We start from the raw sequence: 72,089 nt of genomic DNA on the forward strand, positions 1-72,089 counted from the left end.
TCAAAAAGTTCCTCGATCATGACCCTGTATACTGTATTTTTCCTCACCAAGTGCAAGATGCCTTTATTAAGAGCATAAGCTAAAGGTTTAAACTGTTTTCTTTAGAGTTCAGAATAGAAAAGATTGGAAATGTAAACCACTAAGAAGAAAAAAAAAACCATTGTGTTCATGCACTGAGTGTAACTGTTATTTTTTTCCATGTGTAATGTCAGGCCACTAAGTTTGCACTGTCATTGCTCCTCAAGGTCCTGCTTTATACAAACACACAAACAACACTTCTCTATGGCTTGCCGTCCTGGATCTGAGCTGTTGTTGTTGACTATATCCTGTTTGGGGGATCCATATAAATTAGTTTCTCAAATCCAAGAGGTGACTGCTCCGATTACTACGTTGTTGTTATCCTCATGCCCTCCAGAATGACACCAGTGCTTTCTGTTCTGCCACCACTCATGACAGGTCATCATTGTTTCAAAAATAAACCCATTTTATGATCTAATAATGCTATAGTTAAAGTTTGCTTAGGTTTAGGCTAAAAAACAACTAGGTTAGGTTTGGGGAAAGATTATGGCTTGGGTCCAAATTAGGCTACTATAAAGCAAAGTTGACCATTAGTAGGAAACAGGAAACAAACAGCAGTCTCCAATGATAAAGTCTGATATTTTGATTTTTTGACCCAACCATCCACCCTTCTTCTTCTGAAACATTTCTATCCTGATGGGAGTGATCTCTTCCAGGTTGACAATTCCCCAATTCACAGGGCATGAGGGGTCACTGAATGGTTTGATGAGTATGAAAATGATGTGAATCATATGCTATGGCCGTCGCAGTCACCAGATCTCAAACTAATTGAACACCTATGGGAGATTTTGGATTGAAGTGTTAGACAGTGAGACAAATGAGGGAATATCTTTTTGAAGAATGGTTGAGATCTGGTGACTGCAAAGGCCATGGCATATGATTCATATCATTTTCATACTCATTAAACCCTCGTGCCCTGTAGAATTGGAGCATTGTCATCCTGGAATAGATCACTCCCATCAGGATAAGTGGACCCAAACCATGCCAGCAGCATGCCCCCCACGGCATACCAGAGCCACCAGATCCCCTCACTGTAGGGGGTCAAGCATTCAGGCCTGTATCGGTTCTTCCTTTAATTTGTCACCTGTCTGTGTGTGTGTATATATATATATATATATATATATATATATATATATATATATATATATGATGTTTATATTATCCATTATTTTATCCATTCCCTATCCTTTGTTCACACCTATCTTGTAAAAGCAACTGAAATATGACTTGATATGAAAGAAGTGAAGCAGAAGTAATTTGGTCATCACATAGATAACTTTCAGCCCCTAACTTTCTTCAAGGCAAGTCACTGAAATGGTTCAGTGCATAAAACTCAGCCAAAAAGAAATTGCTTTCTTGTTCAGAAAGTGAAAGGATATAATTCTACTGACCAGAAGCCTAAATGCAAGAGATTAGATCACCATAAAGATCCCAGCCTCAAAGAGATGAACATCTCCCTGCCAACACCGAGGACACAGAAAAGCCTGAGATCTGTCTAAATCTCTCTCTCAATTTCATAGTAGAAATACTACAAGGGGATTCAAGGTCCTTCCATGATAAAGATGTCAGAATATGAAATAGCTAAAGTCACCAAGAGCAAAGAATGTGAATTGAATTTTAGTCATGACATTGGTCCGGAAACATACAGAAAACAACTATCAAAGTCATTTATGCAGGTACAACTCCGAGTACAACACAACCTTATTTCGGCCTGTCCTATGAAAAACAACAGTATAGGCCGAAACTTCAGTTGGCAAAAACAACCTCTAGTTACATTTGAATGACAGATGCCATCTAGCGGTTGTAGTAATTATGATTCTGAAAAGTGATGCAGTTCAGATGACGTCAAAATAAAATGACAAAATTCCATAATCAGAGGTGGCGGCTTGGGTCGATGGCTAGATCAATAGATGGAAAAAGTCCACATAGCTGCAGGAGATCACTCTTCATTTCCTGTTTCCAACCGCGAGTGTCATGTCAAACCGCAAGTCAGGACAGTTTTTTAAAAACCGTAACAACAGTTGTCATGCTGTTTACTGTTGCCATGATGACGAAGGTTGCCTAACTTGAAGGAAGTGGTAACTTTAATCCACACCAAGTGATCATTTTTAACCCGAACCATGATCTTTTCTTAACTCTTACCAAGTGTCACACGTTGACAACGAAAGGTGATGAGCAATTCTCATCAAATGAAGTTCTTGTTAAACAGTGTCTTGCAGCACAAACACAACAAAGCATGCTAAACGCTATATGCTAAACATCAACATGTTAATAGCCAATAATTATCATGTTATTAGCATCCTAACCTGTTAACATGCTAAATGTCAGCATGTTATAATCAATATGCTGTTAAAAAGTATGGTAATTATAGGTGCTTTAAAGGCCCTTCCCAGGGCTGTATGGCAGTGTATGGTGACTGACATCTCCATCACTCTCCATTTAGCTTCCCAACCTTCATGATTTCTTCATTTTGATTTGTAACATTGGGGAATCCAAGTAATCCCAAGCAAGCATAAATTAAAGGATAAGTGATTTAGTGATTCTATATTTTTGTTATTGTCAACAAATGCCATGAAAAGACAAAAACCAACAATAAATTGATCGAACTAACAAGTAGTTAATGTGTAGACAAAGCCTGATATATCTTATTCCTCTGTGTCATCGACCTCTGTTGTTGTACAAAAAAAACCATTGCTAAATTGTTGCATTGGGTGACATGTTCCTTCATTATGGGCATTGTAGTTTACTATGAGTTGATCCCACATGCACTGTACTGGTGCTGTAAATACTTGCTAGAGCACTAATCCCATGGCTGAAAATAGTCCCTAACAATATTTGTTTACTTCTTAATATTTACTTCTCTTTAAGTAACTTTTTTAAAAACTAAACTATATATTTATAAGTTATATAAGTTTCGCGTCTTCAGTAGGCACCAATGGGCTTGGGGCTGAGAGCCACAGACAGGCTGGGGAGCTCCCAAAGTACTGAGAAACAGACATACAGTGTTTAAACCTGAGCAGCAGTCTAATTTTTCAATGGGCTAATGCATGGTTGTAACATGTGAGGTTAAAATTTTAGCTCAGGTAGAGTATGCTTACAAAGGACTGACGTCTACATTTTTCAATCACTCAACAGTTTGGTTTTCTGGTGTGCAATGAACATTACCATCTAATCTATCATGGTTTTGTCTTGTTAATTTGCTTTTGTAAACAGAATGACTAAGTAGTCTAATCTAATTAGTGATGAAGGAAAGTAAAACCACAGACTAACCACAGACAGATCAGAGCACCTCTGGTTTTGACTTGAGATACAGTTTGATGTGTGCAAAATGTAGGTATATAATGCAGGATAACAGCAGATGCAGTGACAAATAAGAAATTGGCAATATGGGGCATCTGCCACTCTCTGTCAAACACATATACACATCAACATCATGTGCACACATACAGATATACAGATACCACGCACAAGTCCCCTTTCCAAGCTGAATCTTTGATCCAAAGGTTCCTGACATCTGTGGCTGCAGAAAAAATATGAGCAGTTATATCATGTTGGACTTTGTTTATATCTGATTTCAAATACAAGGTGGCTTTTTCGTCTTAGCGGCAGAGGGAGAAAATCAATACGCAGAATAATGATGCTGTTGTCTGTACTGCTATCACGCTTTTGTATTCACTGTCATCAATTTACGACACAGCCTTTAGACCTCAACCCCGGTTTTTATTCATCCTCTCTCTTATTTATTTGTAACAGCTGCGGGTGTGGGGGCGAGAGAAGGTGTGTGTAGTATGTGTGCATATGTGTGACTGTGTGTGGATACGAGAGGTAGGATGTTGGAAATAGCAAGAACATGAAGAAGAAACTATTATAAAATTAGAGAAGAGGAGAGGAGGGAGAAGAAAGAGAGAGGAGGTGTGAGAGAGAGAAAGCAAGAGATCACAGAAGAAGGTAAAGTGTCTTTTGAGGTGAGATTTTCTGACAGACCTTTTCAGCACACTACACCACTACAATACAGGAATAAAACAGGAAGCCTTTTGGTTGAAAAGACTGGCTAGTGGTCCGCATGCTCGCCAGCCTGCATAATGATGGGAAAAGAGGAAATGTTCTTACTCCGAGCCGCAGATAAAAGGATTTGTAAGGGTATGTAAGTACAGAAGAGGAGTCAAGAGAGCGATCAATAATTAATTTACTTTCAACAGTCAAGGGCAATTAACACGCTTTTTTGCCCATTACCCGCCTAAAAGGGCCGACGCTGTGGCTCTAGCCCCTAATCTCGCTGACCATTGTCACAATCAAGGATTACACAGCTAACAAATCGATACACACACACAGAAAACACACACTCCCCTAAACACTGGAGACTCGGATTAGAGGCAGTTTTGTATAGTTACAAATGTCGAACATGCAGGATTTTGTTGCATTAACCTCCATCCCGAAGAAACAGATGACTGAGCGAGTCGTTGTTCGTCTTACAAATAATGTTGTGCATCAGTTATCAATCACAAAAGAGCAATGGCTTCAAATGTAATGGAATATCAATATCTGATGTTGCCTGCATATTCAGAGCAGAACAGAGCAGTGACCAAATATATCCATGAAAACAAAATATTTCTCGCCAAAGTTTTTAGCCATATAGTGGCATAGCTATAGGAGTTGGCAATGTTGGTCTGCCGATCAACTTGAAATATCTCAATAACTGTTAGATGGATTGCCATGAAATTTTGTACAGCCATTTATGCTTCCCAGAGGATGAATCCTGCTGACTTTAGTGACCCCCTGATTAAGTTTCCACTTACTTCCACATCTACAGGATGGAATGTGGTACAGACAACTGACTTTGGTGATCCCCTGACTTTTCTGCTAGTGCCACCATGAGGTTGGTTTTATGTTGGATAGATTTTCATGAAATTTGGTACACACATACATGTCCCCATGAGGGTGATTTGTAATAACTTTGGTGATCACTTAAATTTTCATCTAGTGCCATGATAAGGTCAAACTTTCCAAATTACATTCCTTTCAGCCTCAGCTGTATTTTGTGTATGGTGCTAATGAGCAACACAGTAAACTAAAATGGTCAACATTATACCAACCAAACATCAGCATGTTAGCATTGTCATCGTGAACATGTTAGCATCCTGACATCAACATTTAAGTATAACTTCACACAGCTGCTAGCCTGGCTGTAGACTCTTAGTCCTGTTTGGAGACTTTGTGCATCTGTTACACTGGCAGTAGGGTAGGCTGTTGTCTGAGAAACATTTCTGTACAACAAAGGTCACATGTTTGATCCCACAGTTTCATTCCCTTCAAGACGCAGAATCTCTTCATGCCTCATAGGCACTTGCTGTAAAATGATAACCAGTGGCTGTTAGATTCTGTCTCACAATAACTGCCTATATGTTGCCTTTACTACCCCTTCTAGTGAAATGTCTACATATTCAGTATGTGTGTCTTGAATTATAATACTCGATTTGTCAATTGTGTCCTAAATTCTGAAATATTAGTCCTCTGAGATCGTCATCATAAGCTCTTGCAGCCAGTGAACGATTTTCAAGACAGAGATCTCAACTCCACTCACTCCATTGCGTTCATCAGCATTTCTCATATGGAATATGTTGCCAGGGAAACACCATTTACGCATGATGAGCTGACCTCAGAGTCAAGATCAAACTCTGCATAAGAAGCATATTTCAGCAGCTCATCCTGCCCTAGTATTACCTGATGTAAATGTGTTGCAGATTTTTTTTTTCTTCCAAAAACTGGGTCAGAAAACCTACTTGACTAGGGAAGCAGGCTCAGAGATGGATGATACCCAAAGCTTTGGGGAATAGATTTAACATAGACTGGATTCTGGAGCTGCGACACCAGTGATTACTGCTGAAACCGACAGGAGGGAAAGCTCATTTAACTAAGTAACTGCAAGGGGATCTTTTTCCTGCCAAAAGTGAACATGTATACTAAAACTGACGAAGGAGAATGAGTGCTTTTTAAAGCAAGTTACTCTCTATGTTACACACATACACGTTGCTGTTTCACCAGATGGGTCAAAGCACAAAGATGCCAGGAGCAGGTAGGAGATCATTGTCTTGCTAGGACAAATCAGCATGGATGGAAACATTGTTCTGAATATGGAAGAGTTTCTTTATTTTTCTTGTATAATACAGACCAGAGGATGTTTGTTTTCTAACTATCTTTTTTTTTTACCTGATTTACGTAGTCTCATTTATTCCCTCAGATTTTGTTAGTTTATTACTTGCTGTTGTACTGAGAGGGGCCTCTTATTTCCACTGGCTTTTTTCAGCAGGCAAGCGCTATCACATTTCATTACTGTCCATAATTCATATGGTATTTCAAAAGCAAGAGGACAAAAACTGCACAGAAAATTAAAGTAAATTCCCAACATTTAAGTTGGCTTGTTGTCCTTTGAAAATGTTTAAAAATAGTTAAAGGATTAAGAGGCAGTTTCAATAATGAAGCTGCATATACTTTGTTTAGCCACGCTCCGTAAAGGTTTGGCCCTGGGCTGCTTTTGGATTGCTGATGTTTTTTTAAGGCTGACTCATAGTATTTTTCACTTTGCACTTTACTAGTATGTGATTTTTTTTTTTTCTTTCATCATGTAGGCTGGAGCATGATGTTTGTCCGCAGCCTGCTGATTATGATGCTGCTTTCTTGGCCAGCTCTCTAGACAAATGCTTTTTCAAATCAATGCAACTGCCTGGGCAAACAGTGGTAGCATACATCAAAAATAAATCAGTTCTCTAACCAAAAGTGATTTTCTGAGTCATGATTTCAAATATACAGTATGAAAAGTAGTAGTAACCTTTTGGACAGACAGCCTTACTGTTTTGAATTCCTATAATGAATGCATTTCATTCCAACTTACATTGGTTTGCCATTGACATTTATTTATCATTTTCATTTTGAAGCAGGTTTCCTTTAAATTAATGATCATTTATTTTTGTGATCATCAAGTTTAAGTAGAAAAAAAAAAACACTTAACTGCTGTTTTTTATTTTCCTTTCGTCAGTGACAGCAGTGAAGGCACAGAAGCAGCTGTCTGTGTGTAGATTACATCACCATAGCAGAGGACAAGCATACTGTATTCTCACACTGCAACTCAATGAACTGCTAAATAAATTAGCTTACAGTGGTTGTTCACTTCATTGAGCAATGTCATTTTGCAAGCACAAATACATTATAGCCCATCTTTCTGGTGCAGGGTACAGGCAGCTCACTGGCACTGCCGCCAGTCTATGGATTATGAACATATTAGTGTTTGCCATTTACAGTCTGTTAAGAGAGGAGACTGAGAGTCAACGTGATTCATTTTATCCTATATATTTCAAGACTTAAAGTTCACTTGTCTTTATCTTTTTCATAGTCACGAAAAATGCCAGACAGTCTGACAGCAACTTGGGTCCTTGGGTCAAGATCTGTCTGTCCAACAAATTTAATGGAAATCCATTCTTGTGTTTTTGAGTTAGACAAAAGAACAAACCAACTGGGAAGAGTTTATCTCCTTGGCAAAGGTAGGAATGGAGCACAAGATGGATCAGTACTTGAATAACTTGGTATCCTGGTGCATTTCATGTGGATGATGCTGACAGCACAACAACAAGTTGAGACTTGTTTGGGTAGTAAAATGCCTTGTGCATACTTGAACATGGCTCTGTTTGAAGCAATTATGAGTGTAAATATGTGCTACACATCCCAGTATTGGCTGCTTTTAGCCCTACAGCCTTTCCATTTCCAATCAGTCAAGTAAAGTTAAATTTATTTGCAAAGCCATTTCTATCAAACAAGTTTGTCACAAAGTGGTTTACAGAACAAAGCACATCAGTGCAGATTACAACAGGAGACAGACACAGGGACGTGCAAGAATATCACACATTTAGCGTTGCCTAAAACTACAATAGGTTTAATCTTTTATACGCTTTCAAATTATGTTTTGTTGTTGTTTTCATTTTTTCAGTAGCCATCCATATTTTTTAATATTTGATATCATGATTAAATAACAGTAATACAAAAAAGACACAAGAATTGATTACATTTAGGTCTCTCCCTGTCTTTCTTTCAGTTACTGTGTAATTTATTTCTCCATGCTAATGATGAGCCAAACTGCCATAAACACCCAAACACAGCAATTGTATCAGGTATAAAGGATGCAAATTCAATGTGTACATGCACAGTAGCAACTGAATCTTTGCCCAAATAAAATCCTGACTATTAAAATAGTTATAATTATTTTATTATCTGAAGTGTGGCAAATTCATCATTTCAATTGAGAAACTGAATTATTTGGAACCATGTATAAATAATAAAAGTATTGTTTTAAACGTAGTACATAGTAATCCATATTTGTGTAAATATATAAATATGTATATATAATACACATCCAACATCCAACATCTATGAAGGAAATTTTGAAGCATCATTTTGCTCGCTACACTGATTTGAAAGCATGGCCTCTGTCATATGCATTGTGAACTCCAGAGCTTTTTCGCACATGTATGTGTGATATGAAGCCCCCAATATACTACTTGGCAAATGAGTTGATTTCTCCCTCTGGTTCAGACAGAAAGATGGCAAGATTATTATTGACTCTTGGACACTGCCAGCAGCCCCATGGATAATAACTTACCTACTGAGCCTAGCTTAAGAGTCCTGAGAGGCAGACGCTGGTGAGCTACTGTGAACGAAAAATAGTTCAGTGACATGTCTGTCATGAAACACAGAGGAAATCAGCACCTCCTGTGGATGCAAAGAACTATCTGCAACCTCTTATGCTGCAGCCTCGTCCAGAGTGGTGTCATGTCACTGGGTTTATAACTCATGCACTTGTGCATAGGAGCTGGTACAAAAACATCAGTCAAAAAGAGGCTGCACTGCTTGACTCCTCCTGTCCCCTTTTGTGCGCTGTACAGTGGCTGGTGAGCAGGAGGTTGACAGTTGCCTCAGGCGATAGGGGGGAATTGTAATGTGGATTTTTTTTTGGTGGGGTGGTATATAAATAAATAAGACTCCCAGCTGCTATTTACAGATATCTTCTTTCCCTCGTGTGTGCAACAGAGACACGCTCAGTGGAATCCCAATTTCCTCCACCAAAGCGTTTTTTGGAGGATTTAAAGACTGGAGACTGTAAATCAAGAGTGTAGCTATACTGCCTCCCTGTGGAAAGTTGATGAAAACATAAAATCACCACTGTCACAACCACACTAGGATTCACTCTGCTTCCATCATTTCATATTAAAAGCTATGGATAGGTTCAAACAGGCCCTTTCCTGTTTCAACCTGATAATTCCCCCATGCAGAAGCAAGGTCAAAAAAAAAGGATTTTTCTTTTAAGTTTGGTGTGAAAGAACTTGACCAGCCTGCAGAGAGCATTTGAACAATGCTGGGATGAATTCAGAATGTCAACTGCAAGCCAGGTTTTATCGCCCCACATCAGTGCCTGGTCTCACTGATGATCTTGTGGCTGAATGGGAGCAAATCCTTGCAGCCAGGTTCCAAAATCTTATAAAAAAGCCTTCCAAGAACAGTGGAGGCTGTTATAGTATCTTCCTAATTCCCATGGTTTGGGAAACAGATGTTGGCGAGTGTATGTCCAGGTGTGGCGAAGAGAGAAATAAAAAAAAAAAAGGAAGATAGATTGAATAGATAGTAGATCCTATTGCTGCACGTTCACAGTAAAAGCTGGTTCGGCAGTGGAAAACTGATGTGAAGTAGCAGCAGCAAAAAAATATTTGGTTTGCGTCACAGCTCAGTAAACAATAAAATAATTAATAATAATTTAAACACAAATGCTGTGAAACTAAATTCCAAACCACAGAGATTCAGTTAGAAGCTATAAGTACTGCAGAGCTGAAAACAGAGAGACTTTTAAAAACACCACTTTGTCTCGTCAATGAGTTTAGCCCAAGACATGGCTTAGTAAACATTAGGGGTGGCCCTGCTACCAGGCGGGACCACAACAGCCTGACTTGGAGAGGTTATCCCTTCTGTGAAGACACTATGGAAATGCATGTGCCCACATTTTGCAGGCTAGAAGAAGACTAAATCTGGCCTGTGGTGAAATGGCAATTGATAGAAGTGCAGTATTGAAGCTTAACTGTATGTTAGATATGCATGTCAGCCTGGTATGATTAACATAATTCACTTAGCATGCAGATGTGAAAAAAAAAAAAAAATCATATACAGTAGCCTATATCCTAAGATTGCTTGTGAGCGTGGTCTTTAATCCAGCAACAGCCAACATAATCATAAAGAGGCACATCTTATCAAAGGACACTTTGATAAGATGTGTACTAAACCAAAGCCTACTCACTGTAAGTCACACTTAATACAAGCATTAGAAAAAGCATAAGTGGAAAGTGACAAATTAATTTTCTCAGTACGGCGCTTAAACCCTGTTTTGAGGTACTGGGACCTGCTTATTACAATTTTGTGAGGCTTTCTTCAACCCAACTGTTAGCGCTTAGTTAGAATAGTGCCACATGGACCAGCTGTAACACTAACAAGCTCCTTACATACTCATTCATAATTTAACACTGAATGGGAGTTTTCATTTTTAATACACATAATATCACAAGAAAACTCCCAGTATCTGCAGGGTGTTTCTAGTTGGATAGCACCGTTTTTGTTGCGGTGGGTGCTGGTCGTTTTTTGACATTAGCAGGAGAGAGGCAAGGTACCCGGGAGCACGCAAAAACATCACATCCTTTGGATTTTCGCAGCCCGAGTCCTTCACATAGAAATCAATTCACAGGCTGTTATAGGCAACCGAGGAAGTGAGTGAAAGTCTCATTTTTAAATTACATTACAATCCGTTCACACATCGGCAATAAAAAAATGATTAATAGGCTACATGTAAATTGCATCACATCTCTTACATCTAGCCCCTTTAAGTGAAGGGTCTGAATATAACTTCCAGTGCTTACAAGTGCAGGTGCCTTAAAATAATTGCATGAGAACTTAATGTTTTTCTTGCCTCTGCTTAAGAGACGGAGCATATTTATGTTGTCTCTGTAAATTACAGGTGCCAGTTTGGATTAGCACTTCCATCTGTCAGAACATCAGGGTCATCAAATCCACACTACAGATGTCAGCTGTTACTACTCAAAGGTGCTAATCAGTGAAAAGGGTCTGAAAAAGGAAAGTAGGTTCTGCATAAATCATTAATCAATCATCAATATTATCTTATTCAAGAATCTCAAATGACAGGCAGAAGAAAAGACAGGCCTGTAGTAGCTGGTGACATAAAAACTATTAAACTGTGTTATACTTTGCCTGAATGTAATAAAATGTCTGTCTGTTTATGCATCTCCTTGATGCAATACCTGATATAATAGTATGCATATTATCATAGAGAAAAATAATTAAATTATCCATCAGAAGACATTATTATAGTATCAGGCAGTTAATTACATTAACATAATTTATCACAATTTGCACTCATCCAGAGGGACATTTAAATCTGATTGCATTATGGCACACACACACACACACACACACACACACACACACACACACACACAGTCGTGTTTCCGTCACTTCAGAGGACATTACATTGACTTACATCAATTTCCTGGAGACTTATCCTAACCTCAACCATAACAACTACTTACCTAACCCTTACCCTAAACTTAATATAACCCCAAACTTAACATAACTTTAACGTCTTCACTCTAAAATTAATGATTTACGTTACAGGGATTTGCTTTTTGTCCCCACAAGGGAGTCAAGTCCCCGCAACATGACTGTGTAAACAAACAAACACACACACACACATTCCTCTGTACAATAAATGGGCAGATAATCTCACTGACCTGTACCAGGAGGGCATCTGAAAACATCTGAGGCCTGAAGGATTTACTTTACCTGCAGTAAGTTAATTTACGTGAACTTGTGTTGCAGCTGAAGAGAAGAGGATAAAAATACCAACAAAACTAAATCCATCTGACAGGGTTTATAGTTAATCAAATATCTAGACCATGTTAATTGTTTCAGCAGTGTGTACCTGAAAAGATCTATACTATATATATGTATCTATAAATAAATGTAAAACATGTGAAAAGAAAAAAAAGAAAATAACATTACACATAATAATGAAGACAAGATTATTCAGTATATGAAGAGTGCGATATTACTGATTTTAAGAAGACAGGTGGCATTAAAAAGTATACTGTGTCAAGTTTATAACTGAAAAATGTCAAATAAATCCAAAGAAAAAAACCTAAAGGGTCAGAGGGTTCATGAGAGCTGTCACTGACACTCCCACAGAGTGCACCAAAATGCCTGGAAGCCTCCTCCATCACTCTGTACTTTCTCTCAAAATGAGTCCAAACAAATCTGACATCATCGGTGAAGTTACACTGATGAATAAAGCCAACACAGCAACCTCATCCAACCTTATACCTAAGATTTGCATCACAATTTGTCAAAGACATTGGATTATGGAAATGCATGTAAGTGTCTGAGTGATTCAGGAGAAGACAGGAAGCTTCTCCTGAATGAGTCCATGTCTGCCATTTTAGGAAGTAATTGAGTAGCAGAACCTTTTCTAAAATTCAGCTGTGAAACTTTCTGGGCCTGGAGCTTTGCCTCCAGAGGATTGTGAGATAGCACCTACAATATCCTTAAATGTTATTCTTACTAAGGTCTGCAGTGAGTCAGGCAGTCGATACACTAGATTTTCTTCAGCTGTTAGAAAATGGTGAGTAATGGAAGGGGTGATGGAAACAGTGACACAACAAAAAAGTCTAGAAACCTTTTAACAAGGTTCTGCTTGTGTTTTGAATTGTGAGGTAAACAACCTTGCAACCTCTTGAGACATTTCTGTGGGCCTCTCTTCTAATTTCTTCCTACTTGTCTCTGGTGTGAAAACATGCCCTGATTGATTGTGTCAATTAGAGGGAACTTTATTCCAAAGTGATGGGAGGGGCTGTTTTGCTAATGGTTTTAAGTAGCAGTCAATGGATATCATAGATTACTTAAAGCCCCTTTAAGTCCAACTGCAATTTGTATAGCCTGATATGGGTGAAGAGCAACTGAACATAAATTACAGTGGCTGCACAATACCAGCTACCACAAAAACCCCTTAATTCACTGTGAACACTTGAGATGACAAAACAAAATCTGAACACAGACATAAAGGTTTTTGAAGAATTATGAAGAGCCACTTACAGATGTGCAATATTTTAAATTACCGGGTAGGCATCAGTGTGGTATGGAGCTTTTATAAAACTACATTTTAAGGTTAAATGGTGTATTACTGTTGTCTCATATACAGCTTTCAATTTGTTTCCTGCTCATTATAAGTGCCATGGCAGTGAATGAAATATCCTCAACTGTTTTTACAAGACACAACATAAATCTTATTATTACAGTATTATAGATAAGATCATTTCCTCACCTGTGTTATGATTTTGCATAACAGCACCTCTGAGATGGATCCAAAGCACATGACCGTGTGCCATTTTCATTTAAGATTATAATAACTGGTTCATAATTAAAACAGTTTGTTTTGAGAAACACACTTTACTGTACATGTTTATTTACATCTCTCATTTGTACATTTATTGCTCAGAGATATGGGGCAGGGGTTTACATTCAAGGCACAGTTCTATCCCTTTAAACAATGCTCGTTTTGCTTCTGTCATACAAACCAAAATCTGGAATGAAAATTATTATATTATGTAAACTTTCTCCAAGTAGATTATCGTTAAAACCCACATCAAATCAACACGTAAACTTTTTAACTGAACATAACAGACCATAGTTACATGGCTTGTGTGTGTAGGTTTAAAAAAAAAAAAAACACTGAAATATCAAACAATATGCATATTTGGAAAATATCTCCATTACAGACATACTGTGGTACAAAATTATGTTTTCATTACATCTTTGTGCGATTTGAAACTAAAAATTGTAGCAATTTATGTGAAAAAGACAAAACTATACCAACAGCTCAGATTTGAATGGCTAGCTATTATATTGCAGATGATTAGCTATGCTATCTGATCTATTTTTTGTGAGATTTGTAGATCACTATTGGGTGGCAAAGAAGTCAACTTAAAAATCTTAGACTTTTAAGTAGTACCATGTGTACATTTAAATATATTTTTCACTCAAAATAGTGAAGGTGCCACTTTTAACTCTTCTCATATTGCACAAGCTGCTCGACTAAAACTAAACACAGTTCAATCTCAGACCTCCTGTCTGTAATAATGCCAATAAAATGACTATTAGATGATGAAAAGGAGGATGAATTTAAAAAAAAAAAAAGTTTTGTATCAATGTTTTAGTTAAATTCTGAGCTGAACCAAGATGTTTGTTAAATCGCAACCACATCCATACATTTATACTGTAAATTGACTGAGTGGCATGTACAACATTAACAAAAAGCTACAGTTAATACCACAGTAGAATTATCTTTTTACTTTATTTTTTCCTTAATGTTAAATACTTTTAAGAAAAATAACTGATATATACTGAGGGCTGGATAAACCAAATAAACTCTCCAAAAAATATTCATCTGCACTGGAAAATGAAAACTGGACATCAAATATCTTTCACTCATCTTCAGCCCACCACCACAAAAATCATAAAGTTGTCAAATGATAGTGCTACAGTTGAACTACACATGTACTCAAAGACAAAAACTTTGGCAAAGTGTCAACAAATAGGCAAAAAAAAAAAAGAAGTTATTTTTTCCCTCCACTTTACATATTTGTTTGTGGATAAACATGAGTTACATTCATGGAGAAATTACAGAGAATGTATGCTGACAACAGAAAAAAGCATGGCTGATGAATCTGGGTAACGGGTCCTCAGGCTACAAACTTGTTCTTGGTTGTGGAGCCGCTCTTTGTGGCCGTGTCTGCGTGTGATTGGTATCCGATGATCACCTTTGGCGGAACACCTAATCTCTCTTTATACACACGTCTAAAAAGGCAAACAGAAGATAAACATGTAGTGCATATTAGAATCCAAAAATCTTCTGAAACTATCAGGGAGTATATAAGGAAATTGACATATTATTAATCATATATTATAAAATCCCTGCTACTTCTAGTACTGTATCCAGCTGTAACAAACTGCTTTACCAAGGCATCCACTCATGATGGATTTTTAAAAGTATTTAACTCAGAGGAACCTTCCACAAGTCTGAAAATCTGAAACATGATTTTGGGAGATCCCGTCCAGCTGTTAAGCTAAATAGGTGGCTACCACTGCATTAATGACTAAAAATTGAGCAACTTATTCCAATCATTGTGGCTAACCTACATGCTGGGTTAAAAAGCCTTAGCCCTATTTAAAATCATTGCATAAATGAGCAAGTATAAATAGAAATATATCCAAGAATAAAGCACTGAAAATAGGTAAATAGAGCCAATATAGTATATTTTTCTTTTTTGTTTTGATGTCATTTCTAATTACATGATTGTGTACAACTGGATGTTCCAGAGGGCATTGAATATTTGTAAATATTTGTGTACAATTATGTGTATTATGTGGCTAGAAATCTAAGTGAATACATTTGTTAAATGGTCCCTTTAGAGTTTCAGGTGTTATAAATTCAGTGTGACAAATATACCCTTTACTATGACTTACAAACTTATTTAATTTTTTTTTTGAAATCCTCAGCTCACCCTATGTGTGTGATGGCATCTTTGTTTTCATAGTCTGTGGTCCATATTGCTATCTTATCTCCTTTGGCTCGGACATTAATGACGGCGCCACACACGTCGTCACTGTAGTCATCGAAAGCTTCACCCACAAGACACAAGAGCTGCAGGAAAAACAGACATCGTTTACAAATGGCTTGTCAGTGGGGAACAGTTTACCCATGTCAGTTATTGCCAATAGATAAGAATGATTGTATAGTTTAAGTGATCAAAACTTGACAGGACTTAACATACCGTCTCCAACCAGAACCGATCCAGGTCTGCTTTGCGCTGCTGCTTGGACAGAGTTATCAGCCAGCGGCCGCCTCTTCGGTTTCGTTCATCCTCCCACATGGGTTCAATGCCGTCCTGCATCCAAATAAAGGTCAAAGCTAAGAACACTACAAGAATTTCGCAAACTATCCAATGAAATGAATTAAGATCCAACGAAAAAAAAGCTATAATTTTCCCTTTCCTTATAAGTTTCCCTTCAGATCAGGAAGAAGTTAAGGGCTTTTGTAAGTTTCACTGTTTCTCCTCTAAGAGTATAATATATTTGGAAATTTAATACCAATACAATATATGTAAAATACAAAATATATGTAAATTGCACATAAAGATAAACTGCTCCATACATAAAAGGATACATATATTTACTTTGTGTGGACTTGTGGCCAGCTTTGACATCATTTTCTACAGTTTTGACAAGTTGACCACTTTCTCAATTTTGAGTCAGACATGCTTTTTCATGCTAAAAATCAGACATAACATGGATGTCATAACTAAAGATGACAGGAAGGAGAATTTATAAGAAGAAGGAGACCATATAATATTCATATTAAATCATCTAAATAACTTTTTTCCTTAAAAAGATTGTTAGGGTTAGCTCTCTGCTTGTGAGTGTACATGTATAAACAAAAAAGTATGTTCTTGTAACTTATGAGGGGCAACCATTAGCTAATTTATGCACTCAGGTCAAGAGAAGCTCTAAAAATAAAATTAAAAAAAACCTCTTGGTGCCTTTGTAATCAGGTTTCTATTCTAAATCGACCAGAACTGCAAGGCAACAAAAAGATCATCATTTTTCTTTGTGGTCCAAAAAAAAATGAACAGTACAGATGTGAACACAGCCTTAAAAAACTAACACCTGTACAATTCCTCTGACTTAAAAAGAAACATCTATTAGTAATTTATGGTCAGACAGTTTTTGGTTTTAACTGGGTATATTGTACAATGTCAAAAGCAGAAAGTACTCTTTACCTTAAACAGCGAGTAGTCACAGCCAGACATCAAGTTACTTGATAACTGAATGTGATTGTATAATCTGGGAAGGAAGAATAGTTTATGTTAAACAGTATACAACATAAAACCTTAGAGCAGCCTGGCTAACAAACCTGTGCATTATAAATGTTAACCTCTTGGTGACAATGGCACATCAATCAAACTTCAATTTTCACATTACACAGTAAGAAACAGTAACGGTAGGGACAAGAGGCACAAAGAACTACATTTAAGGAGTTAATTCCCAGTGTTACATTTCTTTGTGGTGAGGGGGGGCAAATGTTATTAAACTGTTGATTAATATTATCTGCAATTAATCTTCCTCTCCCAAATGGCTCAACCAATTTTGCAACAAATCCTTTCATGAATAGTCATGATGTTGTGTAATTATACAGCTTTTAGTGCAGTCACATAGAAAGCAATGATATACTCACGCCCAGAAGTCTTCCACTGTGTCAAATTTAGAGATGAGACGAAGATTGGCTTGCCATGTTTTACTTTTGTCATTCTTGAAAAACCAAAGAGCCCATCTGCAAATCAAAGAAGAGTTATTTAGCTATTTTAAGCTAGCTGCATCCTTGCCTTCATGTGCCATGTTGTTCATTGCATAGACAGCTATACATCACTGAGTAGAGCCTGTACCTCAGAAAACGCTATGCAAGCTGTCAAGATTATAATGTCGGAGATACATGACAGATTTTCACCAGCATGTGGCCATTTACCAACAGCGGAACTGTGATGTGATGGAACTTACTCAAATTTCAGCCACAGTTTGTTACGTCAGTCGACTACAGCAAAAATGTTTTGTGTACAGTGTAACTAAACTTTATCACGATACACCTGTCCACGAGGTTTTAACAAGAACTGAACTCTGGTCTTACTTGTTTTGTAATGGATGCTTGATGTATGCTTCAGGACTCACAACCTTTTGAATGGCTGTTTCGCATTTTTCCTTTTCAGGGTTTGCAGGAACTACAGTTGACGCCTGGAGGGGAAAAAAAAGCACAAGGATGTATCTTTAAAAAAAGCACTTTAAAAGAAATGTCAAAGAGTGTTGTGTGGGTTTTTTTTCTTTTTTAAATTCTCTGACTTTGACCTTTTTCTAAGGCAATTACATGAAGAAACTGTTATTCGTTTGACTCAGTCTTATGGCTGCATTTGTGCTGAGGGTCTTCCCAGGTAAAGGTTGTTAAATAACTGGACACCCTGCAATGCAACAACTAAATTGTGGTTTTAAAATTACCATAGAGTTCAATCAACACCTCTCTTACAGTCTCAAAATAAGTATCACAGTAAGCTTCTGTGTATCGCATTAATCCAGAATATAGAGCTGCAACAATTAGTTGTCAACTATGACACTAATCGCCAACTATTTTGATAATGCCTTAATCGTTTGGAGTCCAAATTCTCTGATTCCAGCTTCTCCAATGTGAATATTTTCTTTATTTTTAGTCTTCTATGACAGCAAACATAATATCTTTGAGTTGTGGACTGTTGGTCGGGAAATAAAACATTTGAGAAATGTCACCTTGGACTCTGGGAAACAGTGATCGACATTTTTCAAAGTTTTCTGACATTTTAAAGCCCAAACAACCTACAGATTAATTGATAATGAAAATAACTGTTGCGGCCCTACCAGAGTACAATATATACTCAAATTATCGACCTCAGTTGTATAATTGTAGCATTTATTACAGGATCACAGTGCTGCATTTCAATATGATACAGGTGTCTCTGTATTAACTTATTAATTTTCTAGCCACTACAGCAGTCTATCTAACTTAATGGCATCATTTCAAAACAATTATTATCTTTCATATCGACAAGAACTAACGCTAGCCGACGTTACACTTACTGTCGACATTCCCACACCGGGTGAAACACATCAGACGGTTGACAGGCTGTAACGTTACCGAGGCTCGCTTCCTCTCATTCATCCACAGTTCAGTTCAGGGGGAACGGACTGAGGTATCCACTCGGTCACCACTATTTCCAGCTGGGCTTGTTTCTCCCACCAAGTTTACGACTCTTTATCAACAGTTATTGTCGAGAGTAAAAACGTCACCGACAGCCGTTATGTTAGTAATAACCTCAATAAAAACCTGTTAACGTTCGTCTAAAATGCTAACTTCTCTAATGTTTGGCTAGCGAGTTACCTGTCAGAGATGATAACAAGAAGTTTAAAGAATTACCGAAACTGTCTGTTACTCTGTCAAACCTATCGCTAGCGTGTCTCTTATCTTTTTGTGGTGTACAGACACTGGAGAAGAGCCTTGGCTCGGAGAGTGAAAGCCCAAACTGAACGGTTTAGCTATCAGCGTGTTGCGGTTCACTCACCACCAGAGCGGTCGCCATCTTCTGGAAATCACACTCAGTTTCTTTGGCGTGTGTTAAAATAGCTGATTGGGCCATCTGCTACACACCAACACGCATGCGCAAGATCATGAAAAGTACATGTTGATCCAGAGTATGGGACACAATGTAACTATTTCTCCTTCAGTTATTGATGTAGTATCCATCATAGGCAAAATATTAAACAATCTTAAACTCATCTGAAAAAAAAAACTTTCTAAGCATTTTGTCGTTGAAGTTATAATAGCTGAAAACTGAGCTCCTTTTTGTAGTTTAAATCATTATTTGTATACAATGTAAGGTAATAAGATGATCAAACCAGTGTCAGGCATAAAAAATAAGTTGTGAAATTGTCAGAATGGGGGTACTCAGTTGGGGTTTTATGGCTTATTTGACCAGAGAAGCAGCTTTTTTTTTTTTGCAGTCCAGCTGAATCATCCCAGTCTTTTCTCAGTAGTGCTGATGGTGATGTCAATGTGTTACTGTCCACATAAATGTCAGTGTGTTACATACTGTCTGGTAGGATGACCCAGAGAGCCAACCTGCAATGCACCGAGGTCAGGTTTATTTATATAGCCTTTAATAACTGTCACAATAAGTTTCAAAGGGCTTCGCAGTAGACAGGAAACAGCCAAAGAAACCTTTTTAAATTGGAAACCTTAAATAGGCACAAAAGTAGGAAGAGTACAGATATGCCCAATATAACCTGCTGCAGTATATTTGGGTAAAAGGTTGTGCAATTGCCTTTTTGGGATTCTACACATACTGTTGTCTGCATGTTGAAAACTGGTTACGGTAGCAGGCAGTATAAAGAAAAATGTACAAAGGAGAATGTGACTGCTAGTGCAATTAGGGGTAATTTGGGGGAAAAAAGGCTCTGAAAACATTCCATAAACGCAAGGATCATTCTCAGAAAATCTCTCTGAATTTCCTGATGAGGTGTGTTATTGGCTTTTAGTATATTGTAAGCATAAATAATGTACATACAGTGTATACAGGCTTAGCAGGAATCAACAATGATAAACTGTGCTCCTCTGGGTGACAAACAGTCATGAAATTCATGCACGAGCAGAAAATATTACTGATTAAGTGATCAAAATGATCTTTTATTGAGAATGAAGCTTGTGTGTGATGCTCTCCAAAAGCCTGTGATGACTAACAAAATCCAAATCAAGCATGAAAGCAATGTTTTTAAATATTGCATTGTGTAAACAGTATTCTTAATTTTATTATTGTGTATGTTGTTTTGATATTCAGTTTCTGGAATGCATTTTCTGGGTAAATTGTGTTGCATAAGATCAGTATGCATGAATGCAGTACATACTGTATATGCATATATTAGTAACAAAGAGCAACAAAAAGGAGCATTTTCAAAAGATTTAATGGCACCGTTTAGAACATTTCTAACAGATATTCAGCTGTTAATAAAAATGAGGTTCTAATACTGAAAATGATGTTAACAACAAGTGCAGAGAAGTAAGTGCTGCAACTATGAAATGAGATTGTTTGAAGGCCGGACGTGAAGGATGTCTATGCTTTAGGCACCTCAGAAGGTCAGGACTGTGCGGATGCTGCAATGAGAAAAAAAAAATATAGGTTAAGACATACAAAACTAGAGTCAGAACAGAAAAAAAACACGTAACAAAGAAACAAATATAACATCTATAGAACTTTTATATGCCCCAACGACATGAATGAACTGTTCTTCTCACCTCTTTCCAGCATGCATGAGGTCAAATCCTTCATTAATCTTCTCGAAGGGAAGAGTGTGGGTCACAAACTCATCTACCTTTAACTTCTTATTCATGTAGTCCTCCACCAGTTTAGGAACACTCTCCACACTCTTCCAACCTGGGGGTGAATACCAAAACCAGGTCAACAACTTCAGCAAAACAAAACATGTTGCATGCTAAAGTTTTAAAAACATATTATGCAATCTATAGCAGTTGCATGTCCACCTCAAAGGCTAATAAAATACCACTACAAATATTAATAATATTAATAGTAATAAGACATTTTCTGAGTCTAATTATTTAAAAAAAAGTTTAAGCTACAATTCAAAGTCAGCCCAAGTCATGAACTTTTTTCTAATGAAATGATTATTAAAAGATCTAATCACACACTCATTTTATTCCAGTATGGAACTGCCTTCAGACTCAAACTAAAATTATGCAAAGTTATAACTGCAGCCAGACACCATTAAGCCCTTTATAACAAAGAATCTGCTACAATGACTCACCTCCAAAGGCTGTGCCCCGCCACACTCGGCCTGTCACCAGCTGGAAAGGTCTGGTCGAGATCTCCTGTCCAGCTCCGGCTACACCGATGATGACACTTTCACCCCATCCTTTGTGGCATGCCTCCAGAGCTGCTCTCTAAAACATTCAAATGAGGAAGTTAGTTTTGAGTTTTATAGGCATTACACACTTATGAATTGTGTTTTCATGATGCTTGTGCAACCTGTTTTATATATTGCACACTATGTTTATCTGTATTGGTAACTGCTATATGGCTGCTTGTTTTTCACCATAAAAATGTGAACACAAAGTAAGTCTCACCATGATTTGCACATTTCCAATACACTCAAAAGAATAGTCTACACCGCCATCAGTCATCTCCACCAGAACCTCCTGGACAGGCTTGCTGTGGTCCTTTGGGTTCACAAACTCAGTGGCTCCAAACTCCTTAGCTTTCTCAAACTTTGCAGGGTTGATGTCCACACCAATGATCCTGGTTGCCCCAGCAACCTTACAGCCCATAATAACAGCCAAGCCAACGGCTCCAAGGCCAAACACAGCACACGTGGAACCAGGCTCAACCTGCATGTGCATGAAGAAGAATAGGACAGTTAGATAGATAGATGTACTTTATTGAACCCTAATTGGGAAATTCTCATGTTACAGCAGCAGGTTATCCAGGCGTTGCACAAGAACAGTAGATACACAGTAAATATACATTAGACACTAGAAGAGAGAAATACATATATCTATAGAACAACAAATACAAAAGAATATAAATAGGATAACATACTATATATTAGATAAGTGGTTGATAAGTGAAGTTGCTGAAGTTTTAAAAAAGCAATGAAGTAGAGTAGGAGTATAAAGATGTGCAAATTCACCATGAGCAAAGTTACTGAAGGAGCAAAGCAGAGAGGAGTTTGGTTGAGAAAGAAACTATAAAGCTGAAAGTTCTCTGACAGACAGAGGTGAGGTATTATAGAGAGTTATTGCTTTGGGCAGGAAAGATTTCCTGGATCAGCCCTTGTGACAGCAAAGCAGGACCAGTCTGATAGATAAAGTGCTCTGCTGTTTATCCAGTAGGTGTTGGAGAAGGAGAACTTAAGTATTACCAAATCATTTTGCTAACAGAAAATCTATGTATGAATTATGGCTGATGTCGTCTTATTAATGCACACAAATCAACTGAGCTGGAATTTCTTGAGTTCTCCTACTTGAGAATTATTTTTTTCCTCTTTGATGTAAGCAAAAAACAGGGATTGAAAAGGTGAAGAACAGACATCTATAAGGTCCCAGGTGATGCTTCCTTGTAAAAGATACCATTCAATGTTTTGCTTTTACTCATCAAAAACTTTTCAGGTCAAATCTTAAGACTCCCTTTATTTTCACTTCAAATATGCATGATTAACATTGGAGTGAAAATCACAACCATTGCCAACATTTGCATCTATTTTTATTGCTTCTTTTAGGGCAACACAAACATCTTCTGCATAAGCTTTTAACAATAAAATGTGTCCTATTTCAAATAGTGATTATTTCACTTTAGAAAAACAGTTAAAAAAACAAATGTTACGGCCTTACAGCATGATCTACGGCCTGTGATACCCACCTTGGCAGTATTAAGAGCTGCACCGTAACCCGTGGAAATGCCACATCCAAGAAGGCACACTTTATCCATTGGAGCTTTCTCGTTCACCTTGGCCAGAGAGATGTCAGCTACCACGGTGTACTCCGAGAAGGTGCTGGTCCCCATGAAGTGAAACACTTGCTTTCCCTTGCAAGTGAAGCGTGAGGTCTTGTCAGGGAGCAGGCCCTGGCCCTGGGTTACTCTGGAGGAAGCACAGGGAAAAGATGGTTTCTTTTCATGTGTGTAAGATGAAATTCAATTGATGTGAACTTCAGTGCAGGGCAGGTAGAAGCTCAAACTGAGCTTTGATTTGGTTTCTCTGGGATGGGGGACCTGAGGCTGTGAGTTCAGCTATTCTGCCACAAAGACTTAAATTCATATTGTTAATAAAAGGCAGTCTTTCACTCAACATTACCTAATTTTCTGGCAAAGGTTGGTCTTGGGATTTTTGCAGAATTTGCATTCACCACACTGTGGCACGTACAAAGGGACAACAGTATCACCTTGGTGAAGGAGAGTTGCAAATAATTAAAATCATACATGCATATCATACATAGTTTTAACATTGCATTAATAAATTTCAAGTTTTTTAAGTTTCAGTGTTTAGTCTCGCAGCTCCTTACCGGGCTTGAATTTGGTGACACCCTCACCAACGCTCTCGACCGTCCCAGCGCCCTCATGGCCCAGGATGACTGGGAAAAGGCCCTCAGGGTCACTGCCACTCAGAGTGTAAGCATCTGTATGGCACACTCCTGTGGCAAAGATCTGAGAGGCACCATGTCATTTAAAGATCATGTCAGACACAGTTGCTAGATGCAAGAGTGTAATGTAAAAGATGTTTGCCTTTTCCTCGCATTATTTTAATCACTTCATATTTAAATGAAGTCATACATCAGCACTGACAGAACATAATTATTCCATCCATCACTGTAACAGTCTAGTTTTCAAAGCTTAAAACGTAAGGTTAAGTGTGATGCTTCAAATGGAGACTGTGAAGTAATTATTCTGTTACTTGTGATGGTAAAAAAGTCCAAAACAGGGTAACAAAAGCCAGATAAATTCCAAATTCCTTGCAGCTGAACCTCTAAATCTTGTCTTACCTTAATGCGAACTTCATGGGCCTTAGGAGGGGCCACCTCCACCTCTTCAATGGAAAGAGGTTTGCCAGGTTCCCAGGCAACAGCAGCCTTGCACTTGATCACCTAAAAGCAAAACACGGTGCATATTTCTTTCAAAATGTGTCAAACTGTGCTGCTACAACTTAAGTACCTGCAGCCACAGCTGACGGAGGCTTTATGGTGGCTGACAGCTCAAGCTAGTAGCATAGTGTAGCCTGTGAACTCTGTCAAGGTTCATGCGAGGACAGGCAGTAGTTCCGGTGGTTTGTACTGCTGGAGAAACTGTTAGCGTTCTGCTTTCACTTAGCTTATAAATCATTTTCAGTTTCCACAGATTTCTTTGGTTAAATGAGTGAGACGTGACCGTTCATACATTTTCATCCACTGAAAAAAACAGTTTCACGCTCTTCTAATCACTTGTTTAACTAACCAGAATTAAAAAAAATGCCTCACGCTCTGTGGACAGGCATTCCAGCAATTTTCAAATCCCACTGGCGACTGACTAACCAAAGATCCCTGTTAAGTAGCTAAACAGTGTTTCTTTGTGCTTGTTCATTCATTGCACGCGAATGCACGTTATGTGGAGGAACCTTGTTTTTGTTTACTTGAGATTGGTGCCACCGCAACGACACATGCACAAAATATCCTCGCAATTAAGATGTTTCTTGTGCATTTTGTGGAGAAGTGTACTTACTTTTCCAGCTGTCTCCATGTTCGCTGCTCCAGCAAGTGAAGTGAGGACAGGGCAGGCGGCGCGCGGCCGTAAAGGAGTTAACCTCTGGACCAATCAGAAACGAGACGGCGGAGGCGTAAGCATGACGCGGCGGAGGACAAAAAAAAAAAAAAAAAACAGCCTACTTCAGTCAACACGAGCTAGTCACACATGTGGACAATCCACATCTGGACAATCGCTTCATTTAGTTTTAATAGATATAAATAAACACAAAAATTAGAGCATGAAGTTCATTTGTGACTTAGTGGTAATGTAACAAAAGAAACGGCCATTAAATAAACTCCCTGACAAATGGGCAAACTCCATCCACTGATGAAGACCTTGTGATGCTGTTGAAAAAGCTAGTACTATGACCTTGTTATTTAGGGAGTGAATTCACTTTCAACTTATAGTGCAACCTAAGCTGTGTCCCAAATGCATCAATTCTACATCCTAATTCTAACTCAAAACAGTACACATTTTTTTTTACTTCATTTTTGAGTGTGCTGTTAATTGCATGATGGAAATGGAGAAGGGCGTTGATGTGTGTTGGGGGGGACTAACTTTGGATGGTGGTTAGCTAAATTGCAGTTTGGTTGCTGACATAAGTGTTGTAAACTAATTTAGTTTGTTGACTTCTTGTACACCAACTGCAAAACATTATACCCTTAAGACTCATAGTATACTGTGTACGATTAGCATGTAGTGTGGAATAGGAACATAGTACTACATTACTGTCACTCACTGCAGACCAGGGTTATCTGTTTCTTGATAATACTGAACCATTAAAAACTTCTAGTACCACCTTCGGATGGTACTTATACTCTGCTTCATAATGCCAAAGATTTTGACAAGACTTCAGAATTTAAAACACAGACACATTTACAAAGCACCTTTTAATGAAGGTTGTTAACAAAAACGAGACAATATTCTGCTTCTGCGATGTTTACAAATTATGAGTATTAAAATCTTTTCAGCTAAGAAAGTATGGTCTGATTTCCCCACATATTTTCCATATCTGACAAAAATAATGCATGAAGGTTTGTGAATCTATCTCTTGAAAATTCTAATCAAAGTACAGACATTATGGCCTAACACTAACATAATCAGCACAGGATGTTCAGCCTGTTCACAAAGGGACCCCCTCTGTAAAAGGCTGAAAAGGTTCCCACTATGTTACACTCAAGCATACATATGAACCTTTTAAATAAAAAATAATCAGGATCCATCACTCATTCAAAACTTGTAAAAAATAAAACAAAACGAATCCACTCAAGTAAATAGAGGCAATGTCCACTTTCTTATTCTGAGTCCCCCTAGCCAGGCTCTGGTATGCAGAGCCACCTTCTCGCTTGCGTAGCAGAAGACTGGGATGAGAATCACACCAGACCATCACTGTCAGATCATCTCCCACCTACATGTGAACAAATAAATAAAAAATACAGACATTATACAACAACACTCGTACACAAAAAAAGACATCAAAATATGTTCAGGTCTTGGAAAATGGGCAAACCTCTGAATCCGCGTCCTCCGCCACCTCTGAAGCCGCCTCCACGTCCACCACCTCCAAATCCTCCACCCCTGCCGCCTCCTCCTCTGCCACCTCGGAATCCGCCTGGAAGAAGCAAAGGAGATTATGATGAGAACATCTTCGAGCCAATATTTAAATATTCTTTGTAGAAAAAAAAAATCCACAGCAATTGATAGTGACAGTCTATTTTTGAGTGACCAATTGTGGGAGATCAAGAAGTACTGTTATCATCTGCACATCAATCAACAGTATACACTGGGAATAATAAGGATGATAGAATAAGTTTCGATGCATCACCTCCACGTCCACCACCACCTCTTCCTCCACCTCTACCCCCGCCTCGGCCTCCTCTTGGTGGACCCTTTTCTCCTGGCGGCCTGGGGAGGAATCTCTGCAGCGGGAGGAGCTTCATTGGATCTATGTAAAACTAAACAAGGAGTTGCAAATTACATTCAATTTAGTACACAGAGGCAGTGAAATGCATGAAAGCATAATTTACAAAAGTTATGCAGGTCCCTTCATACCTTCTGCAATTTCTTGAATGAAGATGCCTTCATATTTTCAGAAAGTTTGACTGAAAAATACTGCAAGAACGAGTTGAGGAATGAAAACGATTTTGAGCTGCAAAAATTTAATTACATTCCCAGAAGTAGGCTTTTTTTAACCACAGATTATTTCACAGGTCTGGAGACTGAAATGACAAGAACAGAAAGGATACAAAGTCCCGCAGCTGGCCGAATATCTCATCCACCTTTCCTATCTGCTCCTTGTTTTCCAAGTATACCGGAGCGTTGAAGTAGGGAACCTTGTTTTCATCTGTTGTACATTTACACACAATTTCATCCTCACATGGATGCATGAACTCTCCCAGTGCTGCAGAGCAAAGAGACATAGAAACACAGATATAGTTAGTAGTGCAAGTTAGATATGTGGTTCTGTCCTTCACAACTAAAACCAAATTCCAATGTCCACTATAAAAGTCAGCAAATGCATAAGGGCCCTCTGACTTTTTGAATCATTTTGTGTACACTTTCACCAAGTCTTTGAACCACCAACAATGCAGAGCCTTGTGACATTAAACTGGCAATGACAGTGGAATAATGGAAGCATTCATTATCATACATTACTTTTAATGACTTATGTGTGTTCAAGTCACCAGACAATTCAATAAAGTTGTATGGATGCAGAGTTGTTTGTGCCTGAGCGCAACAAGTACAATGCATTGGCAATATAACATTATCTGTTATTTTTCCCCCCTGATTAATCAATTAGTTGGGTGGTCCATAAAATGTCAAAACAGTAAAAATGTCTATGAGTGTTCCTCAGAGCCCAAGTTGACATCCTCAAATGTCTTCTTTTGTTCGCAACCCAGATGTTCAGTTAACTGTCATATATAAAAATAAACCAGAAAATATTTAAATTTGAGAAATTGAAATCAGAGAATTTAGACATTTTTTTTCTTTAGGGGAAAAAAGACTCAAAACAATTATTCAATGATCAAAATAGATGGCAATGAATCAATTTATAGATTAATTGTTGCAGCTCTACAGTGATTGCACTCATTTTCCACTCTGTCCACTACATAAGCACAACAGGAAGGTATTGTCATCACTTATTATCATTTATTATTCCAGCTTCTGCAACATATTTCCAGCATTAACGTTAGTGGTTTGTGACTTCGTGATCTTACCAACAACATGCTCTGGAGGTCCGTAGTCCTGCTGTCTGTTAAAACCACCTCTGCCACCACCCCGTCCAAATCCACCACCTCTGCCTCCACCATATCCTCCTCCACCTCTGCCTCCACCATATCCTCCTCCACCTCTGCCTCCACCATATCCTCCTCCTCTACCTCCTCCTCCACCACGGTTAAACCCTCCACCTCGTCCACCTCCTCCTCTGAAAGACATTTTTTCTTCAAATTCTCTGTGACAAACAAAGAGGGGGAGAGAGGAAGCCATAAGTCAGATCAAAACAAAGGCAACATTAAACACGTGAAATTATTATAGTCTGGATTTATTAACGCTACAAAGCGTGGTTAAACATTGTGATGTGAGTTCACTGAATTTAACGAGTCAATACAGCGTGGATTCAAGTCACAAGTTCCAGCTAACATGCTAGCTCGTTTCAGGTCATTTTAACTACAAAATCCACGTACGTTTTCTAACTAAAGCCAACACATTATGTAGTGGCTTCAAAATATAAACGTCAAAAAGTTTGCAACCCTATCTATACCCATTAAACATAAAATACTCACATATTTGGACGGCTAGTGGAAGCTACTCTGACTCCGTGTATCTTCCATGCGATGACAACACGTGTGATCACGATCTGCCGTAAAGGTGTTCATCAGCGTCGCACAACCGGGTACTGTCGTAAAGTCACATCGCCTCCTATAAAGGAGTGAGTCACATCAATTGGTCGACTTGTTGTGACAGTGTAAGATATGCGGTAAGCATGACTCTGAATATTTAACTGTTGCTATAACATGATACAAAGTTATTGTTATTATTTTGGACTTTACATATGACGCAGATGTACATATTCTAAAATAATTACTTTGTTGTCAAATACAGGGAATTGTCTTGCTATTAGCCAACGTCGCTCCATAATGTCAACAGCAGGGCAGGTAAGACAAAGAAACTTCATCAACACGTTCATTGTTTGAGGTTTTTTTTTGGTAAAAAGTACAAACTGTGGATGTAGTTGTGTTGATTCTGTCTATTCTGACAATGGTGTCAACGCCCATTTTATGACTCCTGTCATTTGAGCCAAGCTGTAAAAAACACTGTAACTTACAAAATAGTTGTATTTTTCTCTTTCAGGTCATCAAATGCAAAGCAGCTGTTGCATGGGAGTCAGGGAAGCCTCTCTCCATTGAAGATGTGGAGGTGGCCCCTCCTAAAGTCCATGAAGTCCGCATTAAGGTCAGCTGTTTGTAAATGTGAGCACTTGTGAAGCTACACAGCAAAATGTTCAGAGTTAAAAGATGTTAGTTTTTTACATGTATTTAGCCTATTTTGAGTTGTGTTGATGGTGTTAAATTACATCAGAATCATATGTACGCAACAAGAATTCTCTCAGTGACAACTTTACTGAGACCAAGGTTGAGAATTGTGTTATTTAACTGCTCATTTCTTCCAGTTTTGCTTTGATTGTACAGGCGATACATTCAGATAGAAAATGTTTTGATACGTTTCACTTCCTCTGTCTCTGTTTGTTTCCTGTTGTTATGAATATTGCATATACCAAGTACAACCTCCAACTTCCCAAAACTATCAAGAGAATCCATAACGCTACGTATTTGTTCAGATTGTTGCCACAGGTGTGTGCCACACAGACTGGGAATACCTGTATGAGACAGGAAAAGGGATGAAGTTTAGACCGTTCCCATTAGTTCTCGGCCACGAAGCAGCAGGAGAAGTGGAGAGTGTTGGTCCAGAAGTCACCGATTTCTCACCAGGTAAATTATACAGCCCACAATGGACAAATTTGGTTTGGACTCATTCCTTTTTATATAGAACTCTGACTGACACAGTTTTTTTTTTTTGCTCTGTTGTTTTCTTAGGGGACAAAGTTATTCCTCTTTTTCTGCCACAGTGTCAGCAATGTGAACGATGTCTCAGTTCTAAAACAAATCTTTGCAGAAAGAACTGGTGATTTCATTACCACATGTTTATCACACTCAAATTGACGGTTCTGCTTTCATAGCATTTTAACTTGTCATTGTTCCTTTTGTTGGTTTCTTTTAGGGCAAATACACAAGTGGGTGTATTGGCTGATGGCACAAGCAGGATATCTTGCAATGGGCAGCAGGTGTACCAGTTCCTTGGTGTCAGTTCTTTCTCCCAGTATACCGTAGTTCCCGACACCTCACTTGCAAAGATAAGAGCCGATGCACCACTGCACACAGTGTGCCTCCTGGGCTGTGGTGTCTCCACTGGTTATGGCGCTGCTGTTAACACAGGCAAGGTGAGAGCATACAGAACTGCAGGACATATGACATTGTCCAAAGTAGCTGCTCAGTGTTTTTTACTGTACACAGTAGAATTGTAGTTATTTAGGAGAACAGTAGGTGTAATTTCTTCAAAAAAATGTGATTACTCCATACCTACCCAACTATTTAACTATCAATAAGATGAGTACAAAACAAATAGAGGTTGTCAAAAACCTGTAAGACTGATGTGAAATTCTACACATTTTTATCATTTCTACAAACACAACATGAACAGAAGTTCTTCTGAATATTGAACAAAGATAAGACTTCTCACTAACAATATAAGGACAAACTCTTAACTAAAACCTACGTGAAACTGCAAATAAAATTGAAATAATGGCAGTATTCATGGGTACCTGATAAAAATCTGTTCTTTCAAAAATACTCCAGTTGATGGAAAAATGAATCAAGGTGAGTATTAAGTCAAACTCCTTTTATATGTTTGATAATATGTTACATTTTGATATATGTGTTTTATTTAAACTGCACTTTTTTACTAGGGCTTACAAAAAGCCAATAGGGCTTAAAAACCTGATTAATTAAATTCATACTTTCATATAAGAGTAAAATGGTCCAGTACAAGGTAAATAAAAGGTCAAGGCAATCTTTATTTTCCCCAAGGGGAATCATCATCATCATCATCAACAACAATCAACACACAAACAACTCACACAAAAAACATACAATTACATATTGTTATTCAAAAGGCCAACAGCAGCAGGGACAAATAAGTTTTTAAATCTATTGGTCTTACATCTTGGCAGATTATATCTGCGACCAGAACAGAAGCAACCTGAACTCACTGAACAAGGGGTGACTAGGGGCAGCAAGGATTGACTGGGCCTTCTTTGTGGCTCTAACATTGTACACTTGGGAGAGGTCATTTAGATTTGTGCCTGCAATTTTACTGCACATAAAAACTAACAGGGTAGCACAGAACAGACAACTGCTGCTGCTCGTCACCATTAGACCAGCGCTGTGACCAAACGATAGAGCAGGTGATATGTGTGTAATGGACATATTTAGGAGAATAAACTAAACTGTAATATATAAAAGTTGTCTGTAAAAGTGTTGTAAAGTATTCTTAAACAAATTGATCTTAAACAACTTTCAACTGACTGACTCCCAAATTGTGTGCATCCAGGTCGAAAAAGATTCCTCGTGTGCCGTGTTCGGGCTTGGAGCTGTTGGTCTGGCTGCCATCATGGGCTGCCAAATTTCCAGGGCAAAAAGGATTATTGGGGTTGACATCAACCCTGACAAGTTTGAGAAAGCCAAAATGTTTGGAGCCACTGAATTCGTCAACCCCAGAGAGCATAGCAAGAACATCCAGGATGTTCTGGTAGAGATGACAGACGGAGGGGTGGACTTTGCTTTTGAGTGTGTCGGTAGTCCAGCTGTCATGGTGTGTGTCTCAATCTTGTTTGAAGCTTAAATTGTATTTTATGTCTCATTTTTATTTCATGAAAATTCAGTTCTACAGGTACAGCAGGGAACCTCTATATGGCTATGCAGTGTCAGTACACAGAAAGTCTTTTTCTAATAATAAGTAATAATAAGTTTATTTAGCATAGCACCTTTCACAGAAATGAAATTCACAAAGTGCTTCACAGGAACAAGAGTTGAAAATAAGACCATAAAAACATACATAGTGTAAAAACATATGCCACAAGTTAAGTTAGTTAAGTTATGTGGTACATAAACTCAGATCTAATCAGAAGTTCTGCAAAAAAAAGCCTTCCTAACCTCCTCGTCCATTTGATAATAGCAATCACTCATCCGCTGATAGCAATAGTTTCTACACAACCATTCACCTGAGTTTACACAATGTTGAAACTGTGTTATCCTTTTTTCATATTCTTGTTTCACCTGACTCTGTGTACATACGGTATAAAGCCTTTTAAAAGGGGTATTAATTAGACAACTGTTGTTTGTGTTGTCCTAGACCTCTGCGCTGGAGTCTACAACAGATGCCTGGGGCCTGTGTGTCATCGTTGGGTGGACAGAGACAGAGGCAATGAACGTTGTGGTTGAAAAGATCCTGATGGGACGCACATTGAAGGGGACATATTTTGGAGGTGAACTTAAAACAAGTTAACAAGCTCCTACCTATAGGTTGCACAACTTGTGTAACTTGCAAAATAGATATTGTGAAAAGTTCAAGTTCAAGAAACACTGTGTAAGGTCAACTGTTGCATTTCTGAGCCCAATGAGAGAAAATGCCAATCAAACCTCACTGGTAATCATGTCTTGATTAGGGCTATAACTAAAGATTTTTAACTATTATCGATTAGTATATTGATTATTTTTCATTTAACTGATGAAGCCCATCACAAATTTACAGAGCCAAAAGTAACAAAATTTGCAATGATACCATATAAAACAGTATTCAGTAAATTGTTTCAGCTGTAGTCTTGACTAAAGGCTTTATGCTATTGTTCAACAAAACCAGTTTCTCCACTAATAGTAGCTGCAGTAGACCAAAATACAAAGCAGCCACTAGGCATGTTGTATCATGTCACAAGGTGCAAGACCACATTTTGAAACTACGTACATGCATAGTATGTAACCATATGCGACAAGTCTGCACCTTTTTATTATGCTTGTCCATTGTCTTTCTAGGGAGCACAGGAAATCACTAAATAAAGTAGAAAATGAAGGAGACTGAGGGAAAGTGTGTCCACTAGCAGTAAAACACATAATCACAAACTAACATCTAATAAACTCTGAATATCAAAGATCTTACACTATAAGAGTATTCAAGGATGCGTATGTCCTTATAGTCATTTAGGGTAACATAATATAAATTATACTAAAAGATGGTAAGAAAAGTGCTTTGCTCAGGGATTCATTGATGGCCTCTATGCTGTGAGGTCTATGTAATGAGGACTCTGTTTATGATCCTCTTCAAAAGGGTGGAAGAGCGTGCAGGATGTGCCTAAACTAGTAGACGACTACATGAACAAGAAGCTGAAGCTGGATGAGTTTATCACCCACAAACTCCCACTGGATCAAATCAATAAGGCTTTTGAACTTTTGAAGCTTGGGACAAGGTAAGACCTCTGATTTATTTGTGACTGATAGTGTGTTTCTTTCTTTGATATGTGTGTACTTGTATAACTCAAATTGTGGGGACCATAATCTCTTCACACAGTCACATTTTGGTGAGTCACCTCCATCTAGGGTTGGTGTTAGGAACATATTGGTTTGGGTTTAGGTAAGGGTGAGTATCCATGAAATTAATGAAATCTCCTTAGTGAAGAAAATAAGTGTGTGTCAGAACAAACCATGTCAAAATGCCTTATTTGGTTATAATACACACCGCTCTCATACAATGACCGCAGCATCCTGTTAAACTTCTGTATACATTTCCTGTGCAGCATTTTCATTTCCTAAATAGACTGACCCATCAGCAAGTTTGTCAAACAGCTGCGGGACAGTCTTTGTAAAGTACCTCTGCTCCTTTTTATCTTGAATTCCCATTTTTAATTGAATATCTGTAATATAAATGACTTTTGTTGTGGTTTTCCAAACAGGAGAGGTGTTTTGAATTTTATAAATTCTTGGAAACATATCAAGAATTTTACAAATGTCTCATTTTGCAGAAATTTGTTCAATACTGTATATATTGTTGTTATTATATATTGTGTCTGTCTATATTAAATGTTGGGTCTGGTGGGAACTACTCTATCTATCTAACAACTATATCTCATGACTTAGATATAGTGGTTTTAGTCATGTTTCCTCTTTTTTTTTTTTAGCATCCGTACTGTAATCAGTCTTTGGCCAGAGAAGGCTAATCCTGAGGTGGCTTCATGAGTAAGGGCTTAAGCTGTGGAAAGAGACTACTTGATAAGAAGATCATCGCCATAATGATATTTTGCATAAAATTCAGCAATTTATTCTTGATCTCTGAAGATTATGCTCATTTTCCTAAAAGATATTGATTTTTCCCTGCTTGAATTTGTAGCAAATAACCAAATTGGCCACTAGATGGCAGTCTTGTGTCATGAAAAAGCATCTGTATGTGTCCATGAATACAATCTAACTTTATAAAGACGTTGCTTTTCTATCTGCAAATGATTCTGCCTTTTAATTCAGATTAAATACTGAGGGTTTTTTGTGTTTCTTGTTGATCACTGGCTCGATTAAAAGGGAGAAACATCACGGGATGTTCAGTGTACTTATGTTAAGTGTGAAGATATGTACATCACCAGTAATATCAAGACAGATTCTCTCTACATCTGTCATACATGGAACTGCAGTGATTCTGGTCCTGATATCAATATGAAGTGATAGTTGGAATTAAATATCCTTGTATATGGGATGAGGTAAAAGACACAGGAACCAAATGGCTGAATCTGTCATCATGGAAAAGTATCAGCTTCATGTGGTCAGGCTTACCAAATTTCGTCCTTGGTAATATTATATATTGATTTAATAGGGAGTCAATGAGAAGGGCTAAAATAGCAGTTGTGGACTGTCAGGACAGAAGACAAAAGGTTGTTTGGGGGAAGGCCTCCCTGTGAAGGACTGAAATAACTGTCTGAAGGAATTTGTTTTATTGAAGTTCCATTCAGATCAAATGAATACCCTTGGCAGTTTCCCCTGCTTTTCCATCTTTATTTAAAATGGAAAATAAATTGGTGCTCCTCCTCTCATGTTGGTCTGCGCTGCCTGTGTGCTATCAATCACAGATCATACAGCTTAAGCAGAGAAAACTTTTTTTTTAGTAATAGAAAGCAGAATAACATAGAATGGAGCAGTAGAGGGAGATAAGAGAGAAAGATCAAAAGAAAGAGGAAGACAAGCTTTGACAGGTGGTTATGCCACTGGGCACCTCATCTATAAATGTTGGACATGCTCACAGATTTATATGGCTGAATGTCTGCCTATGGGAAAACTATCCAAAGTGACGACCGTAAGTCTCCTACCTTTTTTTTTCTTTGCGCGTTTGAACTCTGGAATTGTCACAGCATCATGCAACTGATACAGGGAGGACATACTATCCACAACATCTTACACATATTTGAAAGTCTTAACTGTCCATCTTGTCATGTTTCTCGTTCATCTGGGCAGCTTTTCTGCAAATATCCTTTGGATAGGAAACTTTGGCATAAAGTGGCATGGAGTTGAGTAGCAGAGACAGCAACCCAACATTTGCAAACAGAGAAACCATATTTACATTTTCATTTCTATGTTCATTTTCCTACCTCTTGCTGTCATCACTTCACTCCAACAACTCTTTCAGATATGAGACTTCATGAAGATAATTGACAAACAACAGAAATGCCAGATGAGGTAAATGCCATCAAACAAATAAAGGCATGTCTGGAAAAAAAAATGTCAAAAAGTGCTGCCTTGCCTTTCACAATATTTAGATTGGGATCAAGAGATTTCCCCTTATTTATTAAGCTATATTCCTGTGTGACAATCAGATGATGGCACACTGAATATGATGAGAACATAAAAATAGTAGGTGGGAAACACCCTGTTGTAACAAAGATGGTATTTTTATTGTCAAAAACAACACAAAAATATAAGACACAATACTCATTTACACACATTGTAAACGGGTTGCTGTACTTCAACTGGTGTAATTCATGACATGGCAAATACAGAAAGTATATCCACCAGAGACTACAAATCATTCTATTTGGTACCCCTTTAGCTTAATTATGGTTATTTTAATATATGCACAAGAAAAAAAGTGCAGGAAATCAGTGCATTTTCTCAAAATGGACTCTTGGGAGATTAGCCTTGAGTTAAAAGAGATACAAATAAACAAATATATAAGATTCCCATTAATAATTTAAGCACATGTATTTTATATTTGTTTATCTGATATTAGTCACGCTGGCTTTTACATTGCTGGCTGTTTCTATGTAACATGTTGAAAATTTATCGCAAGCATTGAGAGACTGGTTTAAGAGAGTAATCCGTAGACTGGATGGCTCATGTTTATTAGGCTAAGATCCCAATGTCTGACCAGACAGGCAAATCGAGTCTGACAGTGTTAAGATGCCAGAAACATGTACAAATGTACTTTTTTTTGTTTGTTTTGGTTTTGCTGTTTCAGTTGTTTTAATTTCTTGCAAGCCTTTCACACATTTTCCTCATGCTACAACAGCTATTATTTGCCAATATAACATCATATTTAGTTACATTACCAGGTAAAGGAACATAGGTTATTTGGATTAGGCATTACTTTTATTCTTTTTCCCAGTACAAGTCCATTAGAGGACTGGCATCTTAACATTGTCAGACTTGCATGTACATTCTGTACATGTGTAAAATGACATACTGTGCTGTCACACAAACCTTTGGTACACCTGTTAGTCTAAATGTTTGTCATATGTCTTGTAAACATAAACAAAACACATGAAATGACATTAATCAGTCAAAAAAACTGAGAAATACTGTGAGCGAGGGAGAAAGCACGTCTGAAAGAGACATAGTCCGTCAAACAGAGAGATAGAGGGGTGGATATACTGTATAGCCCTAACGGCTATGGAAGAACGGCCCACTTAAGTCACTAAAGACTGCCAATGTGAGGCCCCTGTTTTATCAGCAAATCCTGGCCATTATACGGCTAATGCCAGGCATTGCCTGTGACATCCCCAGTCTTTCTCCGACATGGTTAGCTTTAGCTGCTGTGTCAGTGGATATACTCAGCTTCACTAGAGGACAGCACAATACAGTGCTTGGTCTCTTGGAGGGACAGCTACTTTTCCGTTGCATAAGTGAACTACACACTGGGGTACTGTTATCAAGTGAAAGCCCATTTTATCTCCAAAGTATTAACAATTTTAGAAACTAAAAAAGGCATGTTCTAGGCTTGCTATTTGACATAAATGGCCTCAAATGGCTTTCATGCTCCAAAGCGGTTGTAAAATTGAACCTTGAGAATTGCCAGTACGTTTTTCAAAGGACAACATAGTTTTATTATAATGTACAGGTGTATTCTTTCAAATATAGGTTGCACAAGTGCTGATTATATTTCTGCTTTAACCTCAAGGTTTGCCCAGCATGGGTCCATCAAACTTTTGCACTGAAAAAGCACATGGAAATATATATTTCAAAACCGTACTTAAGACATTTTTTGGAAATCTCCCAGTACATATCATATAAAGTCTATGGTAATGCACTTCAGCATTCTTATTGTGATGCAAACCTCTAACCCTGATAATGACTGTATCATGCTCTTCTCACTGAGCCATGCAAGACCATATGTTTTGTATTTTGTAACCTGTCCATCATATTGTGTCAGTGTTTCATAGTTAAGTTGCAACAGAAATAGGCAACAAAGAATAGGATTATACAGACCACACATGGCTATTACCAAAGAGACACACAAACACACACACACAAAGAGCTGTATGCGTGACAGCTCTTAAGTTTTTGTTGTGTTTTGTCTGACAGCAGCAGTAAAGTAGTAATTGAGAGATTAGCTCTAAGGTGCTATCATGGCACTCCTTTGTTTGGTCTATCCCTTATTGGTCACACAGTACTAGCAAGTGTGCGAAAGGAGTCACTCAGGTAGTTGGTGTCGTTTGCCTTATTTTAGTTCTTTTAAATCTGACATAAAGGATCTGATCCAAGAATGGCATCCAAGGGAAATGTGCAGAGAAATACACATTTAAAAAGTGTAAATTTGAGGCAAATTTCATATCTTCTTTACCAAATAGCAGGAAGGAAACATCTGACTGATGCTTATACATGGCTACTCACATCTTAAGTCATTTGATTATTATACCCTAAAAATAGGTACAATAACAACTTCACATCTTAAATAGATCATTTGTTCATTTGTCCTTGTGGGCTTGACAGAACTCATCCACAACAGACTTGGACCCAGCCCCGTCCCCTCTGCCACAATGCTTTTTTGCTGCCAACACTGACTCAACAGAGACTTTTCATGTGGTTATGGGATGGAAGTATAGGGGGAGATATTTCTCTCAGACCCATGTGTGTTTACCCCCTAATCCCTTAGAAGAAGTTCACAAGCGTGAGGAAAGTACTGGGAGATTTAGTTACCTCCCAAACCTGCTTAGTTTACCGCTCGGGTAATTCCTGGGAATGTTTGTGAAGGTATTTGTTTGTGACAGTAAGAATATAATTGGTATGAAATTGTTGATTCTATTCATATATGGATCAACCTGTAATTAAAACACACTATACAATAAGAATATCGTCATGTTAGGTGATGCTATTCACAAAGATGACTTCTAGTGTTTTTTCTTTGGTTTTTTGGGGGTGTCGGTGTCATTCTATTAAACTGTCACCTAAAACAGGAGAACATAACAGCTATAATGATTTCAATGAATGTTAGCGAATGTGAAGAATGCAACAACGTTTTTGAATGGTGAGATATGATGACTGAGATAAGTTAACTCAACTAGAGACAAAACACTGAATAAACTTAAGGTATTAAGTTGAATCAACAACTGATCAGTCACACTGACAAACAGTCACCATCAAATTTACTTTCCATCAACATTTTCTTTTCAGTTTTTCATTTCACACTCAGAATTTACAGCTGTGGCTGCAGTTGGAGAGACAGTACAAAAGTCAGCATGCCAGGCTGCTCTCAATGACTTTGATAAATTATAAGTTCACAGAGGGTGAAATTGATACTAACTTCCATCATGGTTATGCATTGTTTAGACTTAAAAGAATGTATTGAAATATGTATTGAAGACAGACAGCAAGTTTCCATCATGTATGTTTTCTTCAAACTGCAAAAAAGAAGGGTCTCTGGAGTGTTTTAACTCTCAAACGTAGCATGTTGGAAAGCCTACTGATATACGAATCATATTTCTTAAGAAATTTAAGTTAAGTGAACTCTAAGCAGAACATTCAAAAGACTTCAAGTCAGGTGAACTAATCTTTATAAGTTCAGAAAATGAAAACTAGACATTTTAAGTTGAATTAACTTGAAATTTATAAAACTTATATGTTAAGGTTGTTTAAAAGAAGATTAGTTGATTTCACCAGATTCCTCTATGATGTTTTACAGAGCATTTAAACTGCTTTTGGTGAAAACTAAGTGGCTAAAATGCAAATGAAATCACAAAATGCTAACTTACAACAATAATAAACCTCTCCCTGTATTACTGAGAAAAATGAATTTGCACTAGGTGCGCTGAATCGTATAAAAGGACTCTTTGATTTGTTGAAGTATACAGTATCTAAATTGTTACATTCATTACATTTTGCTTGATATATATCTGCCAGCGTTTCAAATGAGTCTCAAGGTTGTGGTGAGACAAGAAAAATCAAAATGAGTGTGCGGTGAGTCATAGTTACCGTGTTATACAGCCACAGTAAAGTGCATCATTCTGTTTTTCTCCTTCTCCTCCCAACAACTCACTGTTGTCCAAAGATGAGGCTTCCAAATCACTGTTCCCTGGCCTGCTGCCAAGCCACAACAGGATCGAGCCAATCCCCCCCCAAAAAATACACACTTAACTGAACACAGTTGAAATACTTTTCGTTGGCTGGTAATTGTGGTTCAAAGAAAAGAAACCTGAAATGATCCATTATAGGTGCCTGGTCCCATTACTCATTCGCAAGCATCCCACAGATTTCAATTATACGTACGTTGGCAGGCAGGGTAGAAGTGAGTAATGCTGAATTTACATTTATGTATATTTTAAGTATATAGCTGGAGTGCCAAGCCAGTGCAAAATACACTGAATGATAAATAATGACTCAATTATTCTTCACTACTTTGGTATTGCTTTTCATGGGAGTTTACTAGCAACTAGCACTAATTAAGACTCATGAGTTGTGATATTAAAATTACTTGAGATATTTTCACCAGCCCAAATGATGCATGCAGTTATTTATTTATTCATCTATGTGGCATTTTTATTTAAATACAGCCAAAGCTGTAGAGAAGAGGGCCTGGTAGCAGAGAAATCTAATTTGATGTTGACAGCTCACATCAGCTAAACTTTCATCTGTGGCCAACATTTCTTGGTTGGCATTTGAAAATCAATGACCTATACATTAGACTTTATTGATCACCAGAGGGGAAACTCACTTTTTATAGCAAGAAACAGTCTTAATGCCAATAACGAACTATTTAAAACGAATAAATATGACAAAATAACAAATTAAGGAAATGACATCCAAAAGTTGTACATGTTATTTACATTACAGCACTTTGTGAATTTGTGAATTGTGCAATTGTACAGAATTACAAGTCACAAGTCATACTGAGGTTGTGTGTGTGACATATAACATACACTAACATATAGAATATGTGACACTATATGGTACAGTGTAATATAATATTGTGTAATCCAGTACAAGGTGTAGTCAGGTTGTTTGTACAGTGCCAGTTTCAACAGTAATGCCAAATACTGGTTATACTAATGTAAAGATATTGTAGTCAATAGTCTTAGAGTCTATAATGATTTGTTGATAATGTTATTTGTAGTTTAAATGTGGGTTAAAGTTATTAAAATCACACAATTACTTAATTAAATAAGAAAGTTTGTTGACATTAAAAATGGTGGTTTCATTGTACCTATACTTACTTATACTGTTATTTTTCATTTTTTCAGTTTTCCAAAAGTTTAATTCCAAAAACATATGACCCCCATTTATTAATCTTGACTCATGTTAGCACAGCAGCAAAAAATCCTGAATGCCTTTGGGAAGTTAGTTTTTAAGAAGGTTCACACTATAAGGTCAACTTCACTGCTAGCAAAACACACAGATTTAAACTTTAGCAACGGATTTAACATCAAATGTGTAATCCCAATCAGGGAGGTTTGGACATATTCTCACTACCTCACACTGAGAAAGCCAACAGTTTGCCGCCACCACCTCAGCTCTGTCGCTTTACCAAAAGTCTTCCTGTCGCCCCTCATCTTAGCTGGAGTCTCTGTGTGCTTCATGTTTGCCTATACTTCCCAAATCCCTAAAAGCAAACAGGAGCATGGGCAGATTAGTTTAATATCATCCTTGGCACTAAATACACAAAAATGAAATGTCATCTGTGTCCCAGGGTATATAGTCAAAATAAGAAAGTCAAACCAGGGCTGGCCTGCTGGAGTACAAAGGGTAACATCTATCTATCTATCTTATCTATCCTATCTATCTATCTTACATTTCTTGTAATTGCTACCCTGTCTACTACTGACATGTGGAGCCATAATAAGATTAAAACTTAAAGAAAAAAGTCAAATTCTAATCAATAATCTGGCTACTTCTTTGTGGATGGCATGGGAGTCTTGAAGAATAGGCAAATGACTGGGAATGAGAGCTAAAGCTAATAAGCAGGCCATTGCTAATCTCTTAAACAAACCTCCTCTCTCCCTATGTGGCCTTCTTTCTTGCATTATAAATAATGTATATTTTGCCAGCACCCCCCCACCCCCTACCCCTCAACTCCCCAACACACATACACACACAACACCCCCCTCCTTCCATGTCTCTTTTGACTTTTGAGTTGCCTTGAGAGTTCAATCTAGTCTTCAAACACATCTTATTTTCCGCCCTTCCCCAACCTTATTGGTTTACTTTAATTAGTGATATTGAATACAGGGGCAAATGAGGAGGGGTGTGTGTGTATGTGTGTGTGTGTGTGTGTGTGTGTGCAGTGGCGTAAATACCGAAAACAAACAAGAGAGCTGAATGGGAGGATGGTGGCGGGTGCAGTCCCGATGCCGCTGCGCAGACGGAAGGGGACACATGGTGTAAGCAAACACTCGTAATTGCATTAGATTCCCCTGGCACATGGGTAATCTAGCCTCCCCCTGTCCCAGAACACAACAGGACACATCTCCTGCTTCTCCCACTCTCTTTGTCACTCTCTCTCCTTTAGAAATTATTAATGTAAAACCTACAGTGCCGTCATTGATCATTCAGCAGGCATGATAGAGGACTAATTATCATTTAGGAAAGTGAGGTATGGCATTTCAGTGAGTGTCTGTGTGTGTGTATGTGTGCATGTATTTGAATACCTACATTATTGTGTAGGTGTGCGCACGTGTGGCTGTGTGAGCGCGCGTGCATCCCATTTAACAGTTGTCCTGTTTGATATTTCATTCCTCAGCCCACATGTCTTGAGAGTATGAGCAAACACATTTGCCTGAATGGGATGTTCCCTGAGCAAACGGGGAAAATCTGGCCTTGATATGAATATCAGTGACAGTCAGTGATAATTGGTATGGGATGTTTTTGCTCCTTATTGAGATGTTGGACGTGCAGAGACCTTATAAAGTGATATTCATGGCCTGATATTATTTTTGAAAGGATTTGATATTGACGTTTTTCAGTCAACCTGTTCAGTGTCCTTTATTTAGAGCAGAGAAGCATCTGCTGTGGCTGTAAGAACAACAGAATCCACTAGGTGGTGATGTGATATCCACCATAATCAAAATCCACACATCCCCATTATAAATATTCCAAGCTAATACTATCCAATCTTTTTAAAACTTTTGTTTGCTACTGCAAATACGCAGAACTTTTTAAAGAGTTAGTACAACAAAAGAGACCAGATTGCCATGTTTACTTGAATTTAGGTTGTTAATCAAAACTATACTTGTATTCTCTATTTTGACAGAACTCTAGCTTTACATTGACATTTTCCAGATATTCCTTTTGTATTTTTCCAGCATTAAATTGCTGCTTCCAACCAGTCTAGCGAGAGTAATATCATAACAGGATTCAAATCCTGAATTACAACCATTAGAGTGCAAGCATCAGAGCTACATCTTTTTGACAATGGAAACTAAATAATTTCTGTCCCTGGATTAAACTCATATATAATATAATAGAGAAAGCATAGCTGATTGTCCATTAGTGAATGAAACTGGTTGAGAGTCATATCACCACAAACATTAATGAAAGGGACGGTCAAGGAAAAGTCTCAGATCTCTGATGGTATTTAGCGGATATACGAGGCTTTGCAGAGAAGCCACAGTGCCAGAGGGTTTAAATTTGTGTGGCCCCAGGGCCAGTGTAACAGAAAATAAACAATGCTTCCCAGTGATTAGAACTTTATTAAGGCACACAAAGTCCACAGCCTAGATAGGGTTTATGTTTGAGTAGTGGGCCCAGTAACAATTCCAGTTGTACTTTGATCACCCCCACTAGCGATTAAATTTGTCCAAAAAAGGACTATTTTATCATTTGTGCTTCTATTCATGAGAAATAAGCGATCAAAGCCCTGCAGCATAATACAAGATGACTTCATCATTTAAAGCCCACTGATTACGTTTGTGTTATTAACGCAGCAGTGCACACAATTAGCTTCTATTGACCGCCCTATAATCACTATCACTCGGATTAAGGACTACTACCCACACAAAATGCTCCATCTCTAATGACTGACAAACAAACAACCAAGAGGAGACAGGGAGAGGGCACTGGGAACACCCACCAAGTTGCTTTTAAAGTAATATCCCCTAAATCCTGGACACCCCGACAAAGTCTGTCATGTCTAACCTGGCTCCTCACCTGTTTGGAAGCAGCCAAATAGCCCAGGGTAATCCCTCATCCCTGGGGCACTGGAGGCAGATTTACCCTCCTCAGAGCTCTGTCCTGCCCTGACAAGTTAGTGTACTGCAGGGGCTCTTGGAACACCCACAGACACTTTAGATATTCATTTTAGGGCATTTACCTTAACCAAAGTAACTTTAAAACTTCTCAGAAGGAGAATAAGTGTCAGTTCCAGCATATTACAGGTGACAAATCGCAATATCTGCAAGGCTGAAAAGCACATATATCATATGTGAAAACATCAATTCATCTTAGAAATATCACGTTTAATAGATAATATCTGCATTAGGAGGAAAAGGGGCAGTATAAACAGTATATATCAGGGATCTCTGAAAGCAAGCCAATTCACTGTTTTTATGTAACAACACATTTATTGGGTAAAATTAGCTCCAAATTAGTGAGTAGCATGGTTTTGTGTAAAAGAAAAATATGACGGAGTGGAAAGATGGGGAGCTGATTGATTTTATCACACCCATGTGTTTGTGTCCCACCCGGTTACCTCGCAGACAAGGCCTCATCTCTTGGCTCATTAAGAAAGAGGGTTTAACGTCTGCAGAGCCCAGTGGCAGAGAGATCAGCGCTCTAACCGCTAATTGAGCTGCTTCAAGGAGAGCTTGAACTGGAAAATGTTGCTTAATGATCAGTTGCAGCATTGCTCTTTGAAACACAGTTGATGTTTGGAGAGATTTGCCTGGTCTGATTCATTTTGTTGCCTGAGTTGAAATCTACAGTTCTACAGAGTTGATCAAAGCATCATAATGTGTTGTGTTCAACCACAGGAATATCACACGTAATCACATCTGTGTGAAGAAACAACAGGTTCTGGATGGGATCAAAGTTTAGAATCTATCTTGTGCTTTGGTGTGATGGTTGTCTTGTAAATGCAGTGGAGGTGTGGCTCCACTGGGGGGAGCAGTGTTGCACAAAATCAAGCACTACTGCATGAGTTTCAAAGACAAAGACAAGCAAACAAGCTGAAAAGTGCATCCACTCACAGGTCAAAATGCACCTTAATTGTCAAGTGTCACATTAATATGCGGGGACTAATATCTTCTACCGGTATTTACAATTACTATGAAAGCCATTGACACATGTGCAGAAGATCAGCATCATTTAGTTTTCATAGTAGATTAATAACAATATAATATATTGATAAGAATCAAACAAGAATAATGAAACCATAGAAAGAGTGAGGATTTATTATTTAAAACATACGTCTATAAGTATCATTATTGATACCTATTAGCCTATTACCTATTAGCCAGTATGAGTTGCTTTACTACTCTATTACATTTTGTTTAATGATATGAATTATGGTATATGATTACTTATAGATATGCATGGAATAAAGCATTAATGTAATCAACGGCACTGAACATCATCAGTCTGTTTTTAGCTTGATGTGTCTCTACCATATTACACAAAACATATAACATACAAAATGTATTTCAAATAATACTTTTATTAATAAAAAATATTAGATAGAGATTTAAGTAGTTTATTCATTGCACCGCAGTTATTGCTTTACCATCAGCAGTGATTTTCTGCAACATGCAAAATGGTCATAGTCCTGGAAAAATTATAGAAAATTTTAAGGTGATCTCTCATTGGGTTTATAGGTTTATTTATTTAAGCATAAATTGTTTTTGTCTCTTTTTATTGTCCTCACATAGTTCCTTATTATTGGTTCAGCTCACTATCATGTATGGTCATATTGATCATATTTCACTAATACTGATTAAAAGTGCTAGATACCTCAAATGAAAATGTGAATCTGGACGTTTCAGTTTTGTCTTATTTGTTGGGGTTTTTGTTTTGTTTGATTTGTTGTAGTTGTTATAAGTTTTTTAAAAAATTAGGAAAAAACCAAACACTTCATTCCATTTTTATAGATACAGATTTATTTCTATAAAACGTTGGGTTTGTATTTTTTAAATTATATTCCACTCTTATCTAAAAACTCCAATTGTGTTCTGGGATGTTTCTCTTTTCTTTGCCAAACAGTTGTCTTACATTTGTCATGTTTTTGAATGAAACTCTTAAAATGATTTTAGAACTGAAATGTGTCCAAAGAGCTGGTTAGAAAACCACTGGGTTAATATAAACTGTCAGGATGCTATGAAATTGGCAGCCTCTCGGAGCCATTAGTCTCTCTCTTATCTGCCAACTGTAACCACATTAATCATGTCGCTGCTTCAAGCTTTTAAATATTATCCAAACCTCCATGTTCACAATTTGTTTTAATGGCGTGCCTATGCTCAGATAAGAAATGAAAATTAGAACAGCATTAAATGGAGCCTGTTCAATTTGCTACAGTAGAAGCTATTTATCTTGATTAGCATGAAGAGATTGTGGACTCCTTCATAATGTTTTATCTTTGACAAGCCTTTTTTTTTTTCGCGTTTGAGTGTGTGTGTTTCTCTGCATCAACGCATGTGCATAACACTGTTGAAGCAGAATTTCAGATGACTACACGTGAACTTGCCTTGTGTGAAATTGATTTCCTTTCAAAGATTCTTCCCTTGCTTTTTTCTTCATTTAGACATTTTGTTTGTTTTGTTTGGAATCCCTAAAATCCTATTTCACTCTGCTGAGAGTAAAACAACTTATTAACTAAAAAACAGTAATTTCCCATGAGCACCCCTCACTGAAGCCTTTTGCCAAGATATTTCCTCTCATCCACAATATTTTTTTGAGCCTTAATTAACAGAATGAGGATTTAGTGTCCTCCAATCGTATCACTCAGAGGACAGTTTTGAACCCTTACAGCTCTCCACATCCAAATGAAAATGAGCAAGTTTAAACTGGGAACCAAAACATATAATCTTAATAAAAACACCCTTACTGCCAAGACTCTTGTAACATTTTTGTAAACTGAATACTGCATCCGAGGTGTGTGTGTGTTCTGTGTCCTGACCACGGAGTAATGGTGTAATTTCAGTGTTATATAAGTGAACATTATTATACTTTCAATTTAAAAAAAACAGGATTAGATCAAACACATAAATATTCTGGTTGTGTCAATATTGAAAATTTCCTTCAGAAACTGACTTTTGGTTGGGTCAGCACAAATCTGAAGCAGCATTTAGACCATAATAAATATTACATATACCATAATAAAATTCTCCATGTAAACCATAAAGATTTCTATAGTATTCTCATCTCTTTAAAGCAGGGTCATGACTTCAACTGTTAAAATGTGTTGGAAAATACAGAATACCTTCTTCTCTTAAAGAAGATATAAACCTAAAAAAAGAAAGAAAATGTTTCTGAATAACTGCGTTAGCTTTATATTGCTGTTTTACTACATGTTTACTGTTTGCAACAGAGAATTTGAATAATCATTTTAAAATAATCATCATCTTTGTTTTCAATTCCAAATAAGTGGTTACACAAAAAGGTTAAACTGGACTTTTTATAGTATGTATATTTTTAAGTGTATGTGTGTGTTTTTGTTTGCAACGCCTCCTTTATAAGCCCCATGACTCCAAGTCTCAGCAATTAAGTTCTTGACTGAACAAAACTAAAAAAAAATATAAGACCTACACTGTACAAAACAATCTAATTTTCCTCAAAGTATACAGATTAAATATGGAAAGAAAATGAAAATGTACTTGTAGGTTTCACAGACCTACATTTTTGCAGCTTTCAGCGAGGAACCTATATTAGCGATGGATGACACAGATTGACCAATATCTTATGTTTAATAAAAGATCAATAACAGTCCAGTGAACCTTTTTAAAACTTAAAATCTTGTTTTTTCAGTCCACTTGACCATCAGAAAGTCTCCATTTTGTGTTGATCCTTGCAAGGGAATATTTCATGTGGCGGTGCCTAAAAACATCTTAACTGAAGAGCAGATCTTGTACGTGGTCCATATCAAAGCAGGTCCGTACCAGGCTTAAAGAAGCTGTCTTGACTAAGTTATGGCCATGAGTGAGTTATGTCTCTACTTTCTGGTAAAGGTGTGCTTAAAAAGTATTCAGTGAAAAACACATCATAAAATTTTATGACATCAAGACATGGGTGCAAGGAAAGCACGATAAATCTTTTCAGGATCCATTCGCTCGCCATATGATTTCCCGGTCAGGTGGAGGTCTCAATAAAGACGTGTGAACTCTCTCTCAGGTGTGTGGCTACACTCTAAAAAATCTGGGTTCTATAGAAAGCTCTGATTTGAACAATTAAGATCATGTTGGAATCCCCAACAGATATGGTAGAGTACGACAAACATGTATGAAGGGTGTCACTGAGGAGATTTGAAATCCAGAAAAAGAAGTATTTCACACCAGTTGTGAAGCAGCAGATGGATTTAAGAGAGTGTGCATGTGAGTGTGTTTCAACTTCATTTCAGGTAAACCCAGGGAGATTACCTCATTGTCTTTCTCATTTACAAGAGAGGCCTGACAAAATTGCAGTCAAAATCATACAAGCGCTAAGCTGAAAATCCTCAGCAAGCAGTGGGTCCACAACAACAACAAGCCAGCAGGGGACAAACCTGAATAGATCTTGGATAAACACAAGATACACAAATCCGTATTTAGTTTGCTTTTAAAAAGTACACTTATTGTATTGTGCAATGAATGCACAAAATATCAAAAACACTGTTTAATGCATCTCTACACACACCAATGGATATCTGACGGACCGGGTTAATAGCTGGAAAAATTCCCTTGGTTATGGGAGGCACAGCACTCCTTTTAATATTTGTGCTTATACGTGTGCACAATAGTTGCACGTACAGCAGAGCTCGTACATGTTCACACTATGCCAGGGAGTTTCCAGTGATCTTTTACTGCAGCATGTGGTTACATGGAGGTAAGAGAGGAGGTAAAAGAGGATTAACCTTCAAAGGACTCTGTCTGTTATTGTGTATAATTAGGATAATCTGGAGGGTTACAGTTAAAAATGAGCCTTTTCTGTCTACTTGTTGTGATATGGAGGCGGCTTCTGTATCAACAATGAATTCAGACATTTTTATTTGCCGCAGCAACAAAGCAATTTAAAGATTTCTGTTTTTTCAAAACAGACACTTTAAATGTTTGCTCTGCAGTCTGTGATTCAGGTTATTTATTTGATATAGTACAAAAGCAGAGTTAAGCATTCTGCCTCTTTTAATTGCACTAACCAGCACTATAATGGGTCTGAAGCTGACTGAAATCTTTTCAGAATCCATTTCAGAAAACATGTGTGAACTTTTATTGTAGTGTGAGCTAGCTGAATACCTCTGTGGTTTAACAAAAACAGCTATTAGCTTTTTGGTGACATGATTCACCTTCTGCCAGCCATTTTGGAGTTCTAGCTTGATCTGAACATTGAATTAGTTGGTTAACTGAATAAAATTCACTAGATACTCATTTCTGTGCTGCTTCTGAATGTGAATTGAACATTTTCCTGTGAATTTGATTTCAGTTTTCAGCTGCTTCACTTTGAAAATATCTCATATGCACACTACCCAATGTATTTAGTAAAAGCAAGGGTAAGCAATGGTACGTGCATGATAGAGCAGGCTGCTGGTTAATTAGCTAACTAACAAAGCCAAAAGAACATCAACGTGTTGCAACTAAGCTGATTGTCCTCAAGCTGAAGGTGATATTGTTTTGAATTTGGGCCTAATTACATTAGCAGTTCCCATCATTTGTCACCAAATCTATCTTATGTTCAACATTCAGCTCTGATTTGTGACATTTGTGGTATTACACTCCTGCTTGCCATTTTGTTCCCCTGAAGGCCTCCCGACTGACTAAATATGGTGGTACACTGGCAAATTCAACACTCACTCACTCACCTACTCACTCACTCAGTCCGCAGCTATTTCAGCATGTAAGAATATACAACTGTCACAGCAACAGCCAGCTAGCCGGGCACTCAGCTGTTGATTGAGGGATCACTAGTGAAATGGGATGTTGCCAATTCCAAAAGGTGCAGAAATGGAGATAAATAGCTGCGGGGTTCCTTGGCATTACTGAGTCATGACACCCAACGCGGAGTCCCCTGATGCAGGCAGGCGAAAGAGTGAACCTGTTCCCCTGCTGGAGCAGTCACTGAGAGAAGAAGAAGGATAGCAGTCGCTCCCTGACGACAGGTAAAAGACGCAGCTGACACAAACTGTCACCCAACTCCCAGGGCGCACTGGGGCTAAGGATTTGCAGTCTGCTATATTGGCACAGGCTGTAAGCTTTAGTAGTAGAAGGATGGATCCAACCAAAACACCTGCAACACTATGAAGGGAAATAAATGTGACTGTCATTACATCGACTCATGAAAATAATAATGGCTAACGGCTAAAGAGGCCTCATAGCTTATCTGGAAAACAGCCAATCAAAAAATGTTTTTCAAGCCAAGTTGTCTTCAAATTTAAGTGTCTTATGAATTTCATGATTTGAATAATAAACACTTTCAGGAAGAATTCATTTTAAACAAGAATAAACATATACGCTCAATCATATATGAACAACTTATGAACAAAAATGAAATGACAAATAAGTAGTAACAACTTGAGAAACTGATTATTCCATTTTCCTTTACAAGAAAGGATCAAAACAGAGCACGTTAACATTAATTTGTCCTGTTATTAGCCTCTTGACCACAGATACTATAATCTGATCCTGACAGCGAAGTTACTGTATTACAGCTCTTGTCGTTACAGTAGCCCACCACACAGCTCGAGCCATTTGAGGCCAGGTCACACCTTGTAAAACAATATCTATAAATATTAATTTTCAAATTGTAAATGTGAGTTCTGAACACTGGATAATGAGCTATTGGCACTTCACCAACCATTGTTGCTCTGGACATGTTAGTATTTGTTTGGCAACTGATCCACTCTCTCAACAGGGCACTTAATCAACTGTAGATCCCTCTGAGGAACAATAGCATTGTTGAGCTAGCTCTCTTAGCCCAGAGGGACTGGAGTCGACATTTGCTTTGGACTGGTGTGACCCTGCAGCATGATAACAGAGATAATATGACATGATACATGCTGCAGATATGTAGCCTTAAAGTGATGAGAATTTTTGAAGTCAAGGATTCAAACACATACCAATGTTTTTGTTTTAAAGCTAGGCAATTAATATTTTGGTGAGGTGGACACAAAATTCTAACCATTCAGTGACTTTTCACTGAAACACAAACTAATAAAAGTCTTTTAGAAATAACATCTCTATAAGCAGGATGACCTACTGTATAAGTTTTGGCTGTCTGTTTAACCCTCACATACTGTTCATATTCAGACCCTTCACAGTATCCCCTCATAATTAGTCCCTATACCAAACGTCCGAACCACAAATCTATTTGTGTTTTTCATTTAGAAATCAATAATAAACGGGTGATTAATCCATAATGAAGCTTTCAGGGAGCAGATAGAACGTATTCTTTAGATTTTACATGATTTGTTTATGGAGAAAAGACTAGTCACACTATATTATTATTATATTGTTACATAAAACAGGAGAACATAACAGCCATTATGATATCAGTTAAAGTTATTAGATGTGAAATGCTGGTCAACAATAATTAAATTGTGGTTTTTGGTGAAATTTAACCAGGAACACACTCTACAGCATGCACAAATATTTGAATCAGATGGGTCACTTCAGGAAATGCCCTAAAATTTCAGCCTAAAATGAAGATGTTTACAGTGTTTTTATTGCTCTCAAATGTAAAAATAGGGCAAATTTGACCCTGTCAGTATGTAAGGGTTAAATATACTCGTTTGTGTGATAAATATAACTGTCTTTACCCTAGTCCTCTGTCCAATCAACAGGAAAAACACCAAATGACTACAGTGGGATTTGTCACTGACAGTCTTGCTAAGTGAATTGTTAATCAGGCAATAAGAATCTAAGGAACTACACCACACACAAAAAGGGGACAATTCTATTGTGATACTTTATTAGTTTGAGTAATTAATAACCCATGTCTCAATTCCATATTTTATACTAAAAGTAGTGTGCAAAATAGCAACACTTCCACTGATTTAGAACTGTGTGTGTTGCCCCTTAATTTCCAAAATACTGTCTATCAACATGACACTTAAAAAGCATTATCAGTCATCAATACGTATGATTTTGTCATTTTTCTAGAGTGAACATATGTCCTTTATAACATGATGTAGTTATGCATTTATGACATATTGTTACCTGACCTCTTTGTCATGGAGGTCACAGTTCCAGGTCAGCTCTTCAACGGTCCTGCTGGAACCAGAAGTAATTCAGAGTCTTGTGTAAAAACAGTTTTCGAAGTTTGGACCTTCCATTTAAGAGATAGTTTCAAAGATAGGTCTTAACAACTAAATCCTGAAGATACAATGTACCTTGATTCTGCTGGAATAAAGTCTTCTATTTGTGATGGGCCTGTCAGATTAAAATGTTGTTTTCCTGGATCCAAAGTTTATCTTTAACATGTTACAGAGAAATGTGCTTGGCATTACATCCTTCCCTTGCAGTCAAATGCAGAAGCGGTGAAGTTTTTCCAGTGCGGCTGGATGAATTTGCAGAGGGATTCCATGAAAGTCTGCTGTCTACAAACTCGAAGAATGCTTGAGACCAGTCGTCTCATTTGTGTGCGCATTTGTATGCATGTGTGTGTACGTTCACATGAGCACCTTTGTGTATGTTCCTGTGCAGGTATGAACATGTGTCCATATATATATGCATTTTAAATCAGCCTGCCCAAAAGAAATGGTACAGTTTATTGTACAGTAACACTTTGGTTTGTAATATTTGGAACTTATATAATAATACTGATAATATTAATATTATGTAATGTAGTTATATCCAGGATAATGTATCATTCCATTTGTCCAGTTGTTTGACATTCTCAGCTCAGGTTGTTAAGATAAAGGAATGTGAAATGGGCTAAAGTCGTTCACTATAACTCTATCCTCACAGCAGGCCAAGTGTCAATTCAAGGTAAATATTTTGGGCAGGTGTACCAAGAGCCAAAAATCCATCGTCAGCCAGGAGGAGGCTGATTAGCTCTGTGCTACTGCTCTCAACTGTAGCCTGGAAGAGGGATCACTCTCATCCTTCTCATCTGCAATAAATGCCCTTATAATAAAAACAATCTCCATATTTTCACTGATATCGTACAACAATGTATTTATACATTTTTCTATATTTATACATTTATTGATTTTGGCTCAGTTCTGTACAACACAATTTGAGTATATATTTTGCATGTGTTTAATACCCTATACTTTTGTATATGTGACGAAAACAAACTACTATACATAAAACATACTGTGCAGTATAAGTAAATAAAATCTGAACTTTTTATTATTATTTTATTTTTTGTATAGGTGCAAAAGTAATTAATGGTACTATAGCAAAGGCCAGAGACGTCAGAGAAGTATAGTAGGAAATTATTAGTAATTTTATTCATTATATTTTGTGCAGAAGTGTAAGAATGGGATGACATTTACTGGAATATTAATAATCTTTATTGATAACTCTATGTCAACCACAAGCAAAAGTTTTGTGGGTAAGATTTATTGTATTAGTAAAAACATACTATCATCACCATATATTTCTGTAAATCTGACATGATGTGAACAAAGAAAAAGTCTCTTTATTGCTAAGTCATATATCTATCAAGACATTAAACACATTTATGTTCATTGAGACAACACACATGCTGTTTTTGACAGAGCATCTTCTTGGCAGCATACTTTCACACAACATATGTTGCTCTAAACACATGTTGTTAAAATGTGGGTGATCAGTGATGACAGGTTTATATTTAATATGGTTTTTGACAGCCATTTCCACAGTAAACAGGCACTCTTGAAATAAAACGAGATAATCCTGTCAGATTCTACAGTACTTATAGTTTGAACGTTTAAACAGTCATTGTTAAGGAGGAAAATTAAAGAGGACTCAAGTGTGTAACAGTGATAAATAGTGAAGTTTGTGCCTGTTGGTTTAAATGAATAAATCACACTACCAGTGCCAGACATACAACTATGGAAATATTTGGCTCCTGCTTTGTGAAACAAAATGGCTTCTCCTTTTCCTCACAGTAAATACAGAAAAGAAACCTCAAAACAAAACAGTCGAGAGGATAACCATTGATCCCCATCTAAGCCACGCTCAATCACACTTAAACGGGGCGGCTTCTCCTACCAGAGGAACCAGCACAAACCTTTAAGTCGACAGCTAATGCCCGGTTTAGTCCTCTCTCTCTCTCTCTCTTTCTTTCCCTCCTCAAAACTGCCATGCTACAACTTAATACCAGACGAGCTCATGCTGGGCGGCTGGGAGGTGCTATCAAGGCCTGACTCCAGACACTAAGCCTTTGTCTTTGCTTTCCATTTTGTTGTCGCTATTCTTCGTGTCACCCCCTCCAATTTCTCTTTTGCGGGTCACCGAACCCCAGGACAAAGTGTGTCTGCCCCACCTCCTGATCCTCGGTCGCCAACACCGAGACCACCACGCCACACACAACGCTGGAAGATGACATTTCCTCACCCTTGAGGCCCCCCCACCCCCCTCCCTCATCTCCCCTAATCCAATCAGCAAGGCCTGAGTTTTTCTAATATACTGGTGGTCTCATACTCTGACTTTATCCCTGCAGCTGTGCCGGACCGCTCATTGGCAAGATTAGGGCCTCTGCAGCTCCTCTGATCATGTATTTCAATATGAATGGGACCAATAAGGGGGTGGATTATGGCTTAGTTACTTTGGAAATCCAAGGCCCCCCTTTGATGCCCCCGAGTTTGAACGGCAATGGCAGAACCCCGCCTGGTCGGCATGGCGTGGCGGCAACGCCACCTGGCAGTCAAATGTTTGCTCATATGCGCTCATTAAACAACACCACACTGGCACTGTGGGTACTGACTGCAGGCCTGATGGCGAGCCTTGGCCGCGACCAGATGGCGCCATCACCAGTATGCCAGGTGGGGTTCGTCGTTGCGTTGTAGTGTGGACGGAGCATGTTGCCAACTAGGAAGAGAGCAAACAAACACACATTCCAGTTACCTCCGCTGTTACACACACACACACACACTCATTTTCTCTTCCTCTCTTGATCACATAGTTTCTTCGCCTGCACAATTGAGACATATGCACGTAATAGATGTAAACATGCACTCACTGTAGAATAATCAACAATATATTAATCAGAGGGAATCTCTTATGGCCACTCAACATCACCTGCATGCATAAGTGCACCTGGAATTGCTTCCAATCACTAGAACACGCTTTCGCACGCTGAGGTGTCCCGAGAGCGTGGGCCCCACCATGGCTTTTCATTAGTTGTTGAAGCCTGTGTCTTCTTCTCTGCGTCTCAGGGTTCTTTGTGTGTGAAGTGCTAGAGGTGATTAATATTTGTTTTCCCTCCTCTGTGGGAGAGGAAGACCCAACTGATCCACTGTGACCCCTCCTTAATCCCGACCCAGTCTCTCTGTTTCCTTCCCTCTTCTTTTGGGTTTTTACCTCAGAGGGACCCAACCCCATACCCACACTCGTGTCAGACCAGGGGATCACACAAGGCCTGACCTATTTAATGCCCATGATGACAAGTTTCTTTACGAGGGGCAGTGAGTTTTTATTTACCGTATCCCTACTCCGTGAAATTATACTTAAATATTGCTGTGAAGACAGGTGACAGTGAGTTGTGATTTACTTAGAAACCGCAAACAAACCAGACCGGGACAGACAGATGAGCACCAACCTGCACATTCGTATCTTGTTTTCGAAAATAAATGTTTCAGTGTCAGGTTGAAAACTATACTTGTACGTCAAATTTTGGGGAATAGCTACTGAATTGGCCTCTGTGACAGTAGCTCCCCAGGTAGTTTGGTCAGTTTGGACAGGTGAAGGAAGTATCTTCCTTACAGAAAATAGGAGGACATCCTGAATGAATTGGGCTGAAATGGCCAGGTTGAGGGGTTTTGGGGCTTTGTTGAGGCCAGTAGAGGGGGTGTCTTGAAGGATTGAGTGGCTTGCAGGGTCTATTGAGGACTTGATCCTGTTGACAGATATACTGCTCCCTTTGTGACCACATGGCTGTGATGGAAATGGCAGGTGCAGTATGGGTAGCCGATAGAAAAAAAAAAAAAATCCTTTCTAGCGTTGTGTTTCAGTGGTTGTAAAAACACAGCTGTTTTCAGCTTTCTGAAACGGCTGCGCATTCGGTTTCCAATTCTCTCCAGCTCCTTGTTGCCTTGTTGGCGTAGTCGCTAAACTCGCAAACAGTCTTATGGTCTTAGCTCTGTATAAGAGCTTCAGTTGGAAAAAATGTTCAGATCAGTATTAATGATCAACACTGTTGGATGAAAGCTCTTAGCAACTGGCTCAAAACCTGCCCCAGAGTAACTGATAGTAATGGGAAACTGCTCGGCTATTTAACACACAGAGAGACACACATATTAACACAGGATGGGAGAGAAGAAGTCAATCATTGCTGAGCTGAAAGAGAACAGGTATTTTATTAGGATAAGGGAATTATGGTACAAAATTATAAATGAGAACATAACTTTGAAACACAGTATAAACAACAATATGGATGGTTATTTAAGTTTAGCATTAATGTATAATGATCCAGCTACTGTAATTTTTTATAGTAGCTGGATCTTTTTTAATTGTTTCTTATAAATTCCTATCTCCTTATTCAGTACCACAGTAATATAAACCCTAAACCTTTTGAATTTACATTTTAGGCAATAGATGACAACTATTACCCGAAGGAACTGAGTACAGCAGCAAAAGAAATTTACAAATTATCAACATTACAAATCAAGGCTATATCTGACATTTGTTGTTGACATTTTATTATCCCTCTGAGACGAGAGACAAATTTATTTGATTAAGTGATGAAATTAGCTTGATTTACATGTAACGTGATTCGACCAAGGAATCAACAGGAGTTCAAGCCTTGGAAATTAATGTTGTTGTTTTTTGCCTTTTATTTATTTCTTCATTTATTATCGCTGCCAGACGTAAGCCTGGAGGGGATCATGCATTTAGTCATGTGTGTGTGTCTGTGTCTGTGAGTGTGTGTGTGTCTGTGTCTGTGAGTGTGTGTGTGTGTGTGTGCGTGTGTGTATCTGTCCACACCTAATCTCACATACTACTTGACCCATCAGCCCAAAATTTTTTTGTGGACATTTATGACTGTATACACAAGGACCTCTCATGGTTGCAGTGATTCACAATTCTTGAAAAAACCTGTTTTATAACACTTATCCTTATGAGCCTAAAGTAAAGTTTAGACTTTTATCTTTTCAGCAGTCCTCACCATTTTACGATACGTATTGCAACATAACAGAAGGCTTTTCCGTCAGTTGGCTAGGCTGAAAACAAGGCTTACCTGTTCTGTTGCAGGCCACGTTTTGACCTTTGTAACAGGCTAAAAAACTGACATCCTGAAATTTGGTCTCATCTTGAATCGCAGCATCTGATATGCTATGATCCACTAAAGTTAAGCACAATACCAGATGAATAAATCCCTCTTTATTGATTTGAACTCAACTGAGTGCACTCTTCTAGTTTATTATTTATTCATTAATTTCACTTAATTATTTTTATATTCATTTTATTTATTTATATTTATGTTATCAGTAGTTTGTTAGTTAGTTATTTAATGTTTTTAATCAATTATCAATTAAGTGCTTACAGTATGGATTATACAGTATACATTATAACTAAAGAAATGTGGTAATATGTCACATAAAGGCATATTATTATTATTATTATCATTATTATTATTATTATTATTATTATTATTATTATTATTATTATTATTATTATTATTATTATTATTATTATTATTATTATTTGGTATTGTCAAAAGTAACAAAATAAGTAAAGGTGATCATTAGTCTAGTAGAGTAATGATGGCCAGAATAAAATAATCTATAATGTGTAAAGGAGTGAAGGGATTTAGAAAACAAGATATTATGCAAACATTTGACAGAAGTGTGTGTGTGTGTGTGTGTGTGTGTGTGTGTGTGTGTGTGTGTGTGTGTGTGTGTGTGTGTGTGTGTGTGTGTGTGTATCTTGAAACATTAAAACCTTCTTGCAAAATAAAAAAATATATAATTTATAAAAAAAAAACAAAAACTCATTGAACATGAGCAGAGTATAAACATTCTATTTTTCATTTCTTTTGTAGCTGCATGGTTTTCTTTCAACAGCACTGTGCTTGACATGGTCCAGTCAGCTTTGTGTGGGAGTGTGTTCAGTGGGAGAAGCAAAGCTTTTAGCTCTCTATGAAGTTGTCTAATGAGTGGCGCCGAGTGTCACAACTCCTCCACAAATTACTTTTCTCTGCTGCCAGCTTGCAGCGCTCCCCCACTTTTTGCCCCTATTTTCTTCTTGTCAACACCTTCAGGCGCTGCCATCTTTTTTCTACAAGCAATCAAACCACATATTTCCATCAGACATCATACATTTTCCATTTCTGTCATCTCTGCATGATGGAGAAATTTGACCAGGCTGTTGGCTCACAGACAGTATAATAGTGCTTTTGTGTAAAAGTGATGCTGGATACAGATCACAACAAAGAGGCTAAAAACACTTGTGTGAGGTGGTCGCACTATGATTCCTGCTTTGTTTCTGTTGGCTCTGACAAAGATTAGGTCAAAATATACTTAAAAATAATACCTTTACTCTGGTTGTTTTGACTTTCTTTTATCTTCAAGGTCTTTTGGCAGTTTTTCATAGTGATACATTTGAATCAAAAGAGTTTTCTTCTAATTCAAGCACATACTGATTTAAATAATAATGCAAATTGCTTAAGGTGAAATAAGGCTAAATAAAAAGCAGAACCAGAAAAAAAATATATTTTGGGTCCCACCTGATTTTGACCTGCCAAAACTTGAGAAGTGAGAAATTCCAGTACCCAAAGATGTGATTTTTGGAGATAGATAAAATCCAATAAAGAATGTCTGAGAATAATATGTTATTAAACTGTTTTATGTATATTTAACAGGCTCTTCTCTTTGAAGATTTATGACAAATACCACACAGTAGAATAAGCTTAAAATCCTCAATGACCACCACAACAGCACTATCATGCCAGGGGGACTTGAGTCATACAGCTGTTGATACTCTGCCAATAAAAAAAAAAAAAATACAAGCGCATCATTCTGTATGGATTCAGCATTGTGACACATAGATTGACGTCAGATTGACAAAACTGATCTCAGAGCCCTGAGCTACCCCACCAGAGTGCGTACTGTCACTTTTCACTTTCCGAACATGAAGCAGTCGTACCTGCTCATCGCTCCAGGGTTTAACTGATGAATGACACTATGGTGTGCTGCGCCTCACTACGGGGCCATTTGTGGGGAGATAAGAGAGACTTCCTGGATTAAGGGGGTGGTTGAGGTACATCTCCAGAGAGCCTGTTTGTTTGGGTAAGACAGCTCCTTCATTACTGCAAAACTGTGGGAGGCTGGGAAGCCAACCTCTCTCCTAGATAGCACGGGACTGCTGCCAAAATGTACTTAACCAGACTGAAAATTCAACCCACTTACCCTTGATGCCTCTAATATATTATCATGAGTTGTGCTTCAGGCATAATGCACAGTTTGAGGCATTAATATTAAGCAGATGCAGAAATACTGACTTTAAAATATCACATATGCCACCTCATATGGTTTGAAACTACACAATCTTTATGTTCAGATTTTTTTATAAGTAGTTTTGCTTTGTGGGTGGCCCAGCATGACCCAGCAAGTGAATGAGCCTCGGCATTAAAATAAATGAGTTCCTGATGCCAGTGTCACTTTGACAAACATAAGCTGACCGTAGTGTTCTTATCCAAGCATACAGGATTACACTCAGAACACTCATCTAGCTGACACACTCATCTCTGAAGAACAAAAGAAAATGTTAAACACTGAGGAAAAAGCATTAAGCTTCACTTTGTCTGAAATGTGCATTCTCAGCCAATATTAGTATTTTAGCCAATGTTAGTTTTAGTATTATCAGTCACTTCTTTTTGCCTTTCTTCCTCCAGGAACCTGTTCTTTTTCAAATGTTTTTATAATACGTTGCAGCACCGTCCTGTACAATCACACAGGTTCACAAATTCACATGAGGAACTATTCAGTCACTTTTCTAGAGCAGGAAATAATAATAATTTTTATTATTGATTATTCTAAAAATGATAATACTTTAGTCTATAAAATATAAAAAGAATATTGAATGATGCATCACAATACATATACAAGGCAATATGTTCATATTGTTTATTCTATCTGACAAATATCTGCCAAAATCCAAATATATCTAATATACATTGACATAAAAATCCTCACATTTGAAAAGCTGAAACTAGCAAATGTGTGGCCTTACTGCTTGATAAATTACATAAACAAATTAATCGATTATCAAAATTTTTGCAAGCACATTTTCTGTTGATCAATTAATTGATTAATCATATAATTGTCTCACCAAGGGGAACTCCCTTTGATAGGGCAAACTAAGACAGCTCTCTGTTTATTATGTGTGATCAACACTGTTTCCAAGAAATGATGTTTATAATACTAATTTGGAACAGCATGTGGGAGAAATGTAACAGCATGTGAACTATGTTTTTTATCTATATAATTTGGAAATGCATTTAATAAATCTAACTGCCAAGTCGTGTTCACTAACAAAATATCTTACGTGTTTTCCTTGGAGATATTTCAGTTGTTTCACTTGTTTAAGGTTAGGGGAAAATTGTAGTTAAATACTGAAAAAGTCAGCAGTGACTGGAAGCACAAGACAGGACATTTTTAACATGTAACTGAAATCACAATCTTTCCCCTAACCTTGACCTAAGTCTTGCTCCTTTTACATGAATGTAGCGCTGTGTTCATTGTGCATAATGTTGCCACTGAACACGCAGTTATGCTTACCTCGAAATGAATTTGGCAAAACTAATTAGTATATCTACATACTTTCTAGACAGGGTTAGCTCGATGGAGCAACTTATGGCTACATTTGGCTCATACTGACCAGTCATGTCTAAATCAACAAGTGAATATCCGAGTCTAATAGAAATAGTTGCATACACATGCATAGAGATCTGTTCTGCTGCGGTGCTGTAGTGCTGCGTGGGGCCTCTTGTTGCCCCAGTGGCGGTGAAGGGGGAATTAGATGTAGTGTTGTCTGAGTCCCTGTTAATCCTCTGCTGATTAGTGGAATTCTCATCAGGGCTCCTTGAGAGAGAGCGAGAGAGAATGAGAGTGGGAGAGAGAAAAAAAGTAGAAAGAGAGACAGAAAAACCGAATGGGAGGGAAAAAAAGGAGAAAGAAGAGTTGGGGAAAACCCCCCCTGCCTTCCACGTTTCCTCTAGTCAGCCCCCCCACCCCCCCACCCACCACGCCATGGACCGCAGGCCTGCGTCTCCTCCGGCCAATAAGATCTCAGGCCCCAGGTCACCTGGCTCACCAGACTAATCCTGAATCTGCCTTGTAGATTAGCACTTTCCCACTCGCAGCCACTCTAGCCCAAGCCCCGGCAAATCCCGAGGTAAATGTCGGAGCTTCCGGTAAGTGGGTGAGCACGGCGTTGTGCAGTGGATTAAGGAGAATAGGATAATATTTACAAGCCCATTGCCAGTAGTGATAAGGCTGGGGATAAACAGTAATGGTCCGTCTTTAGCCTTTTTTTCCCCCTCTCCCTTGTCAAGGCAAATTGTTAAATCTCTGAATCCCTGTGTACAGTGTCTGACATTGATGTGCTAAATTAGTCTGCAGTGAGTAAGGTCATGTCACTTATCTGTAGCTCTATTCTTGTTTAAATGATTAAATGGATAAAGAATTATTGGGAAATATTCTAATAAGTAGGTAATGATAATATGAGGTGAGAATGGATTTCTGTGTCAATCAAGAATAGTCCTTTGAGACACTTTGAACACATTTGGAGTTTGGTTCCAATAACAATTCGGTAATCAGGGCCATGCTCAAGAGTGCTTACAATTAGATAAGTGCTTGATTGTAATTCATTTGTGATCTCAAAGACAGAAAAAGGATTCCTAAACAGGTTGCATGTCTAGCATGCTTTACATTATGGAATAACTCTAAAAGTGCCAGAACTATAGATCAAAATATTCAATATCCAGTTTAGTGCCTCAGGCAAAGTGTCATAGAGAACATAAATCAGTGCACATCTTTAAAAAGCATCTCAAAATCTATTTGTTTTCTTTGGCTTTCTCATGATTTGACACATCTTATTTTGTGAGTTTTACACTTAATTCTGCTTGTTTTTAGATACTGTCTTCTCTGTCTCTTTATCTCCCTCTTTACATTTTCTTCTTCTTGTAAATGACTTTCTCACTTCTGTTTTGAAAAGGCTATATACGAACGAAGGCTTGTCTTTAGAAATGAGATTGTATATAGTTTCCATATTAGCCAGAATCAGGGTTTCAACTGTACAGTAATTCCATGATTCTGTAAATAACAACAGGTAAAAACCCATCAGTACAAGATGGCCGATACCTCATGTCCATGTCTGCACCTTACATATCATCATACTGATGGACTAGTTTTCTCTCTACTGTAGATGGCACTGTTAACCTTGACTTGCACTTGGTTGGGACTTCAGAGTTGAGGAAGTAGAACGGGGCAGAAACAGTCGACGTCTGCTCCTTATTACTGCTCTGAGCCCCGGGGAGAAATTAATTAAAGTGGGGAATAATAATAATAATAATAATAATAACAAAGATTATCTTTGTCATCACAGTTATGCTAACAACAGTAATGGAGTTCTGAGGGGAGCCGGCGGCTGAAACAAAGACCCTCCAGTTTTTATCTTACAGAAAACTTTACAGAAAACTGTAGGTACAGAGCTGTTTCTCTTTTTTTTTTTTGTCCTGTGTTTTTCAGAGAAGTGGTGGTGGTGGTGGGTGGAGGGAGTTTAGGACGGGGGAGGTTCGGGGTGAGGGCCGGAGTGAAAGGCAAGTGTGTTATTGTAACAGAGCTTATGAGGGAGTCAAGAGGAGGGCAGTGTGCCGATCGCACGCTAGGCTGCATGATTCACAGAAGAGGCCTGAACACGAACCACCCACCTCCCCCCTGCTTCTGAAATCCCCACCGTCAGTTTGCATTATGGGATTAATACCAAAGTGATGGCGAATCACCTCACGTCACCTCTCGTGTGGGCGACGCCACCCATCTGGGGTTAATTGGCACCTTAACCTGTGGACAATGTCAAAACAGACAAGAAATTATCTCAATATATGCCAATATTTTCTACTCTGAGGTAGACAAAACATCAATGCAACCACTGATGTTCAACTGTGATGGGAAAAAAAACAACTTGAAAATGTATCTTGTCACATTATAGTGGCATTTTTGAACATTTGCTCCCCACCCAAAGGTGAAAACTTGTAATACCAGTCTCGATTTACAACATGTGGGTTGAGAAAACTGTTTTACCTTATGGCAAGACCCCTTGGATAATTTCAAACACGCATTATAAATCAATGTAAGAACAAGGTTTTAATCCATGAAAAGCTGACCTTGATGAAATGTGAGATTTCACATGGCAGCGAAGATACATCTCTCACTTTTGAAAGTTGTTTGTGTCTGTAAATGTCAATGAATGCATGCAATGTTATCTAATTACATCACAGAGCACGTTAGAAATGTCCTGCAGCAGCCACCTCACCCTGTTACATTATCTGAACTGATGAACCCTTATTGAAACAAAGGGACCCGGCCCTGTCTCGTGACCGGCACTCGAACCTCTTTTCATGTTGCCTGTAAAAGGGGGCTGACTGACCTCATGCGCTGCTGGGATATTACTTTACGTCTTCATCAGGCTGCGCCCTCAGTGTCAGCCTGTGAGTGATTCGAGCCTGTCGTGCACGTCACTGCATCGCTTCCTTTGCACTTTGAGTCAGTGGCTGGTCACCGAACCCTAATGGAAGACAGGTGTGGAGAGAGAAAGAGAGAAGCAGACTGAGGAATTAAAGATGAGAAAGAGGAACCGATGGTCAAAAATCACAAAAAAACTTTTAAAACTTTTTGTCATGTCCAAAATCAGAATAATCTATTGACTGTTAAGGGTCAGAAGACTGAAATGATATTGGTTTCTACTGCTCATCAATAGTTAATTCAATCAAATGATAATGCAAGCAGGCAAATTTGCCCAAGTTATGAATTCCGGATAATTGTGAAAGATAAATGTTCTTTGTCCTCTTCACTTCTCCACAATCCAATTAGGATTCAATGCCTAGAAAATCAGATGACTGTATGCTCTGGAACAAGATAAAGTTAGCTTAGCTGCTCATTAGCCATTTCCTTGAGCCCTCTTGTAATATTGTCTTACCAAAGTTAGCTTTGGTCTGAATTACTAATCAAGAGCACACATCCGGTGTTTGATGAAATTTTTACCTATTCCCAAAGCATTTCCTCTCCCCGCAAAAATTCATTAGTTTCAGCTAGAAAAGGAAAACGGGGGTGTCGTGCACATATTGAGTTAAGTTACTTTGTCTCTTTTTTCTCTCTCTTGCTCATTCTTTCGATCTGATAACATTCTCTGTTCTTTTTTTTTGCCTAAAGTTTCTTGTCCTCTTTGTGGTCCCCTCATTCCAGCGCATGTCTCTTCCCAGGGAAACATCACTGAGAGTCAGGGTGTGGGCGTCTCGGGTGAAAAAAAAATCTCTGTGTTGTCTGTTCTGTGGACACCCTCTCTGTTATGACTGGAAACGGACCCCCATGTGGGAATAAGGTGGGAGGAACATTATAGGCAAATATCCACTGCAAAAAATGTCTTATTTAACAAGTAATTTAAACTTGTACACAGATGTTCCCACAATGAAAAATAAAGTCAGTATCAAAATAAACAAATCTGCCATTGGGGTAAGGTAATTTCACTTTTTTCCTGCCATGATACCACTTGGATTTATTTCAGACATTTTCCTTGAATCAGGCAACATACATACAAGTATTTTAGCCTTATGTTGAAATCTGTAAAGTAAGGACTTGTTGGACATTTCTTGCAGTGGAGTAACCAGAGAATAGCCTGGTATGTACATAGCAATTATATCTCAGCGCCCTGTGCAGAGTAGACATAGCTGAAACACACTCAGAGGGGTCACTGCCCAGGGGATCGGGGTTTGCCCATTAAAACATCATCAGACAATGCAGTTTATTTAAAGAGACATATGACTCTCCACTGCTACTGTTTACCCTCCCTCCACTAGAGAGCAAAGAAAATACCACATAAAATCAAAGAGAAAATGGAAACTATGATTTCCAGTAAGTGAAGTCACCACAGGTCAAAAGATGCATGTAAAGGGCTGATGTATTTATTTGCAATGGGGACTCAGAGAGGATGAGCAGGGAATGTGTTTAACTTGCCCTGAGAGTTTTAGCCTCCTTCAAAATGCTTTATGTCTGTCCTGGAATCTATTTTGGTTCCTTGAGTTTATCTTTCCGGACTTCAGAAACACGGAAGGTCTCATCCTCAGAAATTCTACTTTTGGAGCCAAGACTCTCTAAAATTTACATTTTGTCATCTTTTTTTTTCATTTTCTTGTTTTTTTTTGGTTCTCAGACAGTAGTAGATATCTCTGTTTGAAATGAAACCATTCAATGGCTGCCACTTCATATATTGTCATTTCTTGGATTATAATGTGCAGCAACAGCTCCATAGTAAGACTCATCTGTGTTTCACACCTCTACTCAGATAAATCAGTCAACATGAACACCCCCATGTCGCCCCAGTGGGCTAATGTTCCCCTCCTCTCCGAGTCCCTGGAGGATCTGTCACCCAGCTGCATGCCCACCCTATCTGGAATATTTAGCTCAGATAGCAGATTTGCTCCCTCTAATTGTCCTGTCAGTAAATCAGTAGCTTCAGTTCCTCCCTCCTTTAACTGTTCCATGTCACCAGTCTTATACACCGCCTGATGTGTGCAGATAGCGTCTTTGTTCTTGAGAGGCGCCGGCTGTTTTTGCTGGCGACTTGTGTGTGGCGAATGAAAAGCAGGTCTTCTGCTGGGCCAAAGGAAGAGTGAATGTTGAGAGCACATGCAGGCGGTAAAAGAACTGGAACACTGAAGAGGAAAAAGGAAAAAAAAACAAACAACTGCATTATGATTGGCTCAATTAAATGCATCTTTCTTGAAATTAGACTCTGCTCCAGTATCCACTTGTGGATCCTCATTTGTGATTTCTCATTTACATTAGTGATCATTCAGCACGTAGCATGGCTGAATGGAACATACCAGTGTCCTATTGTTGGTTACTTCAACATAAACTCATTATTCATTCATTTGCAGATAATTAACCCTTCAACAAAGGCCACAATGAACAGACATGTTTTTCTATAAGTTTGGTAAAAATCCATTTTTTATTTGAAAAAAAAAAAAAAAAGCTTAATTTTGAAGTGGTGGGCTATGCTCACTGGGTATGGGTCAGGAGGCCACCAACACACACATGTACTGTATACACATGAATAACTATGCACTTGCAGACAAACAAAAAAGTATGTCTCCATATATTTGTTTATTGCTTTTATGTCTGTATTTTTGCCTTTTTTTCCTATTTTCTGTAAAGCACTTTTTTCTTTTTTACAAAAATGTTTTATCACCAAGTTTACCTTATCTTGACCTAACCTCTATACGCACTCCCCTCCCCCACTCAACATCAATCAGGTGTGTGAGAGGCATTGTGGTAATTTGTTAACCTTTATCCAGTGACCTCTGCTAACCTCGGGATCACCCTCAGTTTGACTGTGTGACTGGGAGCACTGGACTGGATTTGTTCAGAGAAACAGACAAAAAAAAAAAATACACCTCACTCTAATATATTTGTTCACTGATTTATTTGTCATTTGTTGATACATATCATTGCAGATACATAATGGGATCACAAACACACATATATATATACACATTGGCTAACTGACTGAAGATTAATACAAACATACAGCATTGAACAATTTGATTTTTTTTTTATCATATAAGTAAATATAACCACACAAGAAATTCAGTTCCCTCAATCAGAGCACAATTTGACATTCAGAATCAGTTTCCTGATGAAATTTAAAAAAAAACAAAATGTGCCTTATTATCTCTTTTCAATTACAAGGCAATGGCAAAGATAATGCAGTTCATTTCTCTGCTGGATTATTATTCAAGGCACAACGCTGGCTCACCACTAACTCTGAGAGCAAATGCTCTATGCCGATGCATATTCATATGTTTAACATACAGACATGCATTCCAAATGATGTAGGAGAGGATAGAATGCAATAAAGCTCATTAATACATTTTACCATGCCAGTCAGCCCTCGGCATGAGAGCGCTACACGGCGTCAAATCGAGCTAATTCAATTCTCCAATGAAGAATGACTTAAATGTGAGATGAAAACATAGAGAAATGAAATGCAGCTTTTGCAGTGTGTTCACACCTTCTGCTGGAAATTTGTGTTACTTTTTTCCTGCTGGATGTGGGGCTAGTTTCTAATTTTTAAAGCTATTAATTCCTTAATGCTTACATTTTTTTTATTTTATTTTTACTGTTCCCATGAAACTTTGAAAATCAAATTTTTGGCATGTCATGCATTTCCTGTTTTTTCAACTTAATTATATTTCATTCATAATTTAATCATTTTGATTGTCAAAATTCAATATTAAAAAGGCAAAACTTTAAGGGATGTGAATCAAGGTGTTTGCATGTAACTGGAGAGAATTGAGTGAAATAACAGCATCATTTTAAGGATGCTTTGGTATCATGCATCGAAACCTGGAGTGAATGCATAAAATGAATGAATGGATAAAAACAAAGCAGTATCTTTTAGCGCCCTGCTTGTGAAATGATACTTTATGTAACATTGACAGTTGACCTTTGACCGTGTTTGAATACACACCAAATGCACTCACCCATAATAGAAGTCATAATACTGCAAAAGAGAACACAAAGCAGCTCCGCACAGAAGCTCTGAGCTGCCTAGAAAGTTGGAGATTTACATTTGCAAAAACAAAGAAAAGTGCTCTTTGCAATTAATGGACCACAACCTAAACACTGGGCTTTGTTTACTAGTCTCCCTGGCTTCATAAAAGCTACTTAAGCAATTTCCAAGGCTTTACTAAAAGCTCATTCTAACTTGGCAGGTGCCAAAATTAGTCACAACTGTAAGCTAATGAATATCAATTTGACAGTTCAAAAAAAATCTACTCCTGCCTGCTCCTCACTCACTACCTTATGAGAAATAGGACGATAGAATCTAAATCACAGGAGTAGCCAGTAGGTTTTACGAGCCCTTCCCAGTATAACCTTTTCTTATCTCGATACATGCCCTGTCACTTTTGGTTTTAAGATTTAACATGAACCAGCTCCCGATGTTAGGGGTTAGACAACCAGACGACTCGTCCAGTCAGAGTGGGCAGACGTCAGTAATGGCCGTGGACTTTGTTTATAAATTATTAATGATTTTCTCCCCTCCCTGTCATTTTGGACAAGCTGTGAGACGAGCGGATGCCTCTCCTGTTTGCGTGGCAGCGCTCTCCTCAAACAGATTGCAATTTATTCCTCTGCAGTTTGTCCGTCAAGGCTAACTCTGACAACATAATCCCGAGCTAATCCGCCATGTTCAGTTTTTCTTGTTGGCTCTCATGCAAAGTGCTCTGCCAAATCCCGCTACCTGTCAGCCTGGCCTTGCGATGAGGAGCCCAGACGAGCTGCCAGCCCTGCTGCAGTGGCTCCCGTGGGGGTGAGAGAGAGAGGAAGGAGGGGGAGGCATGGTGCCTGGGTAGACTTAACCCCTGCCTCCCTCCCTGTAATCCACTGTAAACAGCCAGAGCCTTAGAAGGGCTAACTGCACTAATCAAGCCCCAAGCTCGCCCAGTCACTATCATACACAGTACCCTAAGAACTAGAGATTTGAGCAGCTACTGCAGTGTGTGTGCAGGGTATGAATGTGTGTGTGGAGCAGAGGGGCCCATTGACAGCTCCTAATCCCCAAGGAGAGAAAAAGGTGCCAACATACAGGCAGAGGTGGGTGTCCTACAATGGCCAGCTAGATCTACCAGAGGAGTTTTCCATCACTTAAGATGTTAGAAATTACACAATTGCACCATATGAATCTAAACATTTCCACATTTTCAAGTCAAAATGTCTCATCAGACTAATGGAAGTTGTTTTTACAATTTAACATCTTAAAGGAAAAATCATTATTTTTGCATTAAAGTAAAAGTACGTATAAAAATAGATACTCACATGTTTTCCAAGAAGCATCAAAGGCCGGATTGACAAAAAAATAAAGTTCTGTATTTCCCCAAAAGAAAACCTGGCACTCAATATTCTCTCCCAGCCTTTGGAGAGCCACATTTAAATTTCTCTCACACCCTCTTCCAATCTCTCTATCAGGGACCCAAAATCCACAGGAAGAACATAAAAGGCCTGACAGTAGTCAAAGGCAAAGGGAGGCAAGCCAACTCCCCCCATCAACAAAAATGAAAGTTTCAGGAACTTGCGAGTGGACACAACACAAGCATTTTTTCCCCCTTCTCCATCTCTTTCATTGTTCTCTGTAATGAGCAGATTCTGCGGGGTGTCTGTGGTGGGTGGGGGTCATTTGTAGCTGTCAGCTGAGGGAAAGATTTAGAAGCCCACTTTGTCAGTGTCCATCAAGCTTTATCAGTAGATTTCAGGATAATGCAGACACATGAGGCTCTTAAACTCATCAATTTGTTTACCAAGTAAATGTTCTTTTGCCAAAAAAAATCAGGTTTTCTCCATGATAAGAAAAATCAGTTATGTGTTTTAAACTCAGAGGCATGCGGCCACGCTTGCAGCATAGCATGCCGACCTATCATTGGGTCTCTCCACCACTTTGGTCCAGACTGAAAAATCTTAACAATTATCAGATGGATTGCCATGAAATTTGGCACAAATATTCATGGTGCCAGTAGGATGAATCCTCCAGGTCAAAGTTTTCCTTTATCCTACGAAAATATCTCAACATTTATAAGATGGATTGGCACAACATTTTGTACAGACATTAATGATCACCTGCATTTTGGTCTCTCCCAAAATTTCTGGCAGCATCTTGTGACACACACTGGCCCAAAAAGCATTTTTACCATAAACAATGACAATGACAAAAGATGCAGCTGTAAAACACTGAATACATTTTTGTGAACGTCACAAACACCCCAAAATGAGTATGATCAGAATTTGATCAGTTTGGTCCAATAATGGATACAGTACATGATTTAAATATCTCAAGCAAGGTTCATGTCTCTGTGCTGTGCATGTCTCTAGAAGGTAAAATCTAGATGTAATCTAAAAATGTATTCATTGGAAAAATGGTTTACAGAAATGAAAATATATAACATGCAAAAAACTCAAACGTATATATGATCCTTTAAAGAAACATCAACACAGATGAGCCCGTTGACACACTTGAAACCTGTGGCTCCATATGGACACACTGACTCCTGTTTGGTGTTACTGTGTTGTTGCTTGGTCCATTTTCCAACTCCTGAGACGGTGGGAAAGCTCTGGACAAATATGTTTGCCACTTTAGCGCTTCAGATAAAAGTATCCTTTAAGGGTGGAGCTTAGGTGAGTGTTGAGATGACTGTGAGGGAGTTGGCGGAACTGCGGGGAAAAGGCGAACATGACATGTAGCTGATAAGAGTCCTCCAGCAGGTTAACACCAGAGCTTGTAACTGGGATTGCCCCGAGAAGCCCTCTTAGGAAGGCCTGGCATCTGCACGATAGCAAAAGCCCTGCCGTGTACCAGGCACAAAGCCAGTAACGGGCCTGGGCGGCACTGGCCCACCCAGCCGAGTTTGATCAAAATACATTTTCTAACAATAAATGTAAAAGGTATATAAGGAAATAAATAAATATAAACTGGATTTATTGTTGACTTGTGTGTGTTGAATTTGTCTTCTGATTAAAACGGAAATGTTGAAAGAGGTCGCAGGAAGCCTGCGGAATGTGATTGGTTCCTGTGGTTCTGACATGCAGATCTTCCCAAGCTGCCTGCATGGGCACAGATCCCGGTCGGGGGGGAACAACTTCCGAAAAACATGAAGTTGTCCCTGCGAATAAATTATCTCTAAATAAACTATGTAAAGCCGATTCCATTTTCAAAATAATTCACACATAAACACAACACCATTTGAAGGTTTTGTTTATGTCCCCCATATGTATCCTGGTCAGTGGTCTGAACCATCTCTGTAGCATCTCTGTAGCATCTCTGTAGTACATGAGTTGTGTCTTCAGTGAGTGAGTCTAGTGGCTGGTGACTGAGCTGCTGCTGGAGAGTAAACAAGCAAATACTGCACCAGTGGCTCGGAAATAGGTAAATATGTATGGTGATGGCTTAAAAGTGATTCATTAATATATATTTTCAGCTACTATTAATGGCAAAAAAGACAGCAACACGTTATGTAGTCCAGAAGTTAGCAATAACCTGACCAGGCTTACTTAAGGTGGACTGACCTTTAAGGTGGACCAGCTATTCTCATGTTAGTGACATCATTTCTTCTTCTTCTGACTTTTCATAAGTCAGTTTTTCTGGGAAAAGATGGCCCACCCACTTTTTGTATTGGCCAAAATACAATTTGTGCCTACACCACTGCTGTGTACATGACTGTTGCACACAGCAGGCCTGTTGGATGATTTAGGAGGCAAACAGCACATCTCTGCAGATGATCTGGAGTAGAAAATCCAGATGTTTCATTGGCTCTAATGAGTGCTAGACGAAGCACATAGTTAGCTTCTTTTCAGCCAGAACTGACACTACAACATTGTTAACATCTACATCTGTTTTTATACCTTTGCTACAAGAACTTTTGAGGCTAAAATAATCAGGTTTGACTATTTTTTCTTAAGAATGATTTCATTTAAAATTTAGTAAGCCACATAATATAATTAATTAATTATAATTAACAGTAAATAAAATCCCTGAAAACCTTTTCTCAATCATCTTCTTACTTTGAGCAATGCTTCAGGCACAAAGTTTTCTGCCAAAGTTAGAACCATTTTGGTTATTTC

The 72,089-nt window shown here is 38.2% G+C and overlaps 4 protein-coding genes and 1 long non-coding RNA gene across 7 annotated transcripts; 1 reads left to right on the top strand and 4 right to left on the bottom strand.

Annotated features, from left to right (window-relative positions):
* Nucleotides 1-14,505: 14,505 nt before the first annotated feature.
* eif4ea (eukaryotic translation initiation factor 4ea) lies at nucleotides 14,506-19,478 on the bottom strand. Its single transcript, XM_044362994.1, is given in 7 exon segments — nucleotides 14,506-15,027; nucleotides 15,735-15,874; nucleotides 16,005-16,118; nucleotides 17,010-17,073; nucleotides 17,465-17,560; nucleotides 17,912-18,015; nucleotides 19,368-19,478. Coding segments are annotated over 7 exon segments (741 nt in total). The 5' UTR covers nucleotides 19,476-19,478; the 3' UTR covers nucleotides 14,506-14,912.
* A 1,268-nt stretch (nucleotides 19,479-20,746) lies between these two features.
* Nucleotides 20,747-25,162, bottom strand: LOC122989936 (alcohol dehydrogenase class-3). The gene is made up of 9 exons (XM_044362993.1): nucleotides 25,062-25,162; nucleotides 24,350-24,451; nucleotides 23,873-24,014; nucleotides 23,665-23,752; nucleotides 23,232-23,451; nucleotides 21,941-22,201; nucleotides 21,622-21,757; nucleotides 21,095-21,233; nucleotides 20,747-20,953 (listed from the first exon to the last, which is right to left on the bottom strand). Exons 1-9 carry the CDS (start codon nucleotides 25,077-25,079, stop codon nucleotides 20,929-20,931), a joined length of 1,131 nt encoding a protein of 376 aa, XP_044218928.1. The 5' UTR covers nucleotides 25,080-25,162; the 3' UTR covers nucleotides 20,747-20,928.
* A 798-nt stretch (nucleotides 25,163-25,960) lies between these two features.
* Nucleotides 25,961-28,956, bottom strand: gar1 (GAR1 homolog, ribonucleoprotein). The gene is made up of 7 exons (XM_044362995.1): nucleotides 28,871-28,956; nucleotides 28,304-28,539; nucleotides 27,332-27,486; nucleotides 27,138-27,197; nucleotides 26,911-27,040; nucleotides 26,596-26,697; nucleotides 25,961-26,493 (listed from the first exon to the last, which is right to left on the bottom strand). The coding sequence occupies exons 2-7, from the start codon at nucleotides 28,521-28,523 to the stop codon at nucleotides 26,483-26,485; spliced, it is 678 nt and encodes a 225-aa protein (XP_044218930.1). The 5' UTR covers nucleotides 28,524-28,539; nucleotides 28,871-28,956; the 3' UTR covers nucleotides 25,961-26,482.
* A 4-nt stretch (nucleotides 28,957-28,960) lies between these two features.
* LOC122989935 (alcohol dehydrogenase class-3-like) lies at nucleotides 28,961-34,690 on the top strand. 3 transcript variants are annotated; one of them, XM_044362992.1, is made up of 10 exons: nucleotides 28,961-29,052; nucleotides 29,190-29,242; nucleotides 29,439-29,540; nucleotides 29,926-30,076; nucleotides 30,182-30,269; nucleotides 30,366-30,585; nucleotides 31,755-32,015; nucleotides 32,556-32,688; nucleotides 33,525-33,663; nucleotides 34,372-34,690. In XM_044362992.1, the coding sequence occupies exons 2-10, from the start codon at nucleotides 29,225-29,227 to the stop codon at nucleotides 34,427-34,429; spliced, it is 1,170 nt and encodes a 389-aa protein (XP_044218927.1). In that variant the 5' UTR covers nucleotides 28,961-29,052; nucleotides 29,190-29,224; the 3' UTR covers nucleotides 34,430-34,690. The 3 variants fall into 3 exon arrangements, with proteins under 3 accessions (XP_044218927.1, XP_044218926.1, XP_044218925.1); XM_044362991.1 differs by having other exon boundaries at nucleotides 29,002-29,064; XM_044362990.1 differs by lacking the exon at nucleotides 28,961-29,052 and having other exon boundaries at nucleotides 29,073-29,242.
* Nucleotides 34,691-60,342: 25,652 nt separating this feature from the next.
* Nucleotides 60,343-64,035, bottom strand: LOC122990666. Its single transcript, XR_006405435.1, has 3 exons — nucleotides 63,850-64,035; nucleotides 63,206-63,263; nucleotides 60,343-61,283 (listed from the first exon to the last, which is right to left on the bottom strand). It is a non-coding gene; the product is annotated as an uncharacterized LOC122990666 (long non-coding RNA).
* Nucleotides 64,036-72,089: the final 8,054 nt, after the last annotated feature.

This window comes from Thunnus albacares, chromosome 10, assembly GCF_914725855.1.
Source record: "Thunnus albacares chromosome 10, fThuAlb1.1, whole genome shotgun sequence".
NCBI classification, from domain to species: Eukaryota; Metazoa; Chordata; class Actinopteri; order Scombriformes; family Scombridae; genus Thunnus; species Thunnus albacares.

Coding starts and splice junctions, on each gene's coding strand:
- LOC122989936 (XM_044362993.1), bottom strand. Junction 21,234..21,621: donor GCGGGGCACAGCCTTTGGAG/GTGAGTCATTGT, acceptor ATTCACCCCCAG/GTTGGAAGAGTGTGGAGAGT. Junction 20,954..21,094: donor CTCATGCATGCTGGAAAGAG/GTGAGAAGAACA, acceptor TTCTCATTGCAG/CATCCGCACAGTCCTGACCT.
- LOC122989935 (XM_044362992.1), top strand. Junction 29,541..29,925: donor TCCATGAAGTCCGCATTAAG/GTCAGCTGTTTG, acceptor GTATTTGTTCAG/ATTGTTGCCACAGGTGTGTG. Junction 30,077..30,181: donor AGTCACCGATTTCTCACCAG/GTAAATTATACA, acceptor TTGTTTTCTTAG/GGGACAAAGTTATTCCTCTT.
- gar1 (XM_044362995.1), bottom strand. CDS start 28,523: ATGTCTTTCAGAGGAGGAGGTGGACGAGGTGGAGGGTTTAACCGTGGT. Junction 27,198..27,331: donor TCGGCCAGCTGCGGGACTTT/GTATCCTTTCTG, acceptor TCGTTCTTGCAG/TATTTTTCAGTCAAACTTTC. Junction 26,698..26,910: donor AGGTGGTGGTGGACGTGGAG/GTGATGCATCGA, acceptor TGCTTCTTCCAG/GCGGATTCCGAGGTGGCAGA.